Consider the following 72,089-nt stretch of genomic DNA (forward strand, 5'->3'; position numbering starts at 1 on the left):
AGGATGACTAAGTTAATTCCCCAAATTAGAAATCTTAAATATGAAGGAAGATTAACAAAGCTAGTTAGAGGTGTTTGTTTGGGTTTAAACTGTTAGTAGATAGAGGTATGGGAATTGATTTGGAGGAAGGAGGTAATAAAAGTATGTGTTTGTGGGAGAAAGGAATTGGCAAAACGATCAGGGAAAGAGAAGGTCCGCAAAATAACAATTCACTTAGGGTATATTACACTAACAGTAGAAGTCTAAGAAATAAAATTAACGAATTAAATGCTCTTGTCTGCACAGAAAAAATAGATATTATTGCACTTACCGAAACGTGGATGAATGTAGAAAATAGAGAACTATTAGCTGAATATCAAATATATGGATTTAAACTATTTCACACAGATAGATATATTAGACGAGGAGGTGGAGTAGCCATATATGTTAGGGACAATTTGAAATGTAGTCTCAAAGAGGGAATCAAAACAGAGCCACACACAGAAACTATTTGGATTGAATTAAACGAAAAAGCTAATAATATTATAATAGGAGTAATATATAGGCCACCAAATTTAGACAGAATGGAAGCAAAGCATCTATGGGATGAAATATCTAGAGCATCTAGATCTAACAGTATTTATGTCATGGGTGACTTTAATTTTAGCGGAATAAACTGGTTGAACAAAACAGGGAATAGTGAAGCAGAAGATTTTCTAGAATTAATTGACGATTGCTTTCTTACGCAACACATTAAGGAACCAACACGGGAAAATAATATTTTAGATTTAGTGTTAACTAACAGGGAAACGCAAATTAATGACATCGAAATAGGGAGTGAGCTAGGGAGCAGTGATCACAAAGAAATCAGATTTAGCATAGAATGGAATAGACCAGTAGGAGAAAATTCTGTTAAAGTGCCAGATTTTCGAAAAGCTGATTTTAATAGCCTAAGAAATTTTTTGGGTCAAATTGATTGGAAAGGCTTGGGTATGGGGTGTGGGCCGGTCTTGGAGCGAGACATGAACCCAGCGATAGGTGACTTAAATGGGGATTTCGATGTGGATTCAATATATAACTTATTTAAGAATATTCTAAACAAAGCACAGGAACGTAGTATACCATACAAATTGAATAGATCGTATACTAATGACCCAAAGTGGATAACAAAGAATTTGAAGAACCTTATAGGTAAAAAGAGAGCTTGGTACAAAAGGATTAAAAATGGGGAGGTCACTTTAGAACAGGAATTCGTACAACTGGTTAGAAATGTTAAAAAAGAGATAAGGAAAGCAAAAAGAAACTATGAAGTTCGCATAGCAGGGCAAGCAAAGACAAATCCTAAAGGGTTTTTTCAGTTATATCGTACTAAGACTAGGGAAAGGATAGGTCCATTAAAAACTGAGACAGGTCAAATAACAGATAGTGATGAAGAGATGAGTAGTATTTTTAATAAATATTTTGTATCTGTATTTACTAAAGAGGAACTTAACAATATGCCTTCAGCCGAACAAGTCTATGTGGGTGGGGACGAGGACAGGTTGACGAGTTTAGCAGTTACCAGGGAGGATGTTCTTAAACAAATAGTAAAACTCAAACCAAACAAATCCCCAGGGCCGGATGAAGTGTTTGCTAGGGTGCTTAAAGAATGCAAAGAGGAGCTTTGTGACCCACTGTCAACCATATTTAATAAATCAATAGAGTCAGGCAGAGTGCCAGAGTTTTGGAAAGTTGCTAATGTGATACCAGTTTTTAAGAAAGGAGATAGATCACTTGCGTCTAACTATCGACCAATTAGCCTAACGTCAATTGTGGGAAAGTTACTCGAATCTATAATAGCAAATAAAATTCGTCTTCATCTTGAAAAACATAAATTAATAATTGAGTCGCAACATGGTTTTATAAATGGCCGTTCATGTTTAACAAATTTGTTATCTTTTTATTCTAGCATTGTTGAGGCAGTTGATAGTGGTAAGGATTGCGATGTTGTATACCTTGACTTTAGCAAAGCTTTTGATACAGTGCCACATGAAAGACTGATTAAAAAAATAGAGTCTCATGGTATTGGGGGTGCTATATTAAGCTGGATTAGGGCATGGCTATACCAAAGGAAACAGAGAGTTAGTATAAATGGAATCAAGTCAGAGTGGGAGAATGTTGTAAGTGGAGTGCCTCAAGGCTCTGTGCTGGGACCTCTGTTGTTTATAATATATATAAATGATTTAGATTCAGGTTTGAGTAGCAACATTTGCAAATTTGCCGATGATACGAAAATCGGTAGGGAAATTAATTCGGAGGAGGACTCACTATCACTTCAAGTTGATCTAGATAGGGTTTTGAAATGGTCAAAGGATTGGCAGATGCAGTTTAATGCTGATAAATGTAAAGTTCTGAGGTTAGGTAATGATGATAGAGTTACAAGATACGAGCTAGATGGTGTTGTGATTGCGAAGTCGGATTGCGAAAGGGATCTGGGAGTTATGATTAGTAAGAATTTAAAACAAAAGGATCAATGCATAAATGTTCGTAATAAGGCAAATCGGACACTTGGATTTATTAATCGCAGCGTTAGTAACAAGACACCTGGTGTGGTTCTCAAGCTATATCTTGCTCTAGTTAGGCCCCATTTAGATTATGCAGTTCAGTTTTGGTCGCCATATTATAGAATGGATATAAATTCACTTGAACGTGTCCAGCGTAGGATGACTAAGTTAATTCCCCAAATTAGAAATCTTTCATATGAAGAAAGATTAACAAAGCTTAAGTTGCATTCACTGGAAAGGCGAAGAGTTAGGGGTGACATGATAGAGGTTTACAAGTGGATGAATGGACATAACCGGGGAGATATTAATAGGGTATTAAAAGTATCAACACAGGACAGAACACGAAACAATGGATATAAATTGGATAAGTTTAGATTTAGGAAAGACTTGGGTAAATACTGGTTCAGTAACAGGGTTGTTGATTTGTGGAACCAATTGCCGCGTAACATTGTGGAGGTGGGGTCCCTCGATTGTTTCAAGCACGGGTTGGACAAGTATATGAGTGGGATTGGGTGGTTATAGAATAGGAGCTGCCTCGTATGGGCCAATAGGCCTTCTGCAGTTACCTTTGTTCTTATGTTCTTATGTTCTTAAGCTTAACTTGCATTCACTGGAAAGGCGACGAGTTAGGGGTGACATGATAGAGGTTTACAAGTGGATGAATGGACATAACAGGGGGGGATATTAATAGGGTATTGAAAATATCAACACAAGACAGAACACGAAACAATGGGTATAAATTGGATAAGTTTAGATTTAGGAAAGACTTGGGTAAATACTGGTTCAGTAACAGGGTTGTTGATTTGTGGAACCAATTGCCGCGTAACGTGGTGGAGGTGGTGTCCCTCGATTGTTTCAAGCGCGGGTTGGACAAGTATATGAGTGGGATTGGGTGGTTATAGAATAGGAGCTGCCTCGTGTGGGCCAATAGGCCTTCTGCAGTTACCTTTGTTCTTATGTTCTTATGAATTTTATATGAATGTGATACCGACATCAAATCATATGTCAGATGTCACCTTTTCCCCACTTAACTTTGAAGAAGCCATAAACAGTATGCCTATGCACTCTGCACCAGGCCCGGATTCTTGGAACTCCATATTCATAAAGAACTGTAAAAAACCACTATCGCAGGCCCTCCACATTCTGTGGAGACAAAGCCTAGATACTGGCGTTATTCCTGACATACTAAAAATAGCAGAGATAGCACCACTCCATAAAAGCGGAAATAAGACAGAGGCCAAAAATTACAGACCGATAGCACTAACATCTCACATCATAAAAATCCTTGAAAGAGTGCTAAGAAGTAAGATCTCAAAATACATGGAATCACGGCATCTCCATAACCCCGGGCAACATGGTGTCAGAAAAGAGCGCTCTTGCGTATCACAGTTGCTGGACCACGATGACATGGCCTTAGAAGCCATGGAAGATAAACAAAACGCTAATGTAATTTACACAGATTTCACAAAAAAAAATCGACAAATGTGACAATTGTGTTATTGCACACAAAATGAGTTCAAAAGAAGTTACAGTGAAAAATAGGCAGGTGGATCTACAATTTCCTGACTAACAGAACCCCCATGTGTAATAGTAAACAAAATAAAATCCGGTCCATCAACCGTAAAGAGCTCAGTCCCTCAGGGAACTGTTCTTGCTCCAGTACTTTTTCCCATCCTTATATTGGACATAGATATGGACACAATCTACAGTACTGTATCATTCCTTACAGACGACACGAGGGATTATGAGAGTAGACAACATAGAGGACACAGCAAACCTACAATCAGGTATATCAGGTCTTTCTATGGGCTACAAAAAATATTATGATTTTTAATGAAGATAAGTTCCAGCTCTTGTGCTACAGAAACAAATAAAACTTAAAAACGGAAACCACGTCCAAACGCACTCAAATCATAACATAGAACAAAAAGGCAATGTAAAGGATTTGGGTGAGCTCATGTCGGAAGATCTTACCTTTAAAGAACACAATAAAGTACTCGTCAGATTTGCAAGTAAAATGACGGGTTGGATAACAAGAACCTTTCACACTAGACAGGCTATACCGATGATGATACTTTTCAAGACGCTAGTGCTCTCTAGAGTGGAATATTGTTGCACAATGACATTTCTGTTTTCTGTTTATTAACTGATTAGTACTGTTTATTTATTTCAAAGCTTGAGAAATTGCTGAACTGGAGAGCGTGCAGAGATCCTTTACTGCTAGATTCCACACAGTAAAACATATAAACGTTTGGGGCCGATAAAAATGTCTAAATTTGTATTCTCTTGAGCGCAGGCAAGAGAGATACATAATAATTTACACGTGGAAAATAGTAAAGGGGCTGGTTCAAAACTTGCACACAGAAATAAGCCAAACAAGCCAAGAAGAAACCTCAAGCCAAACAAATCCCCAGGGCCAGACGAAATGTTTGCCAGGGTGCTTAAGGAATGCAAAGAGGAGCTTTGCGAGCCATTATCTACCATATTTGATAAATCATTAGAGTCAGGCAGAGTGCCAGAGTCGTGGAAGGTTGCTAATGTGGTACCAGTTATCAAGAAAGGAGATAGATCACTTGCTTCAAACTATCGGCAAATTAGATTAACGTCTATTGCGGAAAAGTTACTTGAATCGATAATTGCAAATACCATTCGTCTTCATCTTGAAAAACATAAGTTAATAAAAAAAATCACACCATAGGAACCCACTGTCAACCATATTACCCACTGTCAACCATATTTAATAAATCAATAGAGTCAGGCAGAGTGCCAGAGTTTTGGAAAGTTGCTAATGTGATACCAGTTTTTAAGAAAGGAGATAGATCACTTGCGTCTAACTATCGACCAATTAGCCTAACGTCTATTGTGGGAAAGTTACTCGAATCTATAATAGCAAATAAAATTCGTCTTCATCTTGAAAAACATCAATTAATAATTGAGTCGCAACATGGTTTTATAAATGGCCGTTCATGTTTAACAAATTTGTTATCTTTTTATTCTAGCATTGTTGAGGCAGTTGATAGTGGTAAGGATTGCGATGTTGTATACCTTGACTTTAGCAAAGCTTTTGATACAGTGCCACATGAAAGGCTGATTAAAAAAATAGAGTCTCATGGTATTGGGGGTGCTATATTAAGCTGGATTAGGGCATGGCTATACCAAAGGAAACAGAGAGTTAGTATAAATGGAATCAAGTCAGAGTGGGAAAATGTTGTAAGTGGAGTGCCTCAAGGCTCTGTCCTGGGACCTCTGTTGTTTATAATATATATAAATGATTTAGATTCAGGTTTGAGTAGCAACATTTGCAAATTTGCCGATGATACGAAAATCGGTAGGGAAATTAATTCGGAGGAGGACTCACTATCACTTCAAGTTGATCTAGATAGGGTTTTGAAATGGTCAAAGGATTGGCAGATGCAGTTTAATGCTGATAAATGTAAAGTTCTGAGGTTAGGTAATGATGATAGAGTTACAAGATACGAGCTAGATGGTGTTGTGATTGCGAAGTCGGATTGCGAAAGGGATCTGGGAGTTATGATTAGTAAGAATTTAAAACAAAAGGATCAATGCATAAATGTTCGTAATAAGGCAAATCGGACACTTGGATTTATTAATCGCAGCGTTAGTAACAAGACACCTGGTGTGGTTCTCAAGCTATATCTTGCTCTAGTTAGGCCCCATTTAGATTATGCAGTTCAGTTTTGGTCGCCATATTATAGAATGGATATAAATTCACTTGAACGTGTCCAGCGTAGGATGACTAAGTTAATTCCCCAAATTAGAAATCTTTCATATGAAGAAAGATTAACAAAGCTTAAGTTGCATTCACTGGAAAGGCGAAGAGTTAGGGGTGACATGATAGAGGTTTACAAGTGGATGAATGGACATAACCGGGGAGATATTAATAGGGTATTAAAAGTATCAACACAGGACAGAACACGAAACAATGGATATAAATTGGATAAGTTTAGATTTAGGAAAGACTTGGGTAAATACTGGTTCAGTAACAGGGTTGTTGATTTGTGGAACCAATTGCCGCGTAACATTGTGGAGGTGGGGTCCCTCGATTGTTTCAAGCACGGGTTGGACAAGTATATGAGTGGGATTGGGTGGTTATAGAATAGGAGCTGCCTCGTATGGGCCAATAGGCCTTCTGCAGTTACCTTTGTTCTTATGTTCTTATGTTCTTAAGCTTAACTTGCATTCACTGGAAAGGCGACGAGTTAGGGGTGACATGATAGAGGTTTACAAGTGGATGAATGGACATAACAGGGGGGGATATTAATAGGGTATTGAAAATATCAACACAAGACAGAACACGAAACAATGGGTATAAATTGGATAAGTTTAGATTTAGGAAAGACTTGGGTAAATACTGGTTCAGTAACAGGGTTGTTGATTTGTGGAACCAATTGCCGCGTAACGTGGTGGAGGTGGTGTCCCTCGATTGTTTCAAGCGCGGGTTGGACAAGTATATGAGTGGGATTGGGTGGTTATAGAATAGGAGCTGCCTCGTGTGGGCCAATAGGCCTTCTGCAGTTACCTTTGTTCTTATGTTCTTATGAATTTTATATGAATGTGATACCGACATCAAATCATATGTCAGATGTCACCTTTTCCCCACTTAACTTTGAAGAAGCCATAAACAGTATGCCTATGCACTCTGCACCAGGCCCGGATTCTTGGAACTCCATATTCATAAAGAACTGTAAAAAACCACTATCGCAGGCCCTCCACATTCTGTGGAGACAAAGCCTAGATACTGGCGTTATTCCTGACATACTAAAAATAGCAGAGATAGCACCACTCCATAAAAGCGGAAATAAGACAGAGGCCAAAAATTACAGACCGATAGCACTAACATCTCACATCATAAAAATCCTTGAAAGAGTGCTAAGAAGTAAGATCTCAAAATACATGGAATCACGGCATCTCCATAACCCCGGGCAACATGGTGTCAGAAAAGAGCGCTCTTGCGTATCACAGTTGCTGGACCACGATGACATGGCCTTAGAAGCCATGGAAGATAAACAAAACGCTAATGTAATTTACACAGATTTCACAAAAAAAAATCGACAAATGTGACAATTGTGTTATTGCACACAAAATGAGTTCAAAAGAAGTTACAGTGAAAAATAGGCAGGTGGATCTACAATTTCCTGACTAACAGAACCCCCATGTGTAATAGTAAACAAAATAAAATCCGGTCCATCAACCGTAAAGAGCTCAGTCCCTCAGGGAACTGTTCTTGCTCCAGTACTTTTTCCCATCCTTATATTGGACATAGATATGGACACAATCTACAGTACTGTATCATTCCTTACAGACGACACGAGGGATTATGAGAGTAGACAACATAGAGGACACAGCAAACCTACAATCAGGTATATCAGGTCTTTCTATGGGCTACAAAAAATATTATGATTTTTAATGAAGATAAGTTCCAGCTCTTGTGCTACAGAAACAAATAAAACTTAAAAACGGAAACCACGTCCAAACGCACTCAAATCATAACATAGAACAAAAAGGCAATGTAAAGGATTTGGGTGAGCTCATGTCGGAAGATCTTACCTTTAAAGAACACAATAAAGTACTCGTCAGATTTGCAAGTAAAATGACGGGTTGGATAACAAGAACCTTTCACACTAGACAGGCTATACCGATGATGATACTTTTCAAGACGCTAGTGCTCTCTAGAGTGGAATATTGTTGCACAATGACATTTCTGTTTTCTGTTTATTAACTGATTAGTACTGTTTATTTATTTCAAAGCTTGAGAAATTGCTGAACTGGAGAGCGTGCAGAGATCCTTTACTGCTAGATTCCACACAGTAAAACATATAAACGTTTGGGGCCGATAAAAATGTCTAAATTTGTATTCTCTTGAGCGCAGGCAAGAGAGATACATAATAATTTACACGTGGAAAATAGTAAAGGGGCTGGTTCAAAACTTGCACACAGAAATAAGCCAAACAAGCCAAGAAGAAACCTCAAGCCAAACAAATCCCCAGGGCCAGACGAAATGTTTGCCAGGGTGCTTAAGGAATGCAAAGAGGAGCTTTGCGAGCCATTATCTACCATATTTGATAAATCATTAGAGTCAGGCAGAGTGCCAGAGTCGTGGAAGGTTGCTAATGTGGTACCAGTTATCAAGAAAGGAGATAGATCACTTGCTTCAAACTATCGGGAAATTAGATTAACGTCTATTGCGGAAAAGTTACTTGAATCGATAATTGCAAATACCATTCGTCTTCATCTTGAAAAACATAAGTTAATAAAAAAAATCACACCATAGGAACCCACTGTCAACCATATTACCCACTGTCAACCATATTTAATAAATCAATAGAGTCAGGCAGAGTGCCAGAGTTTTGGAAAGTTGCTAATGTGATACCAGTTTTTAAGAAAGGAGATAGATCACTTGCGTCTAACTATCGACCAATTAGCCTAACGTCTATTGTGGGAAAGTTACTCGAATCTATAATAGCAAATAAAATTCGTCTTCATCTTGAAAAACATCAATTAATAATTGAGTCGCAACATGGTTTTATAAATGGCCGTTCATGTTTAACAAATTTGTTATCTTTTTATTCTAGCATTGTTGAGGCAGTTGATAGTGGTAAGGATTGCGATGTTGTATACCTTGACTTTAGCAAAGCTTTTGATACAGTGCCACATGAAAGGCTGATTAAAAAAATAGAGTCTCATGGTATTGGGGGTGCTATATTAAGCTGGATTAGGGCATGGCTATACCAAAGGAAACAGAGAGTTAGTATAAATGGAATCAAGTCAGAGTGGGAAAATGTTGTAAGTGGAGTGCCTCAAGGCTCTGTCCTGGGACCTCTGTTGTTTATAATATATATAAATGATTTAGATTCAGGTTTGAGTAGCAACATTTGCAAATTTGCCGATGATACGAAAATCGGTAGGGAAATTAATTCGGAGGAGGACTCACTATCACTTCAAGTTGATCTAGATAGGGTTTTGAAATGGTCAAAGGAATGGCAGATGCAGTTTAATGCTGATAAATGTAAAGTTCTGAGGTTAGGTAATGATGATAGAGTTACAAGATACGAGCTAGATGGTGTTGTGATTGCGAAGTCGGATTGCGAAAGGGATCTGGGAGTTATGATTAGTAAGAATTTAAAACAAAAGGATCAATTGCATAAATGTTCGTAATAAGGCAAATCGGACACTTGGATTTATTAATCGCAGCGTTAGTAACAAGACACCTGGTGTGGTTCTCAAGCTATATCTTGCTCTAGTTAGGCCCCATTTAGATTATGCAGTTCAGTTTTGGTCGCCATATTATAGAATGGATATAAATTCACTTGAACGTGTCCAGCGTAGGATGACTAAGTTAATTCCCCAAATTAGAAATCTTTCATATGAAGAAAGATTAACAAAGCTTAAGTTGCATTCACTGGAAAGGCGAAGAGTTAGGGGTGACATGATAGAGGTTTACAAGTGGATGAATGGACATAACCGGGGGGATATTAATAGGGTATTAAAAGTATCAACACAGGACAGAACACGAAACAATGGATATAAATTGGATAAGTTTAGATTTAGGAAAGACTTGGGTAAATACTGGTTCAGTAACAGGGTTGTTGATTTGTGGAACCAATTGCCGCGTAACATTGTGGAGGTGGGGTCCCTCGATTGTTTCAAGCACGGGTTGGACAAGTATATGAGTGGGATTGGGTGGTTATAGAATAGGAGCTGCCTCGTATGGGCCAATAGGCCTTCTGCAGTTACCTTTGTTCTTATGTTCTTATAAGAACATAAGAAAAAAGGCAACTGCAGAAGGCCTGTTGGCCCATACGAGGCAGCTCCTATTTATAACCACCCAATCCCACTCATATACTTGTCCAACCCATGCTTGAAACAATCGAGGGACCCCACTTCCACAATGTTACGTGGCAATTGGTTCCACAAATCAACAACCCTGTTACTGAACCAGTATTTACCCAAGTCTTTCCTAAATCTAAACTTATCCAATTTATACCCATTGTTTCGTGTTCTGTCTTGTGTTGATACTTTTAATACCCTATTAATATCCCCTTTGTTATGTCCATTCACCCACTTGTAAACCTCTATCATGTCACCCCTAACTCTTCGCCTTTCCAGTGAATGCAACTTAAGCTTTGTTAATCTTTCTTCATATGAAAGATTTCTAATTTGGGGAATTAACTTAGTCATCCTACTCTGGACACGTTCAAGTGAATTTATATCCATTCTATAATATGGCGACCAAAACTGAACTGCATAATCTAAATGGGGCCTAACTAGAGCAAGATATAGCTTGAGAACCACACCAGGTGTCTTGTTACTAACGCTGCGATTAATAAATCCAAGTGTCCGATTTGCCTTATTACGAACATGTATGCATTGATCCTTTTGTTTTAAATTCTTGCTAATCATAACTCCCAGATCCCTTTCGCAATTCGACTTCGCAATCTCAACACCATCTAGCTCGTATCTTGTAACCCTATTATCATTACCTAACCTCAGAACTTTACATTTATCAGCATTAAACTGCATTTGCCAATCCTTCGACCATTTCAAAACCCTATCTAGATCAACTTAAAGTGATAGTGAGTCCTCCTCCGAATTAATTTCCCTACTGATTTTCGTATCATCGGCAAATTTGCAAATGTTGCTACTCAAACCTGAATCTAAATCTTTTTTATATATTATAAACAACAGAGGGCCCAGGACAGAGCCCTGAGGCACCCCACTTACAACATTTTCCACTTCTGACTTGACTCCATTTATACTAACTCTCTGTTTCCTTTGGTATAGCCATGCCCTAATCCAGCTTAATATAGCACCCCCAATACCATGAGACTCTATCTTTTTAATCAGTCTTTCATGTGGCACTGTATCAAAAGCTTTGCTAAAGTCAAGGTACACAACATCGCAATCCTTACCACTATCAACTGCCTCAACAATGCTAGAATAAAAAGATAACAAATTTGTTAAACATGAACGGCCATTTATAAAACCATGTTGCGACTCAATTATTAATTTATGTTTTTCAAGATGAAGATGAATTTTATTTGCTATTATAGATTCGAGTAACTTTCCCACAATAGACATTAGGCTAATTGGTCGATAGTTAGACGCAAGTGATCAATCTCCTTTCTTAAAAACTGGTATCACATTAGCAACTTTTCAAAACTCTGGCACTCTGCCTGACTTTATTGATTTGTTAAATATGGTAGACAGTGGGTCACAAAGCTCCTCTTTGCATTCTTTAAGCACCCTGGCAAACACTTCATCCGGCCATGGGGATTTGTTTGGTTTGAGTTTTACTATTTGTTTAAGAACATCCTCCCTGGTAACTGTTAGACTCGTCAACCTGTCCTCATCCCCACCCACATAGACTTGTTTGGCTGAAGGCATATTGTTAAGCTCCTCTTTAGTAAATACAGATACAAAATATTTATTAAAAATACTACTCATCTCTTCATCACTATCTGATATTTGACCTGTCTCAGTTTTTAATGGACCTATCCTTTCCCTAGTCTTAGTACAATATAACTGAGAAAACCCTTTAGGATTTGTCTTTGCTTGCCCTGCTATGCGAACTTCATAGTTTCTTTTTGCTTTCCTTATCTCTTTTTTAACATTTCTAACCAGTTGTACGAATTCCTGTTCTAAGCTGACCTCCCCATTTTTTATCCTTTTGTACCAAGCTCTCTTTTTACCTATAAGGTTCTTCAAATTCTTTGTTATCCACTTTGGGTCATTGGTATTCGATCTATTCAATTCATATGGTATACCACGTTCCTGTGCTTTGTTTAGAATATTCTTAAATAAGTTATATATTGAATCCACATCGAAATCCCCATTTACGTCACCTATCGCTGGGTTCATGTCTCGCTCCAAGACCGGCCCCCACCCAAGACTTTCCAATCAATTTGACCCAAAAAATTTCTTAGGCTATTAAAATCAGCTTTTCGAAAATCTGGCATTTTAACAGAATTTTCTCCTACAAGTCTATTCCATTCTATGCTAAATCTGATTACTTTATGATCACTGTTCCCTAGCTCACTCCCTATTTCGATGTCATTAATTTGTGTTTCCCTATTAGTTAACACTAAATCTAAAATATTATTTTCCCGCATTGGTTCCTTAATGTGTTGCGTAAGAAAGCAATCGTCAATTAATTCTAGAAAATCTTCTGCTTCACTATTCCCTGTTTTGTTCACCCAGTTTATTCCACTAAAATTAAAGTCACCCATGACATAAATACTGTTAGATCTAGATACTCTAGATATTTCATTCCATAGATGCTTTGTTTCCATTCTGTCAAAATTTGGTGGCTTATATATAACTCTTATTATAATATTATTTGCTTTTTTGTTTAATTCTATCCAAATAGTTTCTTTGTGTGGCTCAGTTTTGATTCCCTCTTTGAGACTACATTTCAAATTGTCCCTAACATATATGGTGTTGGGAATTTCCAACACCGAATACAACACTGTTGTATTCTCATTACTTATTACTAACTCTATTAATTATTGTAGTAAGTAAAATTAACACCACATAGAATTCTCATGTACTAATAATTTCATCTGTACAGTAGGCTAGAATTCTCACGTCACCCAACGCCAGTATTGCGTCAGATTTCATTACAATAAACACATTATATCCAATGTATCTGAGAATTAAATTCGATTCTCTATAACCAAGGTATTCTGTATGATAATTAATTACAGATGAATTGACCTCCAACTAAAAGCCTAATAGAGCGTTGGAGTCATAGCGATTATCTAGTAATAAAAGTTAACGTCACCAGTGAATGCCATGGGGAGACATTAATTCCTCTACCTTATATGTTTACTATCACTAAACTGGCAAATTATAATATTTCCCTCTTCTAAATAATAAACCCGTCCAGTCTCCAACATTTCAAGCATAAATGGGAGAAATATTAATGTTCGTGACAATAATTTGGTTAATGAACGCGGGACGCGGCGTGGGTGAGGAGGACCAAGCCAGTACACGTGCAGAGAAGCTCTGAGGCAGACCTACTCGTATCGTACTCACGAGGAGACGCCATTACCCAGCCATTAGGGTAGACGTTATCCATCCTCAGATGAAAGTCGCCACTGTGAGGCGTGAATAACCTTGCAGATAATATCTTCAACTGGTGCTGGTGTAATATAAGGAACCTTTTTAACCTGGTTATTGACTACACGTGACCAGCCAGTGAAGCGCGCCATTATCCAGGATAGGCTAAGCCAGAGCCTGGGGACGCGAATTTCGGCAATCTTAAAACTTATACAGTGCCCTTATTAGCTAAGTATATTCTCTTTATTTGATGCATCTTGTAAAGTGTTTTGTAGTAGCTGGGTGATTGACCGTTACGACGTATGCCAACATCAAACAACAGGTTATTAATTTTTATAACCTGTAACTCTTAATTTCTTGAATATAGAGATTCAGTAGTTTAATTAGTTGCTACTGTAAATATTTGTCTTGCAGCACGTGAGAAGAATTCTCCCTGCCGCCTTCTCCCATGTTAATCCATCCCATTCGTCAGCCAGCCGAGTCCAGGGAATTAGAGGAATCGTCGTGGCTTACATAAAGGAATCGTCTTTAAGCTAAGATTCTTTGTATTCATTCATGAACTTCTTGAAATTACTTACATGCAGAATTTCTTAGGATTAACATGTGTTTATTGTGACTATCATTACTATACTTATAATCTATGTTTCTATTCATGGTAATGACATTGGTTTCACTATAATTCATAGGATTAGATTATTATTATTTGGATTAGTGAACGAACCACACTAGTTCCTGGACGTACTTACTTCCAGTAATAACCCCCCAATGTAGGTGTTTGAGGGTTTGATTCATCTAATTATGCAGCCCATTAATTATTTCTATGATCATATTCTCTAGTATTTTATCCATAGTTACTGGTTCATCTAGGAATTATCTAATGATCAGAAATTCTCAGTTTCCCTCTTTACTATAAAAGCGGGTGGTCCTTCGTAATTTAATTTACTACATTAATATTTAAATAATCAGATTCAAGCCCCAAATGTCCCACATTATGGTCCTTCGAACCGGATAGGCATTAAATTTATAATTAAAATATTAATCATTAATAACTAATCCTTGTGTGACATAAGCTAGACTAACTATTTAATTAATTGTGTCAACTAACAGTGTAACACAACAGTTAGCCTAGATCACACTAACATATTGCTACTTTCACCTCATGTATAACATAGCTTTAGTGGGTCATAACCAATTACCCATAACACTTAGACCTACACTTCATACTGAAGTAGAATCCTTATTTCACCAAGAGCAACAGCTCATAACCTTATATTAATCACTAACACCAATTAAGTGTTAACCATTTAGGCTATATAAATGTTTCAATATATGGCTGTCAGCAGACTGTCCATTATAGCCTGAATCCATGTTATAATTACTGATTCACTCAAGTCAATGGATCATTAACATTTAGGGATCCAGTATACTAATATAAATTACTATTCTCATACTAGTTAATCATTACTAACCCTGATAACATTTTATTCCACAATTAGGAGTACATTTAGGAGTTAGATAATATTTACGGCAGTAGAATACTTGCCAAACACAATTAATTCTTTTGTGTTCATTTAATTTCTTATACACATAATTACACAAGTGTATATTATATAAAATACAAAAACCCAAAAACACAGCCCAATTATTTGCACATTACTGCACCATAATATAATCTTTGCCGACCTTTATTAGGTAGCAATTTAGGCTGTGATTGTGTTGAATCTGGCACAAGCACAGACTAAATATAGTTGTAGTTTCTTAAGTAGAAATTCTCACGACTAGGCTTGAGCTAGTTAGTGACATATATTATTCTTTTGTGCTGACCCTATCAAGGGTGGGATTAACCATTTATTGTGTAATTATTTTATTGCATATTTCTATGTATGTCTTTGAGTGTTACTGTAAGTCCACTACCCATCCGAGGCTGATTTAGATGAGCTAAGCCGAGGAACACCTGTAGTGAGACCAAGGTACCACTCAAATCTTAGTTGCTTATTATTAGTTAGGTAGCTAACCTCTAAATGAGGTAAATTACAACCAGCCTCAAGAAATACCAGGCTGTCAATAATTATACCTGCTCTACATCAAGGAGCAGACACCATAGCTATACCACTAGCTACATAAGCCCTATCTGGCTCAATTTACCGCAAGAATGAATCCTTTAGAAAGGAATGCAAGATTCTTGACAGCTCTTCAACGTCCCTTAGAAAAACTGCTTATGAAATGTCATCTCTGTGTCGAAACTGACCCAGGTGACGTCTATAGACTAGCAAGTTACATAAGGAACGCCATCCAAAAATATGATCATGTCAAGACTGTAATCGAGTCTCATAGGAACTTACTTCAGGTCAGTAATACTGACCCAGACGAATTAAGTCAGATAGAATATGATCTTGATGAATATGAAGATACCATTCAAGACCAGTTAGATCACTATAAAAGAGTGCTTGCGAAACAAAATGATCCTGATTGGATAGAACGTTTTTGTAGAAAAACTACAACCGAGCAAACACTCAGCTCAGATGAAATACATGAGCTACCTCAAGATGAGGAGAATCATCTAATCAATACTGATCACTATACAGGATCAACAACCGAAGTTCAACCTTCATTTTCTAACCTCTCATCTAATACAGCTTCATGTGATGATTTGTTTACAGAGTCTGATCAAATTTCAGACCACTCTTCTCAATGTTCCCTGGATTCTATAAGTTCAATACATAAGGCTACTGAATTAACTAGCTTATCACCAGAACCCAGAGAAACAAGTGAAGCTGCAGATGAAACAAGTGAAGCTGCAATAATCAGTGAATCTGAACCAGAAAATGATAAAGCTAATGGTGCAGCAGCAGTAGAAGCTGTAATCAAAGATGAGGCTAAGCAAGAAGCCTTAAGCAACACAAGTAATGGTCACAATTGCTCACAACAGCCTTCTAAAGTAAGTGCTAACAATGAGAAGACTATTATAAACCTTGTGCACCAATTATTAAATTTATCATCACCAGAGCAATCAGTTGACTCTTTACAAGCCTTTAGTTTTCAGCTTGAGTCACTGATAAATTCTTTCAGTAAAGAGGTGGATCACCCAACTACTGAGTGGATGACTAAAATTATCATCCAGAGAAAATTGTCTGGTGACACACTTAATCAATTATATGTATACCAGAATGGTAATACCCTGTCAATGCAGGATATATTTACAGGTTTGCGTAATATGAGTAATCATACAGCAGACCAAGCAATTAATGCTAAATCTGAATGCACCAAAACTGTACCTACTTCAGTTTCCTTACCTGAAACCCCTAAAGTGACACTGTCACTAGGTAACAAAGGTGCTAATAATCAATGTAACAACAATCAGTCAAACACTGATTCATCAGTGAGGCCTAAGAGTCCCACAGGTGCTCCTAAGAGACCTAATAGTCCAAAGAGCACTGCTAATAACTCCACAGGTGCTCCTAAGAGACCTAATAGTCCAAAGAGCATTCCCAAGAGCCTATTAATGGTTCCCCAGAGTACACCAAGTACTCACAAGAGAATAAATAACAAGCAAATGCAAGCAGCAAAACCATCACAACCTGCAAATACTGTTTTACCTAAACCGGTAAGCCCTAAACGATCTGTAGGATGGGGAATGTGCTTGTTTTGCAATCAAAAACATTCTCTGTACATATGTACTAATTATCCTAATAGAGACACACGAGTCGGACGACTCAAACAGTTACACAAATGTACTAGGTGTCTCAAACCACATAATGTTAACAGCTGTGAAACCCCACTGAATACCTGCAATAGGTGTAGAAGGGGCAAGCATCATGCTGCACTGTGCAAATTAGTTAGGACTAATTATGTCAATCCTAGAATAGGACGTAGAGAATCTACACCAGTACAGTGCTGCAAGGTGCGAGATGTGTACAGCGTAACTTCACAAGCATCTCAAGTGGATGCTGCTTTGCCTACTGCCCAACTTCAAGTGAAGAACAGAGGAGCCAAGATCACCACACGTGGACTATTTGATCAAGGTTCCCAGAGAACTTTCATTACTCAAAGGGCAGCAGAGGCACTTAATTTACAACCGATAGGACAGGTAAAATCAAACTTGTCAGGGTCCATGATAAATCGAGGAACCCATGAATACTCAGTAGTTCAACCGCTTGTACGACTAGGTAGTCATGCCAAGGCTGTCCAAGCCATTGTTGTAGATCAAATACCTTTAGACTTAAACATCAAGGGTCTGGGGTACACAGCCCACTTCCTGCAGGAACGTGAAATTAATTTGGCTGACAACAAATTAACGTCTGACCGCCTTAACAATGTAGATGTACTAGTAGGAGCCGACTACTATTATCAGTTCATAACTGGACATGTTAAACGATTGGGACGATATATGCTCCAATCTGCAGGTGGCTACTTACTTACTGGTAAAGTTCTGAATGTGAACAAGCCTAAACCTGCCAACAATAATAAATTAGTCAGCAGTAAATCAATTCTCCAGCAGCAAGCTAAAAGAGGAAACACAGCTGAGTAATAAACTCAGATTGAATGTAGTGCAATTGATACTCGCCGAGATGTTTCATAGCTCTCAGTGAAAACCAATGGTCCGTACTCAAACAAGTACAAGTCACAGCGACCAAACTATTGAATTCACTGCAGACCTAGAACTATTCGCGACAAGTAGTAATTGACCACACTCAGTCTTCCTAGGTAAATTGTAATGTTGGGCTAGAGAATCTAGTACTCCCTAGGTAATTAATAATGTTAGGCTAGAGAATCTAGCACTCAATGCCACTGGCATTTCCTGAATTTAGTAATTCTTTGAAGTCATCAAGCAACTTCAGTAATCACAAATTCACTAGGACCACTGGTCCACTATACTTGCGCTTAAAGGTTTGCCAAGAAAACCTTCTTAATACCATGTTTTCTGCACTAAGAGTTAGTGATAAATACTTGCATTAATTTGTTTCAGTTGTTTTCTTTCGTTTCTGCTTATTTAGTGTAGGAGCGCAGCACGAACAAACTTGCAAACTTACTGATACGTAAGCGAATTTACAGAGAACTAATATGTTTAATGCATTATCGTTAAACATCAGCATTGTTAATTAACATGCTTTATGAGCTTAATATAGCTCACTTTAGAATTAACGTAATAATATGAGTGCTTGTTCCCCATGCGTACGAGCTTAATATTGCTCGCCATGACAATTGAACGCTTTAATGTTCCCCATGCTACAAGCACTGCTCGTCATGATAATTGAATGATGCAAAACTCCACCTCGTTAATTCGAGTTCACTGAACTCACCCTGTTAGCACTGCTAACGAGCTCACTGTAGCTCACCCTGTCAACACTGTTGACGAGTTCACTGTAACTCACCCTGTTAGCACTGCTAACGAGCTCACTGCAGCTCACCCTGTCAACACTGTTGACGAGTTCACTGTAACTCACCCTGTTAGCACTGCTAACGAGCTCACTGTAGCTCACCCTGTCAACACTGTTGACGAGTTCACTGTAACTCACCCTGTTAGGACTGCTAACGAGCTCATTGTAGCTCACCCTGTCAACACTGTTGACGAGTTCACTGTAACTCACCCTGTTAGCACTGCTAACGAGCTCAATATAGCTCACCATGTTCACGAGTTCAATATAGCTCGACCTGTTAATGAGCTCAATACTGCTCACAATGTTAATTCGAGTAAATTTTTGCTCGCAATTAGTTTAGTCCCTTACTTAGGTAGGTTAGAAATTCAAACCATTTATTTAGGTAGGTTTAGGGACTTTAGTAGTGTCAACTGAGTACTAGCCTAATCTGTACTCACCATTAATTGCAGTTGACTATACTTATAGAGACTGATTTAATAAACTCCATTTCATGTAAAGGTGATTTTGTATTCACAAGTTTACAGTGTCAAGCCTATGAGCTGCCATTTAATTAGCTCATAAGTCAGAATGACTAGGCTACTAATCTCACTGTCGACTCAGAATTTTCCTTGATTTTAATGAATAAACTTTTCAGTTCTCTACTTTTCTATTATTTAGCTAGTTAGCAAATTACTTGTACCATCAGTCAGAATGACTACTGCACGGCAGTGCACATTAAATTAAATTTCCTCATTTGAATTTGGGGTGATCATGGTGCTGCGTGATGTTATTGTCTAGTAACTCAATAGTTACAAGTCACAGCGACCCTAGACAGTGACCTTACTGTAGTGTCATAGTCTCCTTGATTTTGAATGACTAATAATACTTTACTGTATAATCATACAATAGTGTTATCAGTTCTTAGGAACTTATTCTGAGTTTGCCTACGATTCAGCAGCTACGTAATACACCATTACATGTCACTGCGACCCTAGTTGTTGAGTTTATTGTAAGCTTTAGAGAGTTCCTGATTACCGATAACTTAATCATTTAATGTTTCAATATTTAATACATGTTTCCACTAAGGAAAACTACAAACCTATTATAGTTCTCAACTAAGAGCAATTCTTTAATTATTGTGTAGGCTATATATAACATGTTTCATTTGACATGTAATTAGCAAGACTCAAGTTCTTGTAAGTCCTTGATAAATCCGGGACGTTCGTTATGTGTGTACTAACATACTAACATATTAACATACTAATGTACTAATCTTAATATCACTTCGGGATAGGTCAGTACTCCACAGTACACTACGACCCTAGAATCCTCCCCCCGGAGTTATGTTGGGAATTTCCAACACCGAATACAACACTGTTGTATTCTCATTACTTATTACTAACTCTATTAATTATTGTAGTAAGTAAAATTAACACCACGTAGAATTCTCATGTACTAATAATTTCATCTGTACAGTAGGCTAGAATTCTCACGTCACCCGACGCCAGTATTGTGTCAGATTTCATTACAATAAACACATTATATCCAATGTATCTGAGAATTAAATTCGATTCTCTATAACCAAGGCATTCTGTATGATAATTAATTACAGATGAATTGACCTCCAACTAAAAGCCGAATAGAGCGTTGGAGTCATAGCGATTATCTAGTAATAAAAGTTAACGTCACCAGTGAATGCCATGGGGAGACATTAATTCCTCTCCCATATATGTTTACTATCACTAAACTGGTAAATAATAATATTTCCCTCTTCTAAATAATAAACCTGTCCAGTCTCCAACATTTCAAGCATAAATGCGAGAAATATTAATGTTCGTGACAATAATTTGGTTAATGAACGCGGGACGCGGCGTGGGTGAGGAGGACCAAGCCAGTACACGTGCAAAGAAGCTCTGAGGCAGACCTACTCGTATCGTACTCACGAGGAGACGCCATTGCCCAGCCATCAGGGTAGACGTTATCCATCCTCAGATGAAAGTCGCCACTATGAGGCGTGAATAACCTTGCAGATAATATCTTCAACTGGTGCTGGTGTAATATAAGGAACCTTTTTAACCTGGTTCTTGACTACACGTGACCAGCCAGTGAAGCTCGCCATTATCCAGGATAGGCTAAGCCAGAGCCTGGGGACGCGAATTTCGGCAATCTTAAAACTTATACAGTGCCCTTATTAGCTAAGTATATTCTCTTTATTTGATGCATCTTGTAAAGTGTTTTGTAGTAGCTGGGTGATTGGCCGTTACGACGTATGCCAACATCAAACAACAGGTTATTATTTTTTATCACCTGTAACTCTTAATTTCTTGAATATAGAGATTCAGTAGTTTAATTAGTTGCTACTGTAAATATTTGTCTTGCAGCACGTGAGAAGAATTCTCCCTGCCGCCTTCTCCCATGTTAAACCATCCCATTCGTCAGCCAGCCGAGTCCAGGGAATTAGAGGAATCGTCGTGGCTTACATAAAGGAATCGTCTTTAAGCTAAGATTCTTTGTATTCATTCATGAACTTCTTGAAATTACTTACATGCAGAATTTCTTAGGATTAACATGTGTTTATTGTGACTATCATTACTATACTTATAATCTATGTTTCCATTCATGGTAATGACATTAGTTTCACTATAAATCATAGGATTAGATTATTATTATTTGGATTAGTGAACGAACCACACTAGTTCCTGGACGTACTTACTTCCAGTAATAACCCCCAAATGTAGGTGTTTGAGGGTTTGATTCATCTAATTATACAGCCCATTAATTATTTCTATGATCATATTCTCTAGTATTTTATCCATAGTTACTGGTTCATCTAGGAATTATCTAATGATCAGAAATTCTCAGTTTCCCTTTTTACTATAAAAGCGGGTGGTCCTTCGTAATTTAATTTACTACATTAATATTTAAATAATCAGATTCAAGCCCCAAATGTCCCACATATGGCTACTCCCCCTCCTCGTCTAATATATCTATCTGTGTGAAATAGTTTAAATCCGTTTATCTAATATTCAGCTAATAGTTCTCTATTTTCTACATTCATCCACGTTTCGGTAAGTGCAATAATATCTATTTTTTTCTGTGCAGACAAGAACATTTAATTCATTAATTTTATTTCTTAGACTTCTACTGTTAGTGTAATATATCCTAAGTGAATTGTTATTTTGAGGCCCTTTTCTTTCCCTGATCATTTTGCCAATTCTTTTCTCCCACGAACACATACTTTTAATACCTCCTTCCTCCAAATCAATTCCCATACCACTATCTACTAACAGTTTAAACCCAAACTAACACCCAAGAATGAGGTGTCAGTCAGTCAGGTGCAGTCACAGCGAGAGGTTGTGTTAGCTGGAGCTCCGATTCTAATAACATTATTATTGCAATAATGGAAGGATTAGTAAAAGATTTGGTGAGTCTGGTTGGAGCTCTGAGAGCAGAGATGGATTCCCTGCGGGAAGAGGTACGACGTCTACGACTTCGGGAGGAAACGAAGGAGGAGGCCAGTGTTGACGGGACCTCATTAAGAAGGACTGACGAGACCAGTATTAAGAAGTCCTCGTCTTGGCAAGTTGTGAAAGACAGGGGTCTTAAGAAGACCTTGGCAAAACCAACAACTAATAGCCTACACCTAAGGACTTTTACGCATTTGACGTATTAGAGGACGAGTGCTGTGTTGAACCTGTTGTTCAACGAGGTGGCAAAGACAAAGTAACGAGGAGCATTGAAACGCAGGTCCCTCAAACTGCTCGAAAGGAAAAGGGAGAATCGAAGCGAATTTTGGTTGTGGGAGATTCCCAGGTGAGGTATTTAGACAGAACGTTTTGTGCCAGAGATAGGGGGAACAGATTAAGGGTTTGCTATCCGGGAGCTGGAATTGGTGATATTGTTGGAAACATGAATGATATTATGACGGGAAATGGGAACAAACCCATTATTTGTATTAGTGCAGGGGGTAATGATGTTGGGCAAGTTAGGAGTGAGGAACTAATACAGAGAATCAGGACACCCATTGAATTAGTTAGGAGCAAGGGACGAATCCGATCATATGTGGCAATTTTCCAAGAAAGGGAGTAGGAAATGAATGGATATCGAGGGCACTTGGTGTCAATTGCCGGCTGGAAAGATATTGCAAATCAAATGCAATATCTTTCATAGACAACTGGGAACACTTCTATGGAAGAAATGGAATGTATGCTCGTGATGGGGTGCATCTATCGAGAGCTGGGGTTGTTGCTGGTGCGAACTCGTTGGAAGAAGTGGTTAGAGGTGTTTGTTTGGGTTTAAACTGTTAGCTGATAGAGGTATGGGAATTGATTTGGAGGAAGGAGATAATAAAAGTACGTGTTTGTGGGAGAAAGGAATTGGCAAAATGATCAGGGAAAGAGAAGGGCCTCAAAATAACAATTCACTTAGGGTATATTACACTAACAGTAGAAGTCTAAGAAATAAAATTAACGAATTAAATGCTATTGTCTGCACAGAAAAAATAGATATTATTGCACTTACCGAAACGTGGATGAATGTAGAAAATAGAGAACTATTAGCTGAATATCAAATAAATGGATTTAAACTATTTCACACAGATAGATATATTAGACGAGGAGGGGGAGTAGCCATATATGTTAGGGACAATTTGAAATGTAGTTTCAAAGAGGGAATCAAAACTGAGCCACACAGAAACTATTTGGATAGAATTATACGAAAAAGCAAATAATATTATAATAGAGTTATATATAGGCCACCAAACGTAGACAGAATGGAAGCAAAGCATCTATGGGATGAAATATCTAGGGCATCTAGATCTAACAGTATTTACGTCATGGGTGACTGTAATTTTAGTGGAATAAACTGGTTGAACAAAACAGGGAATAGTGAAGCAGAAGATTTTCTAGAATTAATTGACGATTGCTTTCTTACGCAACACATTAAGGAACCAACACGGGAAAATAATATTTTAGATTTAGTGTTAACTAACAGGGAAACACAAATTAATGACATCGGAATAGGGAGTGAGCTAGGGAACAGTGATCACAAAGTAATCAGATTTAGCATAGAATGAAATAGACCTGTAGGAGAAAATTCTGTTAAAGTGCCAGATTTTCGAAAAACTGATTTTAATAGCTTTAAATTTTTTTTGGGTCAAATTGATTGGAAAGTCTTGGGTATGGGGTGGGGGCCGGTCTTGCAGCGAGACATGAACCCAGCGATAGGTGACGTAAATAGGGATTTCGATGTGGATTCAATATATAACTTATTTAAGAATATTCTTAACAAAACACAGGAACGTAGTATACCATACAAATTGAATAGATCGAATACCAATGACCCAAAGTGGATAACAAAGAATTTGAAGAACCTTATAGGTAAAAAGAGAGCTTGGTACAAAAGGATTAAAAATGGGGAGGTCACTTTAGAACAGGAATTCGTACAACTGGTTAGAAATGTTAAAAAAGAGATAAGGAAAGCAAAAAGAAACTATGAAGTTCGCATAGCAGGGCAAGCAAAGACAAATCCTAAAGGGTTTTTTCAGTTATATCGTACTAAGACTAGGGAAAGGATAGGTCCATTAAAAACTGAGACAGGTCAAATAACAGATAGTGATGAAGAGATGAGTAGTATTTTTAATAAATATTTTGTATCTGTATTTATATAATATTTTGTATAGCAATATGGAAGTTGTAGTGAAGGACCTGGTGACTCTAGTGGGAGCCCTGAGGACAGAGTTGGACTCTCTGCGGGAGGAGGTGCGTCAGCTTAAAAAACAACGAGAAGTAACGAAGGAGGAGACCAGCAGTAAAGGGACCTCGTCTTGGAGAGTTGCGAAAGACAGGGGCCTTAAGAAGACTTTGATAAAGCCGCCTTCAAACGCCATAGCAACTTCAAATTCATTTGACGTTTTGGAGGACGAGTGCTGTGGAGAGACTGTGGATCGCGCAAAAGGGAAAGCAACGAAGAGAAAGGAAGCGCAGGCCCCTCAGAAAGTAAAGGAAGTACCTAAGCAAACATTAGTTGTGGGAGATTCCCAGATAAGGTATTTGGATAGAACGTTTTGTGCTAGAGATAGGGGGAACAGGTTAAGGGTTTGCTATCCCGGAGCAAAATATCATTGGTGATATTATAAACAACATGAATGATATTATGGCTGGTAATGGGAACAATCCCATTATTTGCATTAGCGTGGGAGGAAATGATGTTGGTCGAGTCAGGAGTGAGGAACTGATTCAGAGGTATAAAACAGCCATAGAGTTAGTTAGGAGCAAGGGAGGAATCCCGATCATATGTGGCATTCTTCCAAGAAAGGGAGTGGGAAATGAATGGATATCGAGGGCACTTGGTGTCAATTGCCGGCTGGAAAGATATTGCAAATCAAATGCAATATCTTTCATAGACAACTGGGAACACTTCTATGGAAGAAATGAAATGTATGCTCGTGATGGGGTGCATCTATCGAGAGCTGGGGTTGTTGCTGTTGCGAACTCGCTAGAAGAAGTGGTTAGAGGTGTTTGTTTGGGTTTAAACTGTTAGTAGATAGAGGTATGGGAATTGATTTGGAGGAAGGAGGTAATAAAAGTATGTGTTTGTGGGAGAAAGGAATTGGCAAAACGATCAGGGAAAGAGAAGGTCCGCAAAATAACAATTCACTTAGGGTATATTACACTAACAGTAGAAGTCTAAGAAATAAAATTAACGAATTAAATGCTCTTGTCTGCACAGAAAAAATAGATATTATTGCACTTACCGAAACGTGGATGAATGTAGAAAATAGAGAACTATTAGCTGAATATCAAATATATGGATTTAAACTATTTCACACAGATAAGAACATAAGAACATAAGAACAAAGGTAACTGCAGAAGGCCTAATGGCCCATACGAGGCAGCTCCTATTCTATAACCACCCAATCCCACTCATATACTTGTCCAACCCGTGCTTGAAACAATCGAGGGACCCCACCTTCACAATGTTACGCGGCAATTGGTTCCACAAATCAACAACCCTGTTACTGAACCAGTATTTACCCAAGTCTTTCCTAAATCTAAACTTATCCAATTTATATCCATTGTTTCGTGTTCTGTCCTGTGTTGATACTTTTAATACCCTATTAATATCCCCCCGGTTATGTCCATTCATCCACTTGTAAACCTCTATCATGTCACCCCTAACTCTTCGCCTTTCCAGTGAATGCAACTTAAGCTTTGTTAATCTTTCTTCATATGAAAGATTTCTAATTTGGGGAATTAACTTAGTCATCCTACGCTGGACACGTTCAAGTGAATTTATATCCATTCTATAATATGGCGACCAAAACTGAACTGCATAATCTAAATGGGGCCTAACTAGAGCAAGATATAGCTTGAGAACCACACCAGGTGTCTTGTTACTAACGCTGCGATTAATAAATCCAAGTGTCCGATTTGCCTTATTACGAACATTTATGCATTGATCCTTTTGTTTTAAATTCTTACTAATCATAACTCCCAGATTCCTTTCGCAATCCGACTTCGCAATCACAACACCATCTAGCTCGTATCTTGTAACTCTATCATCATTACCTAACCTCAGAACTTTACATTTATCAGCATTAAACTGCATCTGCCAATCCTTTGACCATTTCAAAACCCTATCTAGATCAACTTGAAGTGATAGTGAGTCCTCCTCCGAATTAATTTCCCTACCGATTTTCGTATCATCGGCAAATTTGCAAATGTTGCTACTCAAACCTGAATCTAAATCATTTATATATATTATAAACAACAGAGGTCCCAGGACAGAGCCTTGAGGCACTCCACTTACAACATTTTCCCACTCTGACTTGATTCCATTTATACTAACTCTCTGTTTCCTTTGGTATAGCCATGCCCTAATCCAGCTTAATATAGCACCCCCAATACCATGAGACTCTATTTTTTTAATCAGTCTTTCATGTGGCACTGTATCAAAAGATAGATATATTAGACGAGGAGGTGGAGTAGCCATATATGTTAGGGACAATTTGAAATGTAGTCTCAAAGTAAACCCTAAACCAAACCTAAACCAAAGTAAGACTAAAAGTAGTCTTTTAGTAAACCCAAAATTTTTTGGGTTTAAACTGTTAGTATTTTGGGTTTAAACTGTTAGTAGATAGAGGTATGGGAATTGATTTGGAGGAAGGAGGTAATAAAAGTATGTGTTTGTGGGAGAAAGGAATTGGCAAAACGATCAGGGAAAGAGAAGGTCCGCAAAATAACAATTCACTTAGGGTATATTACACTAACAGTAGAAGTCTAAGAAATAAAATTAACGAATTAAATGCTCTTGTCTGCACAGAAAAAATAGATATTATTGCACTTACCGAAACGTGGATGAATGTAGAAAATAGAGAACTATTAGCTGAATATCAAATATATGGATTTAAACTATTTCACACAGATAGATATATTAGACGAGGAGGTGGAGTAGCCATATATGTTAGGGACAATTTGAAATGTAGTCTCAAAGAGGGAATCAAAACAGAGCCACACACAGAAACTATTTGGATTGAATTAAACGAAAAAGCTAATAATATTATAATAGGAGTAATATATAGGCCACCAAATTTAGACAGAATGGAAGCAAAGCATCTATGGGATGAAATATCTAGAGCATCTAGATCTAACAGTATTTATGTCATGGGTGACTTTAATTTTAGCGGAATAAACTGGTTGAACAAAACAGGGAATAGTGAAGCAGAAGATTTTCTAGAATTAATTGACGATTGCTTTCTTACGCAACACATTAAGGAACCAACACGGGAAAATAATATTTTAGATTTAGTGTTAACTAACAGGGAAACGCAAATTAATGACATCGAAATAGGGAGTGAGCTAGGGAGCAGTGATCACAAAGAAATCAGATTTAGCATAGAATGGAATAGACCAGTAGGAGAAAATTCTGTTAAAGTGCCAGATTTTCGAAAAGCTGATTTTAATAGCCTAAGAAATTTTTTGGGTCAAATTGATTGGAAAGGCTTGGGTATGGGGTGTGGGCCGGTCTTGGAGCGAGACATGAACCCAGCGATAGGTGACTTAAATGGGGATTTCGATGTGGATTCAATATATAACTTATTTAAGAATATTCTAAACAAAGCACAGGAACGTAGTATACCATACAAATTGAATAGATCGTATACTAATGACCCAAAGTGGATAACAAAGAATTTGAAGAACCTTATAGGTAAAAAGAGAACTTGGTACAAAAGGATTAAAAATGGGGAGGTCACTTTAGAACAGGAATTCGTACAACTGGTTAGAAATGTTAAAAAAGAGATAAGGAAAGCAAAAAGAAACTATGAAGTTCGCATAGCAGGGCAAGCAAAGACAAATCCTAAAGGGTTTTTTCAGTTATATCGTACTAAGACTAGGGAAAGGATAGGTCCATTAAAAACTGAGACAGGTCAAATAACAGATAGTGATGAAGAGATGAGTAGTATTTTTAATAAATATTTTGTATCTGTATTTACTAAAGGGGAACTTAACAATATGCCTTCAGCCGAACAAGTCTATGTGGGTGGGGACGAGGACAGGTTGACGAGTGTAGCAGTTACCAGGGAGGATGTTCTTAAACAAATAGTAAAACTCAAACCAAACAAATCCCCAGGGCCGGATGAAGTGTTTGCTAGGGTGCTTAAAGAATGCAAAGAGGAGCTTTGTGACCCACTGTCAACCATATTTAATAAATCAATAGAGTCAGGCAGAGTGCCAGAGTTTTGGAAAGTTGCTAATGTGATACCAGTTTTTAAGAAAGGAGATAGATCACTTGCGTCTAACTATCGACCAATTAGCCTAACGTCTATTGTGGGAAAGTTACTCGAATCTATAATAGCAAATAAAATTCGTCTTCATCTTGAAAAACATCAATTAATAATTGAGTCGCAACATGGTTTTATAAATGGCCGTTCATGTTTAACAAATTTGTTATCTTTTTATTCTAGCATTGTTGAGGCAGTTGATAGTGGTAAGGATTGCGATGTTGTATACCTTGACTTTAGCAAAGCTTTTGATACAGTGCCACATGAAAGACTGATTAAAAAAATAGAGTCTCATGGTATTGGGGGTGCTATATTAAGCTGGATTAGGGCATGGCTATACCAAAGGAAACAGAGAGTTAGTATAAATGGAATCAAGTCAGAGTGGGAAAATGTTGTAAGTGGAGTGCCTCAAGGCTCTGTCCTGGGACCTCTGTTGTTTATAATATATATAAATGATTTAGATTCAGGTTTGAGTAGCAACATTTGCAAATTTGCCGATGATACGAAAATCGGTAGGGAAATTAATTCGGAGGAGGACTCACTATCACTTCAAGTTGATCTAGATAGGGTTTTGAAATGGTCAAAGGATTGGCAGATGCAGTTTAATGCTGATAAATGTAAAGTTCTGAGGTTAGGTAATGATGATAGAGTTACAAGATACGAGCTAGATGGTGTTGTGATTGCGAAGTCGGATTGCGAAAGGGATCTGGGAGTTATGATTAGTAAGAATTTAAAACAAAAGGATCAATGCATAAATGTTCGTAATAAGGCAAATCGGACACTTGGATTTATTAATCGCAGCGTTAGTAACAAGACACCTGGTGTGGTTCTCAAGCTATATCTTGCTCTAGTTAGGCCCCATTTAGATTATGCAGTTCAGTTTTGGTCGCCATATTATAGAATGGATATAAATTCACTTGAACGTGTCCAGCGTAGGATGACTAAGTTAATTCCCCAAATTAGAAATCTTTCATATGAAGAAAGATTAACAAAGCTTAAGTTGCATTCACTGGAAAGGCGAAGAGTTAGGGGCGACATGATAGAGGTTTACAAGTGGGTGAATGGACATAACAAGGGGGATATTAATAGGGTATTAAAAGTATCAACACAGGACAGAACACGAAACAATGGGTATAAATTGGATAAGTTTAGATTTAGGAAAGACTTGGGTAAATACTGGTTCAGTAACAGGGTTGTAGATTTGTGGAACCAATTGCCGCGTAACGTGGTGGAGGTGGGGTCCCTCGATTGTTTCAAGCGCGGGTTGGACAAGTATATGAGTGGGATTGGGTGGTTATAGAATAGGAGCTGCCTCGTATGGGCCAATAGGCCTTCTGCAGTTACCTTTGTTCTTATGTTCTTCTTATGTTCTTAAGAGGGAATCAAAACAGAGCCACACACAGAAACTATTTGGATTGAATTAAACGAAAAAGCTAATAATATTATAATAGGAGTAATATATAGGCCACCAAATTTAGACAGAATGGAAGCAAAGCATCTATGGGATGAAATATCTAGAGCATCTAGATCTAACAGTATTTATGTCATGGGTGACTTTAATTTTAGCGGAATAAACTGTTTGAACAAAACAGGGAATAGTGAAGCAGAAGATTTTCTAGAATTAATTGACGATTGCTTTCTTACGCAACACATTAAGGAACCAACACGGGAAAATAATATTTTAGATTTAGTGTTAACTAACAGGGAAACGCAAATTAATGACATCGAAATAGGGAGTGAGCTAGGGAGCAGTGATCACAAAGAAATCAGATTTAGCATAGAATGGAATAGACCAGTAGGAGAAAATTCTGTTAAAGTGCCAGATTTTCGAAAAGCTGATTTTAATAACCTAAGAAATTTTTTGGGTCAAATTGATTGGAAAGGCTTGGGTATGGGGTGTGGGCCGGTCTTGGAGCGAGACATGAACCCAGCGATAGGTGACTTAAATGGGGATTTCGATGTGGATTCAATATATAACTTATTTAAGAATATTCTAAACAAAGCACAGGAACGTAGTATACCATACAAATTGAATAGATCGTATACTAATGACCCAAAGTGGATAACAAAGAATTTGAAGAACCTTATAGGTAAAAAGAGAGCTTGGTACAAAAGGATTAAAAATGGGGAGGTCACTTTAGAACAGGAATTCGTACAACTGGTTAGAAATGTTAAAAAAGAGATAAGGAAAGCAAAAAGAAACTATGAAGTTCGCATAGCAGGGCAAGCAAAGACAAATCCTAAAGGGTTTTTTCAGTTATATCTTACTAAGACTAGGGTAAGGATAGGTCCATTAAAAACTGAGACAGGTCAAATAACAGATAGTGATGAAGAGATGAGTAGTATTTTTAATAAATATTTTGTATCTGTATTTACTAAAGAGGAACTTAACAATATGCCTTCAGCCGAACAAGTCTATGTGGGTGGGGACGAGGACAGGTTGACGAGTTTAGCAGTTACCAGGGAGGATGTTCTTAAACAAATAGTAAAACTCAAACCAAACAAATCCCCAGGGCCGGATGAAGTGTTTGCTAGGGTGCTTAAAGAATGCAAAGAGGAGCTTTGTGACCCACTGTCAACCATATTTAATAAATCAATAGAGTCAGGCAGAGTGCCAGAGTTTTGGAAAGTTGCTAATGTGATACCAGTTTTTAAGAAAGGAGATAGATCACTTGTCAGTGATCTATCAGTGATCACGATCACTTGATCGACCAATTAGCCTAACGTCTATTGTGGGAAAGTTACTCGAATCTATAATAGCAAATAAAATTCGTCTTCATCTTGAAAAACATAAATTAATAATTGAGTCGCAACATGGTTTTATAAATGGCCGTTCATGTTTAACAAATTTGTTATCTTTTTATTCTAGCATTGTTGAGGCAGTTGATAGTGGTAAGGATTGCGATGTTGTATACCTTGACTTTAGCAAAGCTTTTGATACAGTGCCACATGAAAGACTGATTAAAAAAATAGAGTCTCATGGTATTGGGGGTGCTATATTAAGCTGGATTAGGGCATGGCTATACCAAAGGAAACAGAGAGTTAGTATAAATGGAATCAAGTCAGAGTGGGAAAATGTTGTAAGTGGAGTGCCTCAAGGCTCTGTCCTGGGACCTCTGTTGTTTATAATATATATAAATGATTTAGATTCAGGTTTGAGTAGCAACATTTGCAAATTTGCCGATGATACGAAAATCGGTAGGGAAATTAATTCGGAGGAGGACTCACTATCACTTCAAGTTGATCTAGATAGGGTTTTGAAATGGTCAAAGGATTGGCAGATGCAGTTTAATGCTGATAAATGTAAAGTTCTGAGGTTAGGTAATGATGATAGAGTTACAAGATACGAGCTAGATGGTGTTGTGATTGCGAAGTCAGATTGCGAAAGGGATCTGGGAGTTATGATTAGTAAGAATTTAAAACAAAAGGATCAATGCATAAATGTTCGTAATAAGGCAAATCGGACACTTGGATTTATTAATCGCAGCGTTAGTAACAAGACACCTGGTGTGGTTCTCAAGCTATATCTTGCTCTAGTTAGGCCCCATTTAGATTATGCAGTTCAGTTTTGGTCGCCATATTATAGAATGGATATAAATTCACTTGAACGTGTCCAGCGTAGGATGACTAAGTTAATTCCCCAAATTAGAAATCTTTCATATGAAGAAAGATTAACAAAGCTTAAGTTGCATTCACTGGAAAGGCGAAGAGTTAGGGGTGACATGATAGAGGTTTACAAGTGGATTACTGGACATAACCGGGGGGATATTAATAGGGTATTAAAAGTATCAACACAGGACAGAACACGAAACAATGGATATAAATTGGATAAGTTTAGATTTAGGAAAGACTTGGGTAAATACTGGTTCAGTAACAGGGTTGTTGATTTGTGGAACCAATTGCCGCGTAACATTGTGGAGGTGGGGTCCCTCGATTGTTTGAAGCACGGGTTGGACAAGTATATGAGTGGGATTGGGTGGTTATAGAATAGGAGCTGCCTCGTATGGGCCAATAGGCCTTCTGCAGTTACCTTTGTTCTTATGTTCTTATGTTCTTATTTACTAAAGAGGAACTTAACAATATGCCTTCAGCCGAACAAGTCTATGTGGGTGGGGACGAGGACAGGTTGACGAGTTTAGCAGTTACCAGGGAGGATGTTCTTAAACAAATAGTAAAACTCAAACCAAACAAATCCCCAGGGCCGGATGAAGTGTTTGTCAGGGTGCGTAAAGAATGCAAAGAGGAGCTTTCTGACCCACTGTCTACCATATTTAATGAATCAATAGAGTCAGGCAGAGTGCCAGAGTTTTGGAAAGTTGCTAATGTGATACCAGTTTTTAAGAAAGGAGATAGATCACTTGCGTCTAACTATCGACCAATTAGCCTAACGTCTATTGTGGGAAAGTTACTCGAATCTATAATAGCAGATAAAATTCGTCTTCATCTTGAAAAACATAAATAAATAATTGAGTCACAACATGGTTTTATAAATGGCCGTTCATGTTTAACAAATTTGTTATCTTTTTATTCTAGCATTGTTGAGGCAGTTGATAGTGGAAAGGATTGCGATGTTATGTACCTGGACTTTAGCAAAGCTTTTGATACAGTGCCACATGAAAGACTGATTAAAAAGTTAGAGTCTCATGGTATTGGGGGTGCTATATTAAGCTGGATTAGGGCATGGCTATACCAAAGGAAACCAAAGGAGAGTTATTATAAATGGAGTCAAGTCAGAGTGGGAAAATGTTGTAAGTGGGGTGCCTCAGGGCTCTGTCGTGGGACCTCTGTTGTTTATAATATATATAAATGATTTAGATTCAGGTTTGAGTTGCAACATTTGCAAATTTACCGATGATACGAAAATCGGTAGGGAAATAAATTCGGAGGAGGACTCACTATCACTTCAAGTTGATCTAGATAGGGTTTTGAAATGGTCGAAGGATTGGCAGATGCAGTTTAATGCTGATAAATGTAAAGTTCTGAGGTTAGGTAATGATGATAGGGTTACAAGATACGAGCTAGATGGTGTTGAGATTGCGAAGTCGAATTGCGAAAGGGATCTGGGAGTTATGATTAGTAAGAATTTAAAACAAAAGGATCAATGCATAAATGTTCGTAATAAGGCAAATCGGACACTTGGATTTATTAATCGCAGCGTTAGTAACAAGTCACCTGGTGTGGTTCTTAAGCTATATCTGGCTCTAGTTACGCCCCATTTAGATTATGCAGTTCAGTTTTGGTCACCATATTATAGAATGGATATAAATTCACTTGAACGTGTCCAGCGTAGGATGACTAAGTTAATTACCCAAATTAGAAATCTTTCATATGAAGAAAGATTAACAAAGCTTAAGTTGCATTCACTGGAAAGGCGAAGAGTTAGGGGTGACATGATAGAGGTTTACAAGTGGGTGAATGGACATAACAAAGGGGATATTAATAGGATACTAAAAGTATCAACACAAGACAGAACACGAAACAATGGTTATAAATTGGATAAGTTTAGATTTAGGAAAGACTTGGGTAAATACTGGTTCAGTAACAGGGTTGTTGATTTGTGGAACCAATTGCCACGTAACATTGTGGAGGTGGGGTCCCTCGATTGTTTCAAGCATGGGTTGGACATGTATATGAGTGGGATTGGGTGGTTATAAAAAGGAGCTGCCTCGTATGGGCCAACAGGCCTTCTGCAGTTGCCTTTGTTCTTATGTTCTTATGTTCATACAAATACCTCTAACCGCTGGTTCCAACGAGATCGCAACATCAACAACCCCAGCCCTCGATAGATGCACCCCATCACGAGCATTCATTTCATTTCTTCCATAGAAGTGTTCCCAGTTGTCCATGAAAGATATTGCATTTGAATTGCAATATCTTTCCAGCCGGCAATTGACACCAAGTGCCCTCGACATCCAATCATTTCCCACTCCCTTTCTTGGAAGAATGCCACATATGATCGGGATTCCTCCCTTGCTCCTAACTAATTCAATGGCTGTCCTAAATCTCTGTATAAGTTCCTCACTCCTAACTCGCCCAACATCATTACCCCCTGCACTAATACAAATAATGGGTTTGTTCCCATTTCCCGTCATAATATCATTCATGTTTCCAACAATATCACCAATTCCAGCTCCCGGATAGCAAACCCTTAATCTGTTCCCCCTATCTCTGGCAAAAAAACGTTCTGTCTAAGCACCTCACCTGGGAATCTATTTATTTATTTATTTATATATATACAAGGTACATTGGGTTTGTGAGAATACATTGGATAGTACAGTATTTACATTCTTGTAAAGCCACTAGTACGCACAGCGTTTCAGGTAGGTCTCTAATCTAGCAGATAAATTTAAGTAGGTAATTTCAATCTAATAATTAAGTAGGTAATTTCAATCAGAATTGATAAATGATAAAGATACATTACATGAGAAAAATGAGATGAGAGAGATATGTAGGTATATTAAAGCACATTGTTATATTAAAGCTCTGATTGATTACATTGACAGCTTGATTAGTAATTTAAACAAGGTTAATAGACACCATACAGCAGATTGACAGCACATATAAGACAGCAATGATCACAATGGTAAGGATGTTCAGATTGGGTACATGAAGATTGGGAGACTGGGTAGCAAAAGATACAGATAAACAAGATTTATAAACACCATACAACAGGTTGGCAGCACATATAAGAAAACAGCAATGTTCACAATGGTAAAGATGTTCAAATTGGGAACATAAAGGTTGGGAGATTGGGTAGCAATTGATACAGTGCAATTTTAAAGCAAAAAGTGAAAAACTATGAAGATGAAATTAGGTACTTTTTAGTATTGATTTTGAATGATGTAAAAGTTGGACAGCTTTTCAATTCAGTAGGGAGTGAGTTCCATAAACTGGGTCCCTTTATTTGCATAGAGTGTTTACACAGATTAAGTTTACACAGATTACACAACCAAAATTCGCTTCGATTCTCCCTTTTCCTTTCGAGCAGTTTGAGGGACCTGCGCTTCAATACTCCTCGTTACTTTGTCTTTGCCACCTTGTTGAACAACAGGTTCAACACAACACTCGTCCTCTAATCCTCATCGTCCTCATCTCTATGGGATGAAATATCTAGAGCATCTAGATCTAACAGTATTTATGTCATGGGTGACTTTAATTTTAGCGGAATAAACTGGTTGAACAAAACAGGGAATAGTGAAGCAGAAGATTTTCTAGAATTAATTGACGATTGCTTTCTTACGCAACACATTAAGGAACCAACACAGGAAAATAATATTTTAGATTTAGTGTTAACTAACAGGGAAACGCAAATTAATGACATCGAAATAGGGAGTGAGCTAGGGAGCAGTGATCACAAAGAAATCAGATTTAGCATAGAATGGAATAGACCAGTAGGAGAAAATTCTGTTAAAGTGCCAGATTTTCGAAAAGCTGATTTTAATAGCCTAAGAAATTTTTTGGGTCAAATTGATTGGAAAGTCTTGGGTATGGGGTGTGGGCCGGTCTTGGAGCGAGACATGAACCCAGCGATAGGTGACTTAAATGGGGATTTCGATGTGGATTCAATATATAACTTATTTAAGAATATTCTAAACAAAGCACAGGAACGTAGTATACCATACAAATTGAATAGATCGAATACTAATGACCCAAAGTGGATAACAAAGAATTTGAAGAACCTTATAGGTAAAAAGAGAGCTTGGTACAAAAGGATTAAAAATGGGGAGGTCACTTTAGAACAGGAATTCGTACAACTGGTTAGAAATGTTAAAAAAGAGATAAGGAAAGCAAAAAGAAACTATGAAGTTCGCATAGCAGGGCAAGCAAAGACAAATCCTAAAGGTTTTTTTCAGTTATATCGTACCAAGACTAGGGAAAGGATAGGTCCATTAAAAACTGAGACAGGTCAAATAACAGATAGTGATGAAGAGATGAGTAGTATTTTTAATAAATATTTTGAATCTGTATTTACTAAAGAGGAACTTAACAATATGCCTTCAGCCGAACAAGTCTATGTGGGTGGGGACGAGGACAGGTTGACGAGTTTAGCTGTTACCAGGGAGGATGTTCTTAAACAAATAGTAAAACTCAAACCAAACAAATCCTCAGGGCCGGATGAAGTGTTTGCCAGGGTGCTTAAAGAATGCAAAGAGGAGCTTTGTGACCCACTGTCAACCATATTTAATAAATCAATAGAGTCAGGCAGAGTGCCAGAGTTTTGGAAAGTTGCTAATGTGATACCAGTTTTTAAGAAAGGAGATAGATCACTTGCGTCTAACTATCGACCAATTAGCCTAACGTCTATTGTGGGAAAGTTACTCGAATCTATAATAGCAAATAAAATTCGTCTTCATCTTGAAAAACATAAATTAATAATTGAGTCGCAACATGGTTTTATAAATGGCCGTTCATGTTTAACAAATTTGTTATCTTTTTATTCTAGCATTGTTGAGGCAGTTGATAGTGGTAAGGATTGCGATGTTGTATACCTTGACTTTAGCAAAGCTTTTGATACAGTGCCACATGAAAGACTGATTAAAAAGATAGAGTCTCATGGTATTGGGGGTGCTATATTATGCTGGATTAGGGCATGGCTATACCAAAGGAAACAGAGAGTTAGTATAAATGGAATCAAGTCAGAGTGGGAAAATGTTGTAAGTGGAGTGCCTCAAGGCTCTGTCCTGGGACCTCTGTTGTTTATAATATATATAAATGATTTAGATTCAGGTTTGAGTAGCAACATTTGCAAATTTGCCGATGATACGAAAATCGGTAGGGAAATTAATTCGGAGGAGGACTCACTATCACTTCAAGTTGATCTAGATAGGGTTTTGAAATGGTCAAAGGATTGGCAGATGCAGTTTAATGCTGATAAATGTAAAGTTCTGAGGTTAGGTAATGATGATAGAGTTACAAGATACGAGCTAGATGGTGTTGTGATTGCGAAGTCGGATTGCGAAAGGGATCTGGGAGTTATGATTAGTAAGAATTTCAAACAAAAGGATCAATGCATAAATGTTCGTAATAAGGCAAATCGGACACTTGGATTTATTAATCGCAGCGTTAGTAACAAGACACCTGGTGTGGTTCTCAAGCTATATCTTGCTCTAGTTAGGCCCCATTTAGATTATGCAGTTCAGTTTTGGTCGCCATATTATAGAATGGATATAAATTCACTTGAACGTGTCCAGCGTAGGATGACTAAGTTAATTCCCCAAATTAGAAATCTTTCATATGAAGAAAGATTAACAAAGCTTAAGTTGCATTCACTGGAAAGGCGAAGAGTTAGGGGTGACATGATAGAGGTTTACAAGTGGATGAATGGACATAACCGGGGGGATATTAATAGGGAAAAGTATTAAAAGTATCAACACAGGACAGAACACGAAACAATGGGTATAAATTGGATAAGTTTAGATTTAGGAAAGACTTGGGTAAATACTGGTTCAGTAACAGGGTTGTTGATTTGTGGAACCAATTGCCGCGTAACATTGTGGAGGTGGGGTCCCTCGATTGTTTCAAGCACGGGTTGGACAAGTATATGAGTGGGATTGGGTGGTTATAGAATAGGAGCTGCCTCGTATGGGCCAATAGGCCTTCTGCAGTTACCTTTGTTCTTATGTTCTTATGTTCTTAATACGTCAAATGCGTTAAAAGTTCTTAGGTGTAGGCTATTAGTTGTCGGTTTTGCCAAGGTCTTCTTAAGACCCCTGTCTTTCACAACTTGCCAAGACGAGGTCTTTTTATTATTGGTCCCGTCAGTCCTTCTTAATGAGGTCTCGTCAACACTGGCCTCCTCCTTCGTTTCCTCCCGAAGTCTCAGCCGTCGTACCTCCTCCCACAGGGAATCCATCTCTGCTCTCAGAGTTCCAACCAGACTCACCAAATCCCTCACTAATTTATATTATAGAATGAATATAAATTCACTTGAACGTGTCCAACGTAGGATGACTAAGTTAATTCCCCAAATTAGAAATCTTTCATATGAAGAAAGATTATCAAAGCTTAAGTTGCATTCACTGGAAAGGCGAAGAGTTAGGGGTGACATGATAGAAGTTTACAAGTGGATGAATGGACATAACAGGGGGATATTAATAGGGTATTAAAAATATCAACACAAGACAGAACACGAAACAATGGGTATAAATTGGATAAATACTGGTTCGGTAACAGGGTTGTTGATTTGTGGAACCAATTACCGTGTAACATGGTGGAAGTGGGGTCCCTCGATTGCTTCAAGCGCGGGTTGGACATGTATATGTGTGGGATTGGGTGGTTATAGATAGGAGATGCCTCGTATTGGCCAATAGGCCTTCTGCAGTTAAGAACATAAGAACTAAGGCAACTGCAGAAGGCCTGTTGGCCTTCTGCAGTCTGACCCATGCTTGAAACAATCGAGGGACCCCACCTCCACAATGTTACGCGGCAATTGGTTCCACAAATCAACAACCCTGTTACTGAACCAGTATTTACCCCAAGTCTTTCCTAAAACTAAACTTATCCAATTTATATCCATTGTTTCGTGTTCTGTCTTGTGTTGATGCTTTTAATTCCCTATTAATATCCCCTTTGTTATGTCCATTCACCCACTTGTAAACCTCTATCTCTATCTTGTAAATATCCCTCAGTTCCCTTTGTTCTTATGTTCATATGACTGTTAAACACGCTTCCACTACACATAAGGGCATAACAGGCCGACCCCACACAGTGTTCAAGAGAGAACTTGATAATCACCTCCAAAGGATACGTGATCAACCAGGCAGTGATTCATATGTCAGGCTGTGAGCAGGGACGTCCAACAGCCTGGTTGACTAGTCAAGGAACATTAGAACAAAGGCAACTGCAGAAGGCCTATTGGCCCATACGAGGCAGCTCCTATTTATAACCACCCAATCCCACTCATATACATGTCCAACCCATGCTTGAAACAATCGAGGGACCCCACCTCCACAATGTTACGCGGCAATTGGTTCCACAAATCAACAACCCTGTTACTGAACCAGTATTTACCCAAGTCTTTCCTAAATCTAAACTTATCCAATTTATGCCCATTGTTTCGTGTTCTGTCTTGTGTTGATACTTTTAATACCCTATTAATATCCCCTTTGTTATGTCCATTCACCCACTTGTAAACCTCTATCATGTCACCCCTAACTCTTCGCCTTTCCAGTGAATGCAACTTAAGCTTTGTTAATCTTTCTTCATATGAAAGATTTCTAATTTGGGGAATTAACTTAGTCATCCTACGCTGGACACGTTCAAGTGAATTTATATCCATTCTATAATATGGCGACCAAAACTGAACTGCATAGTCTAAATGGGGCCTAACTAGAGCAAGATATAGCTTGAGAACCACACCAGGTGTCTTGTTACTAACGCTGCGATTAATAAATCCAAGTGTCCGATTTGCCTTATTACGAACATTTATGCATTGATCCTTTTGTTTGAAATTCTTGCTAATCATAACTCCCAGATCCCTTTCGCAATTCGACTTCGCAATCTCAACACCATCTAGCTCGTATCTTGTAACCCTATCATCATTACCTAACCTCAGAACTTTACATTTATCAGCATTAAACTGCATCTGCCAATCCTTCGACCATTTCAAAACCCTATCTAGATCAACTTGAAGTGATAGTGATAGTGAGTCCTCCTCCGAATTAATTTCCCTACCGATTTTCGTATCATCGGCAAATTTGCAAATGCTGCTATTCAAACCTGAATCTAAATCATTTATATATATTATAAACAACAGAGGTCCCAGGACAGAGCCCTGAGGCACCCCACTTACAACATTTTCCCACTCTGACTTGACTCCATTTATACTAACTCTCTGTTTCCTTTGGTATAGCCATGCCCTAATCCAGCTTAATATAGCACCCCCAATACCATGAGACTCTATCTTTTTAATCAGTCTTTCATGTGGCACTGTATCAAAAGCTTTGCTAAAGTCAAGGTACACAACATCGCAATCCTTACCACTATCAACTGCCTCAACAATGCTAGAATAAAAAGATAACAAATTTGTTAAACATGAACGGCCATTTATAAAACCATGTTGCGACTCAATTATTAATTTATGTTTTTCAAGATGAAGACGAATTTTATTTGCTATTATAGATTCGAGTAACTTTCCCACAATAGACGTTAGGCTAATTGGTCGATAGTTAGACGCAAGTGATCTATCTCCTTTCTTAAAAACTGGTATAAGAACATAAGAACATAAGAACAAAGGTAACTGCAGAAGGCCTATTGGCCCATACGAGGCAGCTCCTATTCTATAACCACCCAATCCCACTCATATACTTGTCCAACCCGTGCTTGAAACAATCGAGGGACCCCACCTCCACAATGTTACGCGGCAATTGGTTCCACAAATCAACAACCCTGTTACTGAACCAGTATTTACCCAAGTCTTTCCTAAATCTAAACTTATCCAATTTATATCCATTGTTTCGTGTTCTGTCCTGTGTTGATACTTTTAATATCCTACTAATATCCCCCCGGTTATGTCCATTCATCCACTTGTAAACCTCTATCATGTCACCCCTAACTCTTCGCCTTTCCAGTGAATGCAACTTAAGCTTTGTTAATCTTTCTTCATATGAAAGATTTCTAATTTGGGGAATTAACTTAGTCATCCTACGCTGGACACGTTCAAGTGAATTTATATCCATTCTATAATATGGCGACCAAAACTGAACTGCATAATCTAAATGGGGCCTAACTAGAGCAAGATATAGCTTGAGAACCACACCAGGTGTCTTGTTACTAACGCTGCGATTAATAAATCCAAGTGTCCGATTTGCCTTATTACGAACATTTATGCATTGATCCTTTTGTTTTAAATTCTTACTAATCATAACTCCCAGATCCCTTTCGCAATCCGACTTCGCAATCACAACACCATCTAGCTCGTATCTTGTAACTCTATCATCATTACCTAACCTCAGAACTTTACATTTATCAGCATTAAACTACATCTGCCAATCCTTTGACCATTTCAAAACCCTATCTAGATCAACTTGAAGTGATAGTGAGTCCTCCTCCGAATTAATTTCCCTACCGATTTTCGTATCATCGGCAAATTTGCAAATGTTGCTACTCAAACCTGAATCTAAATCATTTATATATATTATAAACAACAGAGGTCCCAGGACAGAGCCTTGAGGCACTCCACTTACAACATTTTCCCACTCTGACTTGATTCCATTTATACTAACTCTCTGTTTCCTTTGGTATAGCCATGCCCTAATCCAGCTTAATATAGCACCCCCAATACCATGAGACTCTATCTTTTTAATCAGTCTTTCATGTGGCACTGTATCAAAAGCTTTGCTAAAGTCAAGGTATACAACATCGCAATCCTTACCACTATCAACTGCCTCAACAATGCTAGAATAAAATATCACATTACATTAATGTGACATTAATGTAATGTCTCACATTAGCAACTTTCCAAAACTCTGGCACTCTGCCTGACTCTATTGATTTATTAAATATGGTTGACAGTGGGTCACAAAGCTCCTCTTTGCATTCCTTAAGCACCCTGGCAAACACTTCATCCGGCCCTGGGGATTTGATTGGTTTAAGTTTTACTATTTGTTTAAGAACATCCTCCCTGGTAACTGTTAAACTCATCAACCAGTCCTCGTCTCCACCCACATAGACTTGTTCGGCTGAAGGCATATTGTTAAGTTCCTCTTTAGTAAATTCAGATACAAAATATTTTTTAAAAACACTACTCATCTCTTCATCACTATCTGTTATTTGACCTGTCTCAGTTTTTAATGGACCTATCCTTTCCCTAGTCTTAGTACGATATAACTGAAAAAACCCTTTAGGATTTGTCTTTGCTTGCCCGGCTATGCGAACTTCATAGTTTCTTTATGCTTTCCTTATCTCTTTTTTAACATTTCTAACCAGTTTTACGAATTCCTGTTCTAAAGTGACCTCCCCATTTTTAATCCTTTTGTAACAAGCTCTCTTTTTACCTATAAGGTTCTTCAAATTCTTTGTTATCCACTTTGGGTCATTGGTATTCGATCTATTCAATTTGTATGGTATACTACGTTCCTGTGCTTTGTTTAGAATATTCTTAAATAAGTTATATATATTGAATACACATCGAAATCCCCATTTACGTCACCTATCGCTGGGTTCATGTCTCGCTCCAAGACCGGCCCGCACCCCATACCCAAGACTTTCCAATCAATTTGACCCAAAAAATTTCTAAGACTAATAAAATGAGCTTTTCGAAAATCTGGCACTTTAACAGAATTTTCTCCTACAGGTCTATTCCATTCTATGCTAAATCTGATTTCTTTGTGATCACTGTTCCCTAGCTCACTCCCTATTTCGATGTCATTAATTTGTGTTTCCCTGTTAGTTAACACTAAATCTAAAATATTATTTTCCCGTGTTGGTTCCTTAATATGTTGCGTAAGAAAGCAATCGTCAATTAATTCTAGAAAATCTTTTGCTTCACTATTCTCTGTTTTGTTCAACCAGTTTATTCCACTAAAATTAAAGTCACCCATGACGGAAATACTGTGCCATGATCTCAGCCTACAGGAGAAACGAGTCTCCCTCCTTGAGAGTTATTCGTCAAGCCTGACCTGATTAGAAGGTCTAGCAAAATTTGAGGTGATAACGCATATGTAAAATAGTTGCTTGGATATGTATAACAGTTTGAGATCATGGGCAATGAAGAAGAAAACAGATAAATGACTGGCGAGGAGATGTGGACATTTTGCTGGAGGCGTGAGGCTCGCTTCCGGAGGACCTTGACCTCACTTGAGTGCCAGACATCGCAGGGGGAAGCCGCGCTCCATTTGAGCTCCCGCCAGAAGGGAACCCCTAGTGATATATCTCGAAGAGAAGAGAAGTGTGTAGACGTGCCAGCTGTGAAACCGAGCTGGGAACGTTGTGGTATCAAGTCCTGGTCGACGAGCAGAGTTTAATAAGCTACTCAGAGGCATTTTCGTGGGCTGTGTGGAGCGCCCTGACCAGACGCCGTCAGAGGAAAAGCGCCCTCGATCAGTTAATCTGTGGTAAGCACGATATACGCCAGTTCATAGTGATCACTTGTAGTTGGTCGTGTGCCCAGCGACAGTAGCAATGTTTATTTATAAGTTAGACATGTTTTAATAAGGCAGAAAGCCTGAAATAGGAGAGTGAAGAGGGAGGAGCACGGAGTGACGTCCGCCCCCTCTGAGCGCTGGCGGACGACTGAGGGAGCCTGGCTCTTGACGGAGGAAGACCCTCCCAGCGAGTGAGGACCGCCGCCAGGCGAGGTGGAGTATGGACCCGCCCAAAACGGGGGAGTCCACTCTCACTGTATGTAGAGAACAGATAGAGGTTTGAGGCAAGCATATTGTGTGGTTATTTTTGTTTATGTGTTAAAGGGGAACATTTTATTGGAGTGTCGATGGGTTGCAGGTTTGTCTTTTGGGGAAGAAGTTGCTGAGAACTTCGAAGCCAGCAGATGAAGTAGCTGATGAGACTCCAAGGTAGTGGAGCAGAGGACCTCGAGCTGTGAGGAGAAGCAGCAGTGAAGAGGAGTGTCACGTGCTTCTGTAGAGGTGGAGAAGCACCATAGTTGCTCGAGGAAACTTCATGGTGTAGCAGCCAAGAGAGCTGTGGAAGACCCTAGCAGAAGGGTGAAGCACCGTAGTTGCTCAAGGAAGCTTCATGATAGCAGCCTGGAGGAGCTGCAGAGGATCCTGGTAGTGAAGCCCGGAAGAACCTAAGGATATTAGGGTAGTGAACTTCCAGAGGTGGAAGGGGAAGTTCTGATGGATTACTTGTAGGGAGTTGATAGTGTTTGGTTGTCAGTAGCGTGCAAGACGCAGTGAGAGGTGAGTGACTGTTGGTATTCTGATGTCAAGGAGTGTTTTGTACTGAAGTTTAGAGTTACAGTCGTAGGCTGGATTACCTACAGATGTATGCGTTCCAGGACTGACAGTGATCGATTGATCATTGTTGTGTATCAATGAACATTTATACTGATATATGTTATTGCATTCAAATGCTGATATTCTATATATATATATTATCTCGCTGATGGTGCAACAGTGTATGTAGACTTGATCAACTTGAGGAGGTTAATAGTATCAGGTGGTGAACCAGGAGATAGGATACCACTTGATAAGCTGATAATAGAGTTCTGATGGTGTTGGAGTGCAACCTGATTGTGATATTATAGAGTATAGGATTCATTATTATTATATGTGTGTATGTATCGTGTATGTGCTTTGTCCAGTAAATGTGTCACAATTTGCTGGTGTTTGCCCTTGTCCTAGTGAGGCTTCCCAGGAGGTAGTAAAGAATGAGAGGGAGAGAGAAAGAACCAAGAACCACTGCCGTGGACAGGGTAGGAGGTAATACTAGTAAGTCATAGGGGATTGAGGAGATCATATCTCCTAAGGAGAGAGTGGGGAGTCACAGCGGCTCGAGTGGGTGTGTGCACGTGACAACGAGGCTAAGTGTTGGAGCCGCATCCCCTAAACGTGTGACGTTGAGCCCCTCTCCAAGAGCCAGAAGCGCCAAGGGTGATCTCCTAGTATAAGCACTCTGCCGAGTTGTGGGTTGGGTTGTCCATAGAGAAGGATCAACGACGACAACACCAACCAACCCACAGTCTATAATAAATTGGGGGCCTGTCCGGGAGAGTGAACTGACACACCCACACCCTGTCCAAGAGTGGATTTGTACACCTTTGCTGAGATAAACTGTGTGACCGCAGGTGTATACTCTCTCTCTTGGGAAGACTCACAGGACAAAGATGGATAAGGTGCAAGCGTTTGTGGAGTCAGGCAAGCCTGAGGACTTGGAAGGTTGCACGAGGGATCAATTGAAACAAATAGCAGAAAAATGTGGCATTAGGTTGAAAGCATCTAAAGTAGCTGGGATGAAGGATGAGATCCTGAGGCAGTTAAGAGCCAAAAATGAAGCGGCAGAGCAAGGAGCCCAAAAAGGAGCTGAAAGTGGAAAGGAGGATGATGGGCAGGATGAAGTGAGATCCCAGGGATCGAGTAGGAGCAGCAAGAGTAGCCGCAGTAGCAGGAGTAGCCGAAATAGGAGCTTGGAGAGATTCCAGTTAGAGCTCCAGAGGCAGCAACAACGAGAGGACAAGGAGAGACAGTTCCAGCTGGAAAAGATGAAATTAGAACTCCAGATGAAAAATGAAGCAGAGAAGGAAAAAGAAAAAACCAGACTGGAAATAGAAAAAGAGAAAGCAAGACTAGAGGTGGAGAAAGAAAAAGAGAAAACCAGAGTAAGAGAACTGGAGTTGGAACAGGAGAAAGAAAAAGAGAAAACCAGAGTAAGGGAACTGGAGTTGGAACAGGAGAAAGAAAAAGCCCAAGTCGAAAAAGAAAAAGAGAGAACAAAACAAATGCAGATAGAAGCGAATAGAACCTTGGCTGAGCAAAGGATTGAACATGGGTTGCCAGAGAGCACCACCCAGGTATCACACCCACCAGATGTTAGGGTTAGGGAGAAGGACATTCCCTTGTTTGTTCCCGAAGAGGCAGAGAGCTTTTTCGAGCACTTTGAAAAAGTAGCCAGCATCAAGGAGTGGCCACAGGAGGAATGGGCCCAGCTGGTCCAGTTAAGATTGACCGGTGCAGCCAGGGAGGCATACACCCAATTGTCACTGGAAGAGTGCCAGGATTACGCCACAGTAAAGAGCAGCATATTGCGCTCGTTTCAGTTAACCCCAGAAGCTTATAGGAAGCGCTTCAGAGAGATGATCAAAGTTGGAGCGTGTACGTTTGCTGAGACAGCAAGAGATCTGGAAAGACGATTCCAGAAGTGGATTGAGGCTGCTGGAGTTGGATCTTACGCTGACCTGAAGCAACTGATGGTCATGGAGAAGTTCTTGGAGATGATGCATCCCGAAACAAAGTTCAAGATCCAAGAAGCAGGGATAAAGGAGGTGAAAGATGCCGCAGATAGGGCGGATATGATTACTGAAGCATACAAGAGCTTAAGAGAGAACAGAGTAAGAAGCGAGGCGAGACGCAGCAATAGCAGACCCAGTGGAGTCTGGGGAGGAAGAAGTTTTGGGGGGCAGACAAGCAGACCAGCTAGTTTTAAGCCCCAGGAAGGAAAGTTGCCGAGTCCGCCTGCTGGAGGTAAGCAGGAAAATAAAAATGTGCAGAGGAGACAAGAGTCCAATGAAGCTCCACAGAGTATGAGTAGTACATCTGGCCCGAGGAACTCCAATACGAGGGGGCAGAGTCAGAGCCACTCGGGGGCGTATAGGAGAGATTTCTCCCAAATGAGATGCTACAAGTGCAACAGATCAGGTCACATGATGCGAGATTGTCGGCAGGGCAAGAGAGTTGTGACCCTGGCCATGTGTGACCCCCGAAGTAAATATACTAATGTGTTCCGAGACAAACCACAGAGAGCAAACTTAGTGAACGAGAGGTATAGGCCGTTCATGAGCAAAGGTTGGATCAGTGTAGGAGGCCAACCTGAGGTAGAAGTTGGTATCTTAAGAGATACCGGAGCTAATCAGAGCTTGATTACGAGAAGCCTGATTGGGAATGGTCGACGGTTAGCTGGCAGTGGGAAGATGAAAGTATATGGGTTATTGTCGGAGAGTGACATGCCCGTTTGTACTGTCCAGCTAAGGTCAGAATATGTGTCGGCAGAGGTGATGTTGGGAGTATGCCCCGACATACCTATTCCAGGAGTCGAAGTGATCCTGGGGAATGACTTGTGCGGGACAAAGGTGTTGCCAAGAGTCATAGCGGAGACTGTGCCAGAGGAGTGCCCAGAAGGCCATGGCACGGGTGGGACACCTGAGAGTGTGAACCTGACTGACATCCGAGGAGATGAGTCAGGAGACCGCCAAGCCATTGGAAACCCTGTCTCGGTAGTGACGAAGGCAGAGGTGGCCGACGAGGGAGACGCTGGAGAAGATGAGACAGTGTCGATTCAACCAGTGGAAGATATCGACGTAGATATAGCGTGGCTGTTTGATGAAGGTCCAGCCCAGAAAAATGAAGTCTCGGTGAGGTCAAAAGTGAAGATGGCCCAGCCGAAGAAGAATACCGTGGAGAGAGTTGACCTGAGTAAAGCCCAGACTGCTGAAATTAAGGGTCGGAAGGTGAATGCAACTGTGCTGAGTAGAAATGAGGAAAGATGTGGACATACTGAGGACGGGAGTATAGCGTCAAGTGGTCCACGAGCACAGAGGCATATGGATAGTGGAGTTAAGTTGTTTGAGATGTCAGGAGTTGACATGTTTCACAGAAAACGTGGCGGAGAGATAGTGAAGAAGAGTAGTAGCCGAGAAAATGAAAGGAGAAGAGACAGCATGTGTGGAGAGATGCTTACGAGCACTCTAGGAGAGGTAGAGCGACATGTACGGTCGAGTGCTATTGGAGGTAGTACAGTGCTCGAAGAAACTTTTAGGGAACGAAGAAGAGTTGATGGAGAAGAAAGGGAGTTGTATAGAGGTGAAAAGTGGGGAAAGAGGATGATGATGCAAGCATGGAGGAATAGAAGAAAGCCGAGGACTCGATGGAGGTCAAACAAGACGATGTCTTGGACAAATGAGGAGACGAAAGGGAGGATAGTTGGTGAAGACGAGGGAGTGAAGTATGATGACAGGAGACGGAAGTATATTGGCAGTAGATGGAAGTGTGAAGACGACAGAGGAGGTACAGACAGTAGATGTCTGACTCTGGACGGGAAGAGAAGAAGACGAGGAAACGGAGGGTGGAGACAATAAGTAGAGTGGACCGATGGAGTGCAGGCGTCCAAGGAGGACAGCCTAGCCAAGAGGTGCCAGAGAAGTCAGATCATTTGTGAGAAGAACATGTTCCTGGAGAGTTGTGAGCCGGATGTTGCAAGGTGCAACGAACTAATTGTAGACTCCTGAGAGAGTATATGGGGTGAAGAACGAGACAGTGTGGTGGCGGATGTATTATCCCGAGCTTTGCCACTGGAATAACTCTCAAAAATAAGGGGAGGGGAGTGTTATGATCTCAGCCTACAGGAGAAACGAGTCTCCCTCCTTGAGAGTTATTCGTCAAGCCTGACCTGATTAGAAGGTCTAGCAAAATTTGAGGTGATAACGCATATGTAAAATAGTTGCTTGGATAAGTATAACAGTTTGAGATCATGGGCAATGAAGAAGAAAACAGATAAATGACTGGCGAGGAGATGTGGACATTTTGCTGGAGGCGTGAGGCTCGCTTCCGGAGGACGTTGACCTCACTTGAGTGCCAGACATCGCAGGGGGAAGCCGCGCTCCATTTGAGCTCCCGTTAGAAGGGAACCCCTAGTGATATATCTCGAAGAGAAGAGAAGTGTGTAGACGTGCCAGCTGTGGAACCGAGCTGGGAACGTTGTGGTATCAAGTCCTGGTCGACGAGCAGAGTTTAATAAGCTACTCAGAGGCATTTTCGTGGGCTGTGTGGAGCGCCCTGACCAGACGCCGTCAGAGGAAAAGCGCCCTCGATCAGTTAATCTGTGGTAAGCACGATATACGCCAGTTCATAGTGATCACTTGTAGTTGGTCGTGTGCCCAGCGACAGTAGCAATGTTTATTTATAAGTTAGACATGTTTTAATAAGGCAGAAAGCCTGAAATAGGAGAGTGAAGAGGGAGGAGCACGGAGTGACGTCCGCCCCCTCTGAGCGCTGGCGGACGACTGAGGGAGCCTGGCTCTTGACGGAGGAAGACCCTCCCAGCGAGTGAGGACCGCCGCCAGGCGAGGTGGAGTATGGACCCGCCCAAAACGGGGGAGTCCACTCTCACTGTATGTAGAGAACAGATAGAGGTTTGAGGCAAGCATATTGTGTGGTTATTTTTGTTTATGTGTTAAAGGGGAACATTTTATTGGAGTGTCGATGGGTTGCAGGTTTGTCTTTTGGGGAAGAAGTTGCTGAGAACTTCGAAGCCAGCAGATGAAGTAGCTGATGAGACTCCAAGGTAGTGGAGCAGAGGACCTCGAGCTGTGAGGAGAAGCAGCAGTGAAGAGGAGTGTCACGTGCTTCTGTAGAGGTGGAGAAGCACCATAGTTGCTCGAGGAAACTTCATGGTGTAGCAGCCAAGAGAGCTGTGGAAGACCCTAGCAGAAGGGTGAAGCACCGTAGTTGCTCAAGGAAGCTTCATGATAGCAGCCTGGAGGAGCTGCAGAGGATCCTGGTAGTGAAGCCCGGAAGAACCTAAGGATATTAGGGTAGTGAACTTCCAGAGGTGGAAGGGGAAGTTCTGATGGATTACTTGTAGGGAGTTGATAGTGTTTGGTTGTCAGTAGCGTGCAAGACGCAGTGAGAGGTGAGTGACTGTTGGTATTCTGATGTCAAGGAGTGTTTTGTACTGAAGTTTAGAGTTACAGTCGTAGGCTGGATTACCTACAGATGTATGCGTTCCAGGACTGACAGTGATCGATTGATCATTGTTGTGTATCAATGAACATTTATACTGATATATGTTATTGCATTCAAATGCTGATATTCTATATATATATATTATCTCGCTGATGGTGCAACAGTGTATGTAGACTTGATCAACTTGAGGAGGTTAATAGTATCAGGTGGTGAACCAGGAGATAGGATACCACTTGATAAGCTGATAATAGAGTTCTGATGGTGTTGGAGTGCAACCTGATTGTGATATTATAGAGTATAGGATTCATTATTATTATATGTGTGTATGTATCGTGTATGTGCTTTGTCCAGTAAATGTGTCACAATTTGCTGGTGTTTGCCCTTGTCCTAGTGAGGCTTCCCAGGAGGTAGTAAAGAATGAGAGGGAGAGAGAAAGAACCAAGAACCACTGCCGTGGACAGGGTAGGAGGTAATACTAGTAAGTCATAGGGGATTGAGGAGATCATATCTCCTAAGGAGAGAGTGGGGAGTCACAGCGGCTCGAGTGGGTGTGTGCACGTGACAACGAGGCTAAGTGTTGGAGCCGCATCCCCTAAACGTGTGACGTTGAGCCCCTCTCCAAGAGCCAGAAGCGCCAAGGGTGATCTCCTAGTATAAGCACTCTGCCGAGTTGTGGGTTGGGTTGTCCATAGAGAAGGATCAACGACGACAACACCAACCAACCCACAGTCTATAATAAATTGGGGGCCTGTCCGGGAGAGTGAACTGACACACCCACACCCTGTCCAAGAGTGGATTTGTACACCTTTGCTGAGATAAACTGTGTGACCGCAGGTGTATACTCTCTCTCTTGGGAAGACTCACAGGACAAAGATGGATAAGGTGCAAGCGTTTGTGGAGTCAGGCAAGCCTGAGGACTTGGAAGGTTGCACGAGGGATCAATTGAAACAAATAGCAGAAAAATGTGGCATTAGGTTGAAAGCATCTAAAGTAGCTGGGATGAAGGATGAGATCCTGAGGCAGTTAAGAGCCAAAAATGAAGCGGCAGAGCAAGGAGCCCAAAAAGGAGCTGAAAGTGGAAAGGAGGATGATGGGCAGGATGAAGTGAGATCCCAGGGATCGAGTAGGAGCAGCAAGAGTAGCCGCAGTAGCAGGAGTAGCCGAAATAGGAGCTTGGAGAGATTCCAGTTAGAGCTCCAGAGGCAGCAACAACGAGAGGACAAGGAGAGACAGTTCCAGCTGGAAAAGATGAAATTAGAACTCCAGATGAAAAATGAAGCAGAGAAGGAAAAAGAAAAAACCAGACTGGAAATAGAAAAAGAGAAAGCAAGACTAGAGGTGGAGAAAGAAAAAGAGAAAACCAGAGTAAGAGAACTGGAGTTGGAACAGGAGAAAGAAAAAGAGAAAACCAGAGTAAGGGAACTGGAGTTGGAACAGGAGAAAGAAAAAGCCCAAGTCGAAAAAGAAAAAGAGAGAACAAAACAAATGCAGATAGAAGCGAATAGAACCTTGGCTGAGCAAAGGATTGAACATGGGTTGCCAGAGAGCACCACCCAGGTATCACACCCACCAGATGTTAGGGTTAGGGAGAAGGACATTCCCTTGTTTGTTCCCGAAGAGGCAGAGAGCTTTTTCGAGCACTTTGAAAAAGTAGCCAGCATCAAGGAGTGGCCACAGGAGGAATGGGCCCAGCTGGTCCAGTTAAGATTGACCGGTGCAGCCAGGGAGGCATACACCCAATTGTCACTGGAAGAGTGCCAGGATTACGCCACAGTAAAGAGCAGCATATTGCGCTCGTTTCAGTTAACCCCAGAAGCTTATAGGAAGCGCTTCAGAGAGATGATCAAAGTTGGAGCGTGTACGTTTGCTGAGACAGCAAGAGATCTGGAAAGACGATTCCAGAAGTGGATTGAGGCTGCTGGAGTTGGATCTTACGCTGACCTGAAGCAACTGATGGTCATGGAGAAGTTCTTGGAGATGATGCATCCCGAAACAAAGTTCAAGATCCAAGAAGCAGGGATAAAGGAGGTGAAAGATGCCGCAGATAGGGCGGATATGATTACTGAAGCATACAAGAGCTTAAGAGAGAACAGAGTAAGAAGCGAGGCGAGACGCAGCAATAGCAGACCCAGTGGAGTCTGGGGAGGAAGAAGTTTTGGGGGGCAGACAAGCAGACCAGCTAGTTTTAAGCCCCAGGAAGGAAAGTTGCCGAGTCCGCCTGCTGGAGGTAAGCAGGAAAATAAAAATGTGCAGAGGAGACAAGAGTCCAATGAAGCTCCACAGAGTATGAGTAGTACATCTGGCCCGAGGAACTCCAATACGAGGGGGCAGAGTCAGAGCCACTCGGGGGCGTATAGGAGAGATTTCTCCCAAATGAGATGCTACAAGTGCAACAGATCAGGTCACATGATGCGAGATTGTCGGCAGGGCAAGAGAGTTGTGACCCTGGCCATGTGTGACCCCCGAAGTAAATATACTAATGTGTTCCGAGACAAACCACAGAGAGCAAACTTAGTGAACGAGAGGTATAGGCCGTTCATGAGCAAAGGTTGGATCAGTGTAGGAGGCCAACCTGAGGTAGAAGTTGGTATCTTAAGAGATACCGGAGCTAATCAGAGCTTGATTACGAGAAGCCTGATTGGGAATGGTCGACGGTTAGCTGGCAGTGGGAAGATGAAAGTATATGGGTTATTGTCGGAGAGTGACATGCCCGTTTGTACTGTCCAGCTAAGGTCAGAATATGTGTCGGCAGAGGTGATGTTGGGAGTATGCCCCGACATACCTATTCCAGGAGTCGAAGTGATCCTGGGGAATGACTTGTGCGGGACAAAGGTGTTGCCAAGAGTCATAGCGGAGACTGTGCCAGAGGAGTGCCCAGAAGGCCATGGCACGGGTGGGACACCTGAGAGTGTGAACCTGACTGACATCCGAGGAGATGACTCAGGAGACCGCCAAGCCATTGGAAACCCTGTCTCGGTAGTGACGAAGGCAGAGGTGGCCGACGAGGGAGACGCTGGAGAAGATGAGACAGTGTCGATTCAACCAGTGGAAGATATCGACGTAGATATAGCGTGGCTGTTTGATGAAGGTCCAGCCCAGAAAAATGAAGTCTCGGTGAGGTCAAAAGTGAAGATGGCCCAGCCGAAGAAGAATACTGTGGAGAGAGTTGACCTGAGTAAAGCCCAGACTGCTGAAATTAAGGGTCGGAAGGTGAATGCAACTGTGCTGAGTAGAAATGAGGAAAGATGTGGACATACTGAGGACGGGAGTATAGCGTCAAGTGGTCCACGAGCACAGAGGCATATGGATAGTGGAGTTAAGTTGTTTGAGATGTCAGGAGTTGACATGTTTCACAGAAAACGTGGCGGAGAGATAGTGAAGAAGAGTAGTAGCCGAGAAAATGAAAGGAGAAGAGACAGCATGTGTGGAGAGATGCTTACGAGCACTCTAGGAGAGGTAGAGCGACATGTACGGTCGAGTGCTATTGGAGGTAGTACAGTGCTCGAAGAAACTTTTAGGGAACGAAGAAGAGTTGATGGAGAAGAAAGGGAGTTGTATAGAGGTGAAAAGTGGGGAAAGAGGATGATGATGCAAGCATGGAGGAATAGAAGAAAGCCGAGGACTCGATGGAGGTCAAACAAGACGATGTCTTGGACAAATGAGGAGACGAAAGGGAGGATAGTTGGTGAAGACGAGGGAGTGTAGTATGATGACAGGAGACGGAAGTATAATGGCAGTAGATGGAAGTGTGAAGACGACAGAGGAGGTACAGACAGTAGATGTCTGACTCTGGACGGGAAGAGAAGAAGACGAGGAAACGGAGGGTGGAGACAATAAGTAGAGTGGACCGATGGAGTGCAGGCGTCCAAGGAGGACAGCCTAGCCAAGAGGTGCCAGAGAAGTCAGATCATTTGTGAGAAGAACATGTTCCTGGAGAGTTGTGAGCCGGATGTTGCAAGGTGCAACGAACTAATTGTAGACTCCTGAGAGAGTATATGGGGTGAAGAACGAGACAGTGTGGTGGCGGATGTATTATCCCGAGCTTTGCCACTGGAATAACTCTCAAAAATAAGGGGAGGGGAGTGTTATGATCTCAGCCTACAGGAGAAACGAGTCTCCCTCCTTGAGAGTTATTCGTCAAGCCTGACCTGATTAGAAGGTCTAGCAAAATTTGAGGTGATAACGCATATGTAAAATAGTTGCTTGGATAAGTATAACAGTTTGAGATCATGGGCAATGAAGAAGAAAACAGATAAATGACTGGCGAGGAGATGTGGACATTTTGCTGGAGGCGTGAGGCTCGCTTCCGGAGGACGTTGACCTCACTTGAGTGCCAGACATCGCAGGGGGAAGCCGCGCTCCATTTGAGCTCCCGTTAGAAGGGAACCCCTAGTGATATATCTCGAAGAGAAGAGAAGTGTGTAGACGTGCCAGCTGTGGAACCGAGCTGGGAACGTTGTGGTATCAAGTCCTGGTCGACGAGCAGAGTTTAATAAGCTACTCAGAGGCATTTTCGTGGGCTGTGTGGAGCGCCCTGACCAGACGCCGTCAGAGGAAAAGCGCCCTCGATCAGTTAATCTGTGGTAAGCACGATATACGCCAGTTCATAGTGATCACTTGTAGTTGGTCGTGTGCCCAGCGACAGTAGCAATGTTTATTTATAAGTTAGACATGTTTTAATAAGGCAGAAAGCCTGAAATAGGAGAGTGAAGAGGGAGGAGCACGGAGTGACGTCCGCCCCCTCTGAGCGCTGGCGGACGACTGAGGGAGCCTGGCTCTTGACGGAGGAAGACCCTCCCAGCGAGTGAGGACCGCCGCCAGGCGAGGTGGAGTATGGACCCGCCCAAAACGGGGGAGTCCACTCTCACTGTATGTAGAGAACAGATAGAGGTTTGAGGCAAGCATATTGTGTGGTTATTTTTGTTTATGTGTTAAAGGGGAACATTTTATTGGAGTGTCGATGGGTTGCAGGTTTGTCTTTTGGGGAAGAAGTTGCTGAGAACTTCGAAGCCAGCAGATGAAGTAGCTGATGAGACTCCAAGGTAGTGGAGCAGAGGACCTCGAGCTGTGAGGAGAAGCAGCAGTGAAGAGGAGTGTCACGTGCTTCTGTAGAGGTGGAGAAGCACCATAGTTGCTCGAGGAAACTTCATGGTGTAGCAGCCAAGAGAGCTGTGGAAGACCCTAGCAGAAGGGTGAAGCACCGTAGTTGCTCAAGGAAGCTTCATGATAGCAGCCTGGAGGAGCTGCAGAGGATCCTGGTAGTGAAGCCCGGAAGAACCTAAGGATATTAGGGTAGTGAACTTCCAGAGGTGGAAGGGGAAGTTCTGATGGATTACTTGTAGGGAGTTGATAGTGTTTGGTTGTCAGTAGCGTGCAAGACGCAGTGAGAGGTGAGTGACTGTTGGTATTCTGATGTCAAGGAGTGTTTTGTACTGAAGTTTAGAGTTACAGTCGTAGGCTGGATTACCTACAGATGTATGCGTTCCAGGACTGACAGTGATCGATTGATCATTGTTGTGTATCAATGAACATTTATACTGATATATGTTATTGCATTCAAATGCTGATATTCTATATATATATATTATCTCGCTGATGGTGCAACAGTGTATGTAGACTTGATCAACTTGAGGAGGTTAATAGTATCAGGTGGTGAACCAGGAGATAGGATACCACTTGATAAGCTGATAATAGAGTTCTGATGGTGTTGGAGTGCAACCTGATTGTGATATTATAGAGTATAGGATTCATTATTATTATATCTGTGTATGTATCGTGTATGTGCTTTGTCCAGTAAATGTGTCACAATTTGCTGGTGTTTGCCCTTGTCCTAGTGAGGCTTCCCAGGAGGTAGTAAAGAATGAGAGGGAGAGAGAAAGAACCAAGAACCACTGCCGTGGACAGGGTAGGAGGTAATACTAGTAAGTCATAGGGGATTGAGGAGATCATATCTCCTAAGGAGAGAGTGGGGAGTCACAGCGGCTCGAGTGGGTGTGTGCACGTGACAACGAGGCTAAGTGTTGGAGCCGCATCCCCTAAACGTGTGACGTTGAGCCCCTCTCCAAGAGCCAGAAGCGCCAAGGGTGATCTCCTAGTATAAGCACTCTGCCGAGTTGTGGGTTGGGTTGTCCATAGAGAAGGATCAACGACGACAACACCAACCAACCCACAGTCTATAATAAATTGGGGGCCTGTCCGGGAGAGTGAACTGACACACCCACACCCTGTCCAAGAGTGGATTTGTACACCTTTGCTGAGATAAACTGTGTGACCGCAGGTGTATACTCTCTCTCTTGGGAAGACTCACAGGACAAAGATGGATAAGGTGCAAGCGTTTGTGGAGTCAGGCAAGCCTGAGGACTTGGAAGGTTGCACGAGGGATCAATTGAAACAAATAGCAGAAAAATGTGGCATTAGGTTGAAAGCATCTAAAGTAGCTGGGATGAAGGATGAGATCCTGAGGCAGTTAAGAGCCAAAAATGAAGCGGCAGAGCAAGGAGCCCAAAAAGGAGCTGAAAGTGGAAAGGAGGATGATGGGCAGGATGAAGTGAGATCCCAGGGATCGAGTAGGAGCAGCAAGAGTAGCCGCAGTAGCAGGAGTAGCCGAAATAGGAGCTTGGAGAGATTCCAGTTAGAGCTCCAGAGGCAGCAACAACGAGAGGACAAGGAGAGACAGTTCCAGCTGGAAAAGATGAAATTAGAACTCCAGATGAAAAATGAAGCAGAGAAGGAAAAAGAAAAAACCAGACTGGAAATAGAAAAAGAGAAAGCAAGACTAGAGGTGGAGAAAGAAAAAGAGAAAACCAGAGTAAGAGAACTGGAGTTGGAACAGGAGAAAGAAAAAGAGAAAACCAGAGTAAGGGAACTGGAGTTGGAACAGGAGAAAGAAAAAGCTCAAGTCGAAAAAGAAAAAGAGAGAACAAAACAAATGCAGATAGAAGCGAATAGAACCTTGGCTGAGCAAAGGATTGAACATGGGTTGCCAGAGAGCACCACCCAGGTATCACACCCACCAGATGTTAGGGTTAGGGAGAAGGACATTCCCTTGTTTGTTCCCGAAGAGGCAGAGAGCTTTTTCGAGCACTTTGAAAAAGTAGCCAGCATCAAGGAGTGGCCACAGGAGGAATGGGCCCAGCTGGTCCAGTTAAGATTGACCGGTGCAGCCAGGGAGGCATACACCCAATTGTCACTGGAAGAGTGCCAGGATTACGCCACAGTAAAGAGCAGCATATTGCGCTCGTTTCAGTTAACCCCAGAAGCTTATAGGAAGCGCTTCAGAGAGATGATCAAAGTTGGAGCGTGTACGTTTGCTGAGACAGCAAGAGATCTGGAAAGACGATTCCAGAAGTGGATTGAGGCTGCTGGAGTTGGATCTTACGCTGACCTGAAGCAACTGATGGTCATGGAGAAGTTCTTGGAGACGATGCATCCCGAAACAAAGTTCAAGATCCAAGAAGCAGGGATAAAGGAGGTGAAAGATGCCGCAGATAGGGCGGATATGATTACTGAAGCATACAAGAGCTTAAGAGAGAACAGAGTAAGAAGCGAGGCGAGACGCAGCAATAGCAGACCCAGTGGAGTCTGGGGAGGAAGAAGTTTTGGGGGGCAGACAAGCAGACCAGCTAGTTTTAAGCCCCAGGAAGGAAAGTTGCCGAGTCCGCCTGCTGGAGGTAAGCAGGAAAATAAAAATGTGCAGAGGAGACAAGAGTCCAATGAAGCTCCACAGAGTATGAGTAGTACATCTGGCCCGAGGAACTCCAATACGAGGGGGCAGAGTCAGAGCCACTCGGGGGCGTATAGGAGAGATTTCTCCCAAATGAGATGCTACAAGTGCAACAGATCAGGTCACATGATGCGAGATTGTCGGCAGGGCAAGAGAGTTGTGACCCTGGCCATGTGTGACCCCCGAAGTAAATATACTAATGTGTTCCGAGACAAACCACAGAGAGCAAACTTAGTGAACGAGAGGTATAGGCCGTTCATGAGCAAAGGTTGGATCAGTGTAGGAGGCCAACCTGAGGTAGAAGTTGGTATCTTAAGAGATACCGGAGCTAATCAGAGCTTGATTACGAGAAGCCTGATTGGGAATGGTCGACGGTTAGCTGGCAGTGGGAAGATGAAAGTATATGGGTTATTGTCGGAGAGTGACATGCCCGTTTGTACTGTCCAGCTAAGGTCAGAATATGTGTCGGCAGAGGTGATGTTGGGAGTATGCCCCGACATACCTATTCCAGGAGTCGAAGTGATCCTGGGGAATGACTTGTGCGGGACAAAGGTGTTGCCAAGAGTCATAGCGGAGACTGTGCCAGAGGAGTGCCCAGAAGGCCATGGCACGGGTGGGACACCTGAGAGTGTGAACCTGACTGACATCCGAGGAGATGACTCAGGAGACCGCCAAGCCATTGGAAACCCTGTCTCGGTAGTGACGAAGGCAGAGGTGGCCGACGAGGGAGACGCTGGAGAAGATGAGACAGTGTCGATTCAACCAGTGGAAGATATCGACGTAGATATAGCGTGGCTGTTTGATGAAGGTCCAGCCCAGAAAAATGAAGTCTCGGTGAGGTCAAAAGTGAAGATGGCCCAGCCGAAGAAGAATACTGTGGAGAGAGTTGACCTGAGTAAAGCCCAGACTGCTGAAATTAAGGGTCGGAAGGTGAATGCAACTGTGCTGAGTAGAAATGAGGAAAGATGTGGACATACTGAGGACGGGAGTATAGCGTCAAGTGGTCCACGAGCACAGAGGCATATGGATAGTGGAGTTAAGTTGTTTGAGATGTCAGGAGTTGACATGTTTCACAGAAAACGTGGCGGAGAGATAGTGAAGAAGAGTAGTAGCCGAGAAAATGAAAGGAGAAGAGACAGCATGTGTGGAGAGATGCTTACGAGCACTCTAGGAGAGGTAGAGCGACATGTACGGTCGAGTGCTATTGGAGGTAGTACAGTGCTCGAAGAAACTTTTAGGGAACGAAGAAGAGTTGATGGAGAAGAAAGGGAGTTGTATAGAGGTGAAAAGTGGGGAAAGAGGATGATGATGCAAGCATGGAGGAATAGAAGAAAGCCGAGGACTCGATGGAGGTCAAACAAGACGATGTCTTGGACAAATGAGGAGACGAAAGGGAGGATAGTTGGTGAAGACGAGGGAGTGTAGTATGATGACAGGAGACGGAAGTATAATGGCAGTAGATGGAAGTGTGAAGACGACAGAGGAGGTACAGACAGTAGATGTCTGACTCTGGACGGGAAGAGAAGAAGACGAGGAAACGGAGGGTGGAGACAATAAGTAGAGTGGACCGATGGAGTGCAGGCGTCCAAGGAGGACAGCCTAGCCAAGAGGTGCCAGAGAAGTCAGATCATTTGTGAGAAGAACATGTTCCTGGAGAGTTGTGAGCCGGATGTTGCAAGGTGCAACGAACTAATTGTAGACTCCTGAGAGAGTATATGGGGTGAAGAACGAGACAGTGTGGTGGCGGATGTATTATCCCGAGCTTTGCCACTGGAATAACTCTCAAAAATAAGGGGAGGGGAGTGTTATGATCTCAGCCTACAGGAGAAACGAGTCTCCCTCCTTGAGAGTTATTCGTCAAGCCTGACCTGATTAGAAGGTCTAGCAAAATTTGAGGTGATAACGCATATGTAAAATAGTTGCTTGGATAAGTATAACAGTTTGAGATCATGGGCAATGAAGAAGAAAACAGATAAATGACTGGCGAGGAGATGTGGACATTTTGCTGGAGGCGTGAGGCTCGCTTCCGGAGGACGTTGACCTCACTTGAGTGCCAGACATCGCAGGGGGAAGCCGCGCTCCATTTGAGCTCCCGTTAGAAGGGAACCCCTAGTGATATATCTCGAAGAGAAGAGAAGTGTGTAGACGTGCCAGCTGTGGAACCGAGCTGGGAACGTTGTGGTATCAAGTCCTGGTCGACGAGCAGAGTTTAATAAGCTACTCAGAGGCATTTTCGTGGGCTGTGTGGAGCGCCCTGACCAGACGCCGTCAGAGGAAAAGCGCCCTCGATCAGTTAATCTGTGGTAAGCACGATATACGCCAGTTCATAGTGATCACTTGTAGTTGGTCGTGTGCCCAGCGACAGTAGCAATGTTTATTTATAAGTTAGACATGTTTTAATAAGGCAGAAAGCCTGAAATAGGAGAGTGAAGAGGGAGGAGCACGGAGTGACGTCCGCCCCCTCTGAGCGCTGGCGGACGACTGAGGGAGCCTGGCTCTTGACGGAGGAAGACCCTCCCAGCGAGTGAGGACCGCCGCCAGGCGAGGTGGAGTATGGACCCGCCCAAAACGGGGGAGTCCACTCTCACTGTATGTAGAGAACAGATAGAGGTTTGAGGCAAGCATATTGTGTGGTTATTTTTGTTTATGTGTTAAAGGGGAACATTTTATTGGAGTGTCGATGGGTTGCAGGTTTGTCTTTTGGGGAAGAAGTTGCTGAGAACTTCGAAGCCAGCAGATGAAGTAGCTGATGAGACTCCAAGGTAGTGGAGCAGAGGACCTCGAGCTGTGAGGAGAAGCAGCAGTGAAGAGGAGTGTCACGTGCTTCTGTAGAGGTGGAGAAGCACCATAGTTGCTCGAGGAAACTTCATGGTGTAGCAGCCAAGAGAGCTGTGGAAGACCCTAGCAGAAGGGTGAAGCACCGTAGTTGCTCAAGGAAGCTTCATGATAGCAGCCTGGAGGAGCTGCAGAGGATCCTGGTAGTGAAGCCCGGAAGAACCTAAGGATATTAGGGTAGTGAACTTCCAGAGGTGGAAGGGGAAGTTCTGGTGGATTACTTGTAGGGAGTTGATAGTGTTTGGTTGTCAGTAGCGTGCAAGACGCAGTGAGAGGTGAGTGACTGTTGGTATTCTGATGTCAAGGAGTGTTTTGTACTGAAGTTTAGAGTTACAGTCGTAGGCTGGATTACCTACAGATGTATGCGTTCCAGGACTGACAGTGATCGATTGATCATTGTTGTGTATCAATGAACATTTATACTGATATATGTTATTGCATTCAAATGCTGATATTCTATATATATATATATATTATCTCGCTGATGGTGCAACAGTGTATGTAGACTTGATCAACTTGAGGAGGTTAATAGTATCAGGTGGTGAACCAGGAGATAGGATACCACTTGATAAGCTGATAATAGAGTTCTGATGGTGTTGGAGTGCAACCTGATTGTGATATTATAGAGTATAGGATTCATTATTATTATATGTGTGTATGTATCGTGTATGTGCTTTGTCCAGTAAATGTGTCACAATTTGCTGGTGTTTGCCCTTGTCCTAGTGAGGCTTCCCAGGAGGTAGTAAAGAAGGAGAGGGAGAGAGAAAGAACCAAGAACCACTGCCGTGGACAGGGTAGGAGGTAATACTAGTAAGTCATAGGGGATTGAGGAGATCATATCTCCTAAGGAGAGAGAGGGGAGTCACAGCGGCTCGAGTGGGTGTGTGCACGTGACAACGAGGCTAAGTGTTGGAGCCGCATCCCCTAAACGTGTGACGTTGAGCCCCTCTCCAAGAGCCAGAAGCGCCAAGGGTGATCTCCTAGTATAAGCACTCTGCCGAGTTGTGGGTTGGGTTGTCCATAGAGAAGGATCAACGACGACAACACCAACCAACCCACAGTCTATAATAACTGTTAGATCTAGATGCCCTAGATATTTCATCCCATAGATGCTTCGCTTCCATTCTGTCTAAATTTGGTAGCCTATATATAACTCCTATTATAATATTATTTGCTTTTTCGTATAATTCTAACCAAATAGTTTCTGTGTGAGGCTCAGTTTTGATTCCCTCTTTGAGACTACATTTCAAATTGTCCCTAACATATATGGCTACTCCCCCTCCTCGTCTAATATATCTATCTGTGTGAAATAGTTTAAATCCATTTATTTGATATTCAGCTAATAGTTCTCTATTTTCTACATTCATCCACGTTTCGGTAAGTGCAATAATATCTATTTTTTCTGTGCAGACAGGAGCATTTAATTCGTTAATTTTATTTCTTAGACTTCTACTGTTAGTGTAATATACCTTAAGTGAATTGTTATTTTGAGGCCCTTCTCTTTCCCTAATCATTTTGCCAATTCCTTTCTCCCACAAACACGTACTTTTATTATCTCCTTCCTCCAAATCAATTCCCATAGCTCTATCAGCTAACAGTTTAAACCCAAACAAACACCTCTAACCACTTCTTCCAACGAGTTCGCAACAGCAACAACCCCAGCTCTCGATAGATGCACCCCATCACGAGCATACATTCCATTTCTTCCATAGAAGTGTTCCCAGTTGTCTTTGAAAGATATTGCATTTGATTTGCAATATCTTTCCAGCCGGCAATTGACACCAAGTGCCCTCGATAACCATTCATTTCCTACTCCCTTTCTTGGAAGAATGCCACATATGATCGGGATTCCTCCCTTGCTCCTAACTAATTCAATGGCTGTCCTGAATCTCTGTATTAGTTCCTCACTTCTAACTCGTCCAACATCATTACCCCTTGCACTAATACAAATAATGGGTTTGTTTCCATTTCCTGTCATAATATCATTCATGTTTCCAACAATATCACCAATTCCAGCTCCCGGATAGCAAACCCTTAATCTGTTCCCCCTATCTCTGGCACAAAACGTTCTGTCTAAATACCTCACCTGGGAATCTCCCACAACCAAAATTCGCTTCGATTCTCCCTTTTCCTTTCGAGCAGTTTGAGGGACCTGCGTTTCAATGCTCCTCGTTACTTTGTCTTTGCCACCTCGTTGAACAACAGGTTCAACACGGCACTCGTCCTCTAATACGTCAAATGCGTTAAAAGTCCTTAGGTGTAGGCTATTAGTTGTCGGTTTTGCCAAGTTCTTCTTAAGACCCCTGTCTTTCACAACTTGCCAAGACGAGGACTTCTTACTACTGGTTTCGTCAGTCCTTTTTAATGAGGTCCCGTCAACACTGGCCTCCTCCTTCGTTTCCTCCCGAAGTCGTAGCCGTCGTACCTCCTCCCGCAGGGAATCCATCTCTGCTTTCAGAGCTCCAACCAGACTCACCAAATCTTTTACTAATCCTTCCATTATTGCAATAATAATGTTATTAGAATCGGAGCTCCAGCTAACACAACCTCTCACTGTGACTGCACCTGACTGACTGGAAATCTTCATATGAAAGATTTCTAATTTGGGGAATTAACTTAGTCATCCTACACTGGACACGTTCAAGTGAATTTATATCCATTCTATTATATGGCGAACAAAACTGAACTGCATAATCTAAATGGGGCCTAACTAGAGCAAGATATAGCTTGAGAACCACACCAGGTGTCTTGTTACTAACGCTGCGATTAATAAATCCCAGTGTCCGATTTGCCTTATTACGAACATTTATGCATTGATCCTTTTGTTTTAAATTCTTACTAATCATAACTCCCAGATCCCTTTCGCAATCCGACTTCGCAATCTCAACACCATCTAGCTCGTATCTTGTAACTCTATCATCATTACCTAACCTCAGAACTTTACATTTATCAGCATTAAACTGCATCTGCCAATCCTTTGACCATTTCAAAACCCTATCTAGATCAACTTGAAGTGATAGTGAGTCCTCCTCCGAATTAATTTCCCTACCAATTTTCGTATCATCGGCAATTTTGCAAATGTTGCTACTCAAACCTGAATCTAAATCATAAATATATATTATAAACAACAAAGGTCCCAGGACAGAGCCTTGAGGCACTCCACTTACAACATTTTCCAACTCCTACTTGATTCCATTTATACTAACTCTCTGTTTCCTTTGGTATAGCCATGCCCTAATCCAGCTTAATATAGCACCCCCAATACCATGAGACTCTATGTTTTTAATCAGTCTTTCATGTGGCACTGTATCAAAAGCTTTGCTAAAGTCAAGGTACACAACATCACAATCCTTACCACTATCAACTGCCTCAACTATGCTAGAATAAAAAGATAACAAATTTGTTAAACATGAACGGCCATTTATAAAACCATGTTGCGACTCAATTATTAATTTATGTTTTTCAAGATGAAGATGAATTTTATTTGCTATTATAGATTCGAGTAACTTTCCCACAATAGACGTTAGGCTAATTGATCGATAGTTAGACGCAAGTGATCTATCTCCTTTCTTAAAAACTGGTATCACATTAGCAACTTTCCGAAACTCTGGCACTCTGCCTGACTCTATTGATTGAACGAGGAGACCTGATCGAGGATCGGGCCGCGAAGCCCGGAAATCATCTCAAGGTAACCTGAAGGTAAAGTAGTGAGTGTTGTATAGAGTAACTAGTGAGAGTGTATAATCTTGTAGCTAGGGAGAGTGTTTTATAGTGCAGCTAGTGATAGTGTTTTATAGTGTAGATAATGAGTGTTTTATAGTGCAGCTAGTGATAGTGTTTTATAGTGAAGCTAATGAGAGTGTTTTATAGTGCAGCTAGTGATAGTGTTTTATAGTGAAGCTAATGAGAGTGTTTTATAGTGCAGCTAGTGATAGTGTTTTACAGTGCAGCTAGTGTAGTGTTTTATAGTGTAGCTAGTGAGAGTGTTTATAGTGTAGCTATTGAGTGTTTTGCCTTACCTTACTTATAATATATTTTACCTTAATTATATTAGTAAGAGCAACAGCATTACCTTACTTATATTAGTAAGAACAACAGCATTATCTTACTTATATTAGTAAGATCAACAGCATTGTCTTATTTATATTAGTAAGAACAACAGCATTATCTTACTTATATTAGTAAGAGCAACAGTATTACCTTACTTATATTATACGAGCAACAGCATTTCCTTATTTGTAAGAGCAACAGCATTACCTTACTTATATTTGTATGAGGAACGACGTTACCTTTGCAGGGTAATCCAATACGTTGAACGGCTTCCTCACAGTTTACAATATTCCAATGTTGCATGCAGCATTGCAAAGTTAGAAATGGGTATTTGAAACATTTTGCAGTAGGCTTAAGCTGGATTAGGAGTAACATGGATACAGGTGTTGGGGCTAAGACCAGACTAGCCTCTGGTATTAATGAATGTATTTGGGAAATACGAAGTATTTCGGACAGTTCTAGTTAGGAGAACAATTCGTTCAGAGGGATGGAGGTATGGAGTGTAAATTTTTATGATATTATGGTTTTAGACATCAAATAATTGCAATGATTTCTGTTTGTAAGGTAGGGACATTGCAGAGTTATGCTGCTTAGGTTTAGTTTGGATTATGATAAAAAAAATTGGGGTATCTACATAAATAAAAATTTAAATGTTCGTTGGTTCAAGATCGCTAATCTCTGAATGTTCTTCACCGATTGCTTTGAAATTTTCACACAACGTTCCATTCGCATCCGAGCATATTTGTATATACATACTATATATATGACACGTCTGTGACAGTAAAAAAAAATGCTTTTTCTGAAAAACTGTGTTTTTCATGTGAGGGAAATCTTCGAAACCTCTTTACTGATTGCTTTGAAATTTTGACACAACGTTGCATTCAAATAGTTGCGTCTTTTTATGTCTACCATACATATGCCTCACCTGTGACAGGAAAAAACTTTTTTTTTAAACAGCGCCATATGTTGGACGTAAAAGTAACACACGCTGTAATCTCCGAAAGTACTTCACCGATTGCTTTGAAATTTTGACACAACGTTGCATTCGAAAAGGAGTGTCTTTTTATATGCCTACTTTATAGATGCCACACCTGTAACAGGTAAAAACATACGTTTTGGAAAACAGTGCCATCTGTTGCACAAAATAGCAACATGAACACTATACTAAATATGTCACGAATTCCATTTCAGTGTTTCCGGCTGTATTGATAAATTTTATTTTCATAGATTTCGATTTATTTTACTTTTTATTGAATTATTTTGTGTGACATTGTGTTGGAATTGAGCTGTGTTGTTTACCATACCATTCATTTCGTAGGTATAAGTATAGATACCACACCTGTGACAGGTAAATCTATGCTTTTCTTGAAAAACAGCACCATCTGTTGCATGTAAGGGAATATTTAGTATAACACATGTTATACTAAATATGTTACAATTCCATTTCAATGTTTCTGACTGCATTGATAAATTGAATTTTCATAGATTTTGATTTAATTTCATTTTGATTTAATTATTTTGTGTGAATTGCGTTGGAATTCAGCTGAGTTGTTTACCATACCGTTCATTTCATTAGTATAGTTAATTTTTTTATTTTTTCATATTTTCATTTCATTTTTTAACAGTTTTTCTTATACTTCAGTGATGGGAACATCAGATCACTTGACGTTCCCAATTTTCTGATGGAAATATCAGATCATTTGGGAAGGCATCGGACAAGGGAGTGGAGAATGGTGGGGATGACGAGGGGACGGAAGTGAGAGATGGTGGGGAGGACGAGGGGACAACAGAGGGGGTAATGGTGGGGAAGGACGAGGGGACGGGGGAGTTTGGGATGGTGTGGACGAGGGGATGGGGGGAGGGAGGAAGACAAATGGACCGGGGAGTGGGGCATGGTGGGAAGGAAGAGGAAATGGTGAGTGGGGAATGGTGGGTAGGACGAGGGGACGGGTGAGGGAGGAATGGTGGGGAGGACTGGGGGACAGGGAAGGTTGTGGCTCAGCAACGCATGGCCGGGTACTGCCAGTATATAATAAAAAAAAAGATTGTGTTGTACATACTGAGGGGAACGAATGTTTTGTGGAAATTTCAATGTGCTTCGGGCAATTTTAGTCAGGTGGATAAGATGTAGTAAGAGATCACTTCGTGTAGTGATAAGTACTTATGGTGTTGCAAGTCTGATGAAATTATTGTTGAACAGTGTAGAGTTCCATTGTTTTCCGTTTCCAAAGCCACAGTGCAAGGACATGTTGCAAGATAAAGGAGCAGGGAGAACAGGGGTGAGGTGTAGGCATGGGAGAGAGGACGGTCCCTGTTGTTATTGGTGTGAACAAACCTTTTGGAAAAGCTCAATAGTGTTATCTTGAGATGATTTCGGGGCTTTAGTGTCCCCGCGGCCCGGTCCTCGACCAGGCCTCCACCCCCAGGAAGCAGCCCGTGACAGCTGACTAACACCCAGGTACCTATTTTTCTGCTAGGTAATAGAAGCATAGGGTGAAGGAAACTCTGCCCATTGTTTCTCGCCGGCGCCCGGGATCGAACCCGGGACCACAGGATCACAAGTGCAGCGTGCTGTCAGCTCGGCCGACCGGCTCCCTTTCGAACAGATCCAGTAAGTAGCATAGTCAGATGTACTTATGGAGTTGCATTTGAGTGTTTAAATTATAGTTATGCAGAGCCTTGCGTTACATGTATGGTTTCCAACATGTATGCTTTCCAACATGTATGCTCTCAGATATGTATGCTTTCCAACATGTATGCTCTCAAATATGTATGCTTTCCAACATGTATGCTCTCAAATATGTATGCTTTCCAACATGTATGCTCTCAAATATGTATGCTTTCCAACATGTATGCTCTCAAATATGTATGCTTTCCAACATGTATGCTCTCAAATATGTATGCTTTCCAACATGTATGCTTTCCAACATGTATGCTCTCAAATATGTATGCTTTCCAACATGTATGCTCTCAAATATGTATGCTTTCCAACATGTATGCTTTCCAACATGTATGCTCTCAAATATGTATGCTTTCCAACATGTATGCTTTCCAACATGTATGCTCTCAAATATGTATGCTTTCCAACATGTATGCTTTCCAACATGTATGCTCTCAAATATGTATGCTTTCCAACATGTATGCTCTCAAATATGTATGCTTTCCAACATGTATGCTCTCAAATATGTATGCTTTCCAACATGTATGCTTTCCAACATGTATGCTCTCAAATATATATGCTTTCCAACATGTATGCTCTCAAATATGTATGCTTTCCAACATGTATGCTTTCCAACATGTATGCTCTCAAATATGTATGCTTTCCAACATGTATGCTCTCAAATATGTATGCTTTCCAACATGTATGCTTTCCAACATGTATGCTTTCCAACATGTATGCTCTCAAATATGTATGCTTTCCAACATGTATGCTCTCAAATATGTATGCTTTCCAACATGTATGCTTTCCAACATGTATGCTCTCAAATATGTATGCTTTCCAACATGTATGCTTTCAAATATGTATGCTTTCCAACATGTATGCTTTCAAATATGTATGCTTTCCAACATGTATGCTCTCAAATATGTATGCTTTCCAACATGTATGCTTTCCAACATGTATGCTCTCAAATATGTATGCTTTCCAACATGTATGCTCTCAAATATGTATGCTTTCCAACATGTATGCTCTCAAATATGTATGCTTTCCAACATGTATGCTTTCCAACATGTATGCTCTCAAATATGTATGCTTTCCAACATGTATGCTCTCAAATATGTATGCTTTCCAACATGTATGCTTTCCAACATGTATGCTCTCAAATATGTTTGCTTTCCAACATGTATGCTCTCAAATATGTATGCTTTCCAACATGTATGCTTTCCAACATGTATGCTTTCCAACATGTATGCTCTCAAATATGTATGCTTTCCAACATGTATGCTCTCAAATATGTATGCTTTCCAACATGTATGCTTTCCAACATGTATGCTCTCAAATATGTATGCTTTCCAACATGTATGCTTTCCAACATGTATGCTCTCAAATATGTATGCTTTCCAACATGTATGCTTTCCAACATGTATGCTCTCAAATATGTATGCTTTCCAACATGTATGCTCTCAAATATGTATGCTTTCCAACATGTATGCTCTCAAATATGTATGCTTTCCAACATGTATGCTTTCCAACATGTATGCTCTCAAATATATATGCTTTCCAACATGTATGCTCTCAAATATGTATGCTTTCCAACATGTATGCTTTCCAACATGTTTGCTCTCAAATATGTATGCTTTCCAACATGTATGCTCTCAAATATGTATGCTTTCCAACATGTATGCTTTCCAACATGTATGCTTTCCAACATGTATGCTCTCAAATATGTATGCTTTCCAACATGTATGCTCTCAAATATGTATGCTTTCCAACATGTATGCTTTCCAACATGTATGCTCTCAAATATGTATGCTTTCCAACATGTATGCTTTCAAATATGTATGCTTTCCAACATGTATGCTTTCAAATATGTATGCTTTCCAACATGTATGCTCTCAAATATGTATGCTTTCCAACATGTATGCTTTCCAACATGTATGCTCTCAAATATGTATGCTTTCCAACATGTATGCTCTCAAATATGTATGCTTTCCAACATGTATGCTCTCAAATATGTATGCTTTCCAACATGTATGCTTTCCAACATGTATGCTCTCAAATATGTATGCTTTCCAACATGTATGCTCTCAAATATGTATGCTTTCCAACATGTATGCTTTCCAACATGTATGCTCTCAAATATGTTTGCTTTCCAACATGTATGCTCTCAAATATGTATGCTTTCCAACATGTATGCTTTCCAACATGTATGCTTTCCAACATGTATGCTCTCAAATATGTATGCTTTCCAACATGTATGCTCTCAAATATGTATGCTTTCCAACATGTATGCTCTCAAATATGTATGCTTTCCAACTAGTATGCTCTCAAATATGTATGCTTTCCAACATGTATGCTCTCAAATATGTATGCTTTCCAACATGTATGCTCTCAAATATGTATGCTTTCCAACATGTATGCTTTCAAATATGTATGCTTTCCAACATGTATGCTTTCAAATATGTATGCTTTCCAACATGTATGCTCTCAAATATGTATGCTTTCCAACATGTATGCTTTCAAATATGTATGCTTTCCAACATGTATGCTTTCAAATATGTATGCTTTCCAACATGTATGCTCTCAAATATGTATGCTTTCCAACATGTATGCTTTCCAACATGTATGCTCTCAAATATGTATGCTTTCCAACATGTATGCTCTCAAATATGTATGCTTTCCAACATGTATGCTCTCAAATATGTATGCTTTCCTACATGTATGCTTTCCAACATGTATGCTCTCAAATATGTATGCTTTCCAACATGTATGCTCTCAAATATGTATGCTTTCCAACATGTATGCTTTCCAACATGTATGCTCTCAAATATGTTTGCTTTCCAACATGTATGCTCTCAAATATGTATGCTTTCCAACATGTATGCTTTCCAACATGTATGCTTTCCAACATGTATGCTCTCAAATATGTATGCTTTCCAACATGTATGCTCTCAAATATGTATGCTTTCCAACATGTATGCTCTCAAATATGTATGCTTTCCAACATGTATGCTCTCAAATATGTATGCTTTCCAACATGTATGCTCTCAAATATGTATGCTTTCCAACATGTATGCTCTCAAATATGTATGCTTTCCAACATGTATGCTTTCAAATATGTATGCTTTCCAACATGTATGCTTTCAAATATGTATGCTTTCCAACATGTATGCTCTCAAATATGTATGCTTTCCAAAATGTATGCTTTCCAACATGTATGCTCTCAAATATGTATGCTTTCCAACATGTATGCTCTCAAATATGTATGCTTTCCAACATGTATGCTTTCAAATATGTATGCTTTCCTTCATGTATGCTCTCAAATATGTATGCTTTCCAACATGTATGCTCTCAAATATGTATGCTTTCCAACATGTATGCTTTCAAATATGTATGCTTTCCAACATGTATGCTTTCAAATATGTATGCTTTCCAACATGTATGCTCTCAAATATGTATGCTTTCCAACATGTATGCTTCCCAATATGTATGTTTTCCAATATGCATGCTTTCCAATATGTATGTTTTCCAACAAGTATGCTTTCCGCCACAACCAGTATTGTTACATGGAGACAGAGAGAGAGAGAGAGAGACAGATAGACAGACGGAGAGAAAGACAATCAGACAGAGACACATAGACAGACACAGACTCAGAGATAGGGTATTTGAGTATCATTAAATACAACTCATAGAACTCCTGTTTATACTGTAGCCAATGAGGGCTCGGCGCCCTTTACTGATCGAGTGACGCTGACCAATCAGAGTTGCCTCAGCTCTGAGCAAGTCTATAAAGCATCATTCCCGGCCTCAGTGTTTATTACTCTCCATCGCTGCACGCTGTGAAGAGCTGCTTCCTCGCACCTCCATACCATCAGCTACTGAACGGTAAGATTATATTGAATTTTTACTAAGTTTGACTGTACTTTGAACCACACAAATAATATTGCATTAATTTACTGTTTCGTAAATGCCTCACATACCTGCCAGAAGCAGGTACCATTCCACAGAACATGTGGTCCTTGAGTATCTGCAGGAAATGTTGTTTAGCGCAAGCATTAATATTAGCGTGACAACGCACAACTCTTGACGACGCTCTTAAAAGGAACCACTTGACAGTCGTTGTGGAATAATGGAATCTACGTGTAAGCAATATTGTAACAGTTGTTGAGTTGACCTGAGTTGATCCTTGCAAGATGACCTGAACCTACCACATGCAGGCGATGAGTCACAATAACGTGGCTAAAGTAAGTTGACCAGACTACACACTAGAAGGTGAAGGGACGACGACGTTTCGGTTCGTCCTGGACCATTCTCTAGTCGATTGTGATGAGGAAGTGATGCAGGCAATAAATATTTATTGCCTGCATCTACTTCCTCTTCACAATCAACTTGAGCATGGTCCAGGACGGACCGAAACGTCGTCGTCCCTTCACCTTCTAGTGTGTAGTTTGGTCAACAAATAAACCTGCCACCCTCGCACCAGACGGGAGGTGAGGCAAGTTCACATAAATCCCACCTTTGATCAAGGTTGGCGTGTTTATCCCTTTCCGAGAAGTTACCAGCTTGGTCTGATAATCCAACCGTAACAGGGGGTTCCAGGACTGTAAAAGCCGGGGGACAAGTCGACTGAGAGCCTATCTACAACAGAGCGTAGCAGAAGGTTCGCTCTATGCAATATCGTATCTTCAGGCCATCAAGTTAGACAGGTTAAATATCCCAAAAGGAAT

Source organism: Procambarus clarkii, chromosome 73, assembly GCF_040958095.1.
Source record: "Procambarus clarkii isolate CNS0578487 chromosome 73, FALCON_Pclarkii_2.0, whole genome shotgun sequence".
Classification (NCBI taxonomy): domain Eukaryota; kingdom Metazoa; phylum Arthropoda; class Malacostraca; order Decapoda; family Cambaridae; genus Procambarus; species Procambarus clarkii.